Source organism: Magnolia sinica, chromosome 10, assembly GCF_029962835.1.
Source record: "Magnolia sinica isolate HGM2019 chromosome 10, MsV1, whole genome shotgun sequence".
Classification (NCBI taxonomy): Eukaryota; Viridiplantae; Streptophyta; class Magnoliopsida; order Magnoliales; family Magnoliaceae; genus Magnolia; species Magnolia sinica.
In genome coordinates this window covers 75,703,674-75,775,762 of record NC_080582.1, presented here as the reverse complement: position 1 = coordinate 75,775,762, position 72,089 = coordinate 75,703,674, and the positions used below count along the sequence as shown (strand labels likewise).

Genomic DNA, 72,089 nt, shown 5'->3' with positions numbered 1-72,089 from the left:
ACAACAACCAAAAACTCCATCACATTTTCACTATGATAAAAAAACTTTACAAGTACAATGAGCATAAAGAAAAATACAATGATGATGAACAAAACTCCAAAATAATTTGCCACGAGCTCAAGCCTCAGCGCTGTTGTGATCCAACATCACCTGCACGCAACGGTCGTTCATAAGCTTATAGAAAGGTTAGAGGGTGGTGAAAGTGTATGCTCAAGGTGGTAATGCAGTTATGCAATATCAGAGTAATGCGGAACATGCTGATGAAAGCCAAGAATATCATAGTCGTACCAAGGTCATGCAATGCAAAGCATGAATGATGTTGGCCATACCAAGGCCATGCAATGCGAAATGCAACTCAAGCATACAAATCCTCATCTAAGTCCACATATCAATACAGCTCAAAATCTGGAATATTACCAAGATATAGTACACTTCAAGCCTAATTGTCGCCCCATCGCACGCAATAAGGTGAGTGAAAAAGACCTCACTATCCGCCTGCCAATATCGGGCTCGGCTCGTCAATAGCGGACCCATTCCTCGAGCTGGTCAGACTCAGCCTAGCATTGCTCCCTACTCTCGGGCGGGTAAGGTCGCACCCCCTTCCAACCGACCACGACACAATGGAAAGCGCAACCGTCTGGTAATCGGCACTCGGCGCTCATGCACCCACTCTGTCTAGACGTTGGAGCAACCTCTTGGTACCATAAGGGTTTAGGGACTTTCACCCAAGGATATCTATAGTACTCCATGTAGAACAATATTTTCGGTATCCAATCCTGTCAACCACGATCCGTCAGTGAAGGCTACGGCCCTAATGTCGCTAGGGCATACAGTAACCATATCACAGTGCGAATGCATGAATCATACTATCCAGTCATGCAACAATCATGTGCGTATCATGCGCTCATGTAGGGCAACACCCCCTATCCGGGAGCCCCTAAACAATCTGTCCGAAGGTATATGCTATGATCAATCACTTCTCATATCAAGCATACATATGATGCGTATGATCATGAGTTATGGAGCTATACTACATATGTTATAAAGTAATGCATTATCCTTACAATGCAGATGGCCTAGACAGCCTACACAGAACGAGTACAGGCCTATCAATGGGCCCTAGGGAGAGTTGTAATGTGGACGTTTAACCAACATTTAAACGTGCAATGTAGACGTCAAACTAACATTGCTCCCAAGGCACGACTGTCATAAACATCATTACATAAACCATGTTGGGATCACACATTGCAATGGACCTTAGGTACATCCCATTCGGCCTTAAATACATCAAATGGGTCAAATCACATGGGCCTTATATTCATCAAGTGGGCCACATCAATGGGCCGCACCAATGGACCGTATGTACATTGCAATGGGCCATAACCCGTGGGCCGTAGAATGCATCAAATGGGCCTAATCTCGTGGATCTTATGTACATCAGATGGGCTACACCAATTGGGCCCCATAATACATCAGAATGGGCCCAATCACATGGGCCATATGCATATCAAATGGGCTACACCTAAATATTAGTGGTGATAATGATTTCCACCATTAAAATTTACAAGGCCCACCATAACATTTATTTCTCATACAATCTGTTCACAAGGTCACAAAGAACTTGGTGGCTTAAGGGTCTAATGGTGGACGTTCAAACCCACTGTATAATGTGGTCCACCTGATGCCAAATCTATTTTATTTTTATTTTTTAAAAATTTTGACTCAAGACTTGTAATAAGCGTGCTAAATGGTTGGACGGTTTAGATGCAACACATGCATCATTGCGGGTCCCATAGATGGATGGTTTGGATGTAACCCATACATATGGTGGGGTCCCTTCCGTCCAACAGTCCAGCCAAATGGCTGGACGGCATTAATAAAACATATACATTAGGAGGGTTCCACCATCCGCCTGGACGGTGGAATCAAACAGGTATATCATTGTGGGTCCCACGTGGGGCCCACCATAACATTTGCTTTCCATCCAACCTGTTGAGAAGGTCACGCAGACCTGGATTGAAGTGGAAAAACAAATTTCATATCGATCCTAAACTTCTGTGGACCCAAAAGGGGTTTCAATGGCGGAGCTTCAATCCCACTGTTTCCTACGGTGTGGGCCACCTGAGTGCTGGATGGAGCTGAAATTTGGAGGGGGCCCACTGCTGGGAGTGGCCTACCTCGTGAACGGGTTGGATGGCAAATAAACATCAAGGTGGGGCCCACGGCTAGAGCCGTGGCTGCTACCCAGTCCGCCCGTCCGCCTACAACACGCGCAGGCGCTGCCTGCGCCTCTGGCAGCAGCAGTGGCTGCTGCCTGTTTTCTAAATTATTTTTTTTAAAGAAAACTAATGTTTTTGCGGTTTTTCACATGTAGGGCCCGCATTAGATGAATCCAACCTTGCCATTGTTTCCCATATCTCAAGACAAGCCAAACAAGCCCAATATTTAATATGTTTTGGGGTATAGAAACGACAGGAAATATTTTAATGGTAAACCCGCTGTTGGCCATGCTATGGCCCGCCTGAAAGTCTGATTGGTCCCATCTTTCGACTCAACGTCTAAAATGAGCTTGGGAAAAGAATGGACGGCGTGGATTGAATACATACATCAAGGTGGGGCCTACACAAGTGAGCCACCCCCATTGGCTTGGAACCAAGCTAATATTTGTGTTTCCCAACAAACATCCAGCGTCCCTGGACGCTAGACTTAGCAAATACATTAGAGGTGGGCCCTGCTTAGGTGGGCCACCTCATGGAGGATGGTGTGGATACTACACACACAAAGTGGGCCCCACTTGTAGATGGTTTGGATAGAATACATGCCTCGTGGTGGGGTTCATTCAAGTGGGCCAAACAACCTCATCATCATCACAAAAAAAATATAAAAAAAAAGGAGAGGGAGAGAGAGAGAAAAAGTGGGAGTGGGACATGCGTGATGGAGGGACCCCGACACTATGGGCCCTCCCTTGCACTAAATCATACATCAAGTGGGTCCCATTACATATGGGCCCATTAAATCAAAATCCAACGGTGGAGATCCCTTCTCCACTAAATTAGACGGTCTAGATGACCCTAAGTATGCAAGGAAAATAAACATCATGATGGGGTCCATGGAGAATGGCCCCATCAAGAAATGATCATGATAATCCAAGTGGGCCATCGGCCACATCTTAGGGTTCAAAGTGAGATCCCAACCATTGATCGGTTGGCCTCACTTAACCCATCTTAAAACATTAAAACTACCATATTAAAGCACCCACCGCTTGATCTTCTTTCTCCCTTGGCTTCCTTAGCTCCTTAGCTTTGATTCCAACGGAGGAGATGAGGTTTGGATGGTTGAGATGGGAGATGAAAGGGTAGGAAATGAGCCACACTTGAAGCTTGGGAGGAATGGGAGAGGCTTGGACGGATGGTGCTCTTGGGTTGCTTAGGAATGACTTTGAAAATGAATGAGAGAGAGACTTGTAAAGGGAGAGAGATGAGTGATGGATGTGTTGATGTGGTGAGCGATGGGTGTAAGAGCCCTTTTTTGACTTTTGTGGCAAATGTTGTAAGAAAAGTATGGGCTTTGTAAGAATTTTTTGACTTTTGGGGCTTGCTTGGGAAAGGGTGAAAGGTGATGTGTACTTGACATGATAGGATTGATGGATTGATGTGACATCTCGTAGAGATTCTTTCCGGTTTTACAACGCGCGGCGTTTTTCTCGCACTGAACGCTGGCCCACATCTCCCGACCAGGGTATCGCCTCGGCGCGCGAGTCGCGGCATCGGAACCGCGGCGACGGCGCGGTCGCTATAGTAAAGATCTTAGCTTGAGTCGACTCGAGTTGACGGCATGTGAATCAGAGTCGCGCAAATACCGGTTAAGGGTCGAAGGTTGCCGGAATTCGACCGGAAAGACCGCGGAAGTCTATGGAATGGTACGATCTAGGATATGGGGCTTACATGCAATGTTACTCCCTAACAAATAATTATTACTAAATGTTAACTAAAATGACATGATATCATTTTTTAAGAGTCTATCAAACCAGGCCTTATGTTCTAATCCAGCTGATGGTTTGCTTAAGATGCTGAGGCCGCTTGTTAAGAGAAAATTGTGTTAAAACTCATTTCTAGTGGCACCCAAATCCCTTTGGCCTGTTTGGATGAAACAAAATCGTGGTTGAACACCTTTCTATTATTGAAGGATCACATGTGGAAATATAGGTGGAGGTTCGCTAGGTTCACAAGCTATCAAACCACCGTCTACATGAACTCTATTCACAACATACGTGAAAACGTGAGGACCAGCGAGATAGCTGGTGTCAAAGCTCTGTGGGCCCCACCATGATGTGTGTGTTTTATCCCTGCTATCCATCCATTTTCCAGCACATTTTAGGACATGATCCCAAAAATGAGGTAGATCCGAATCTAAAGTGAACCAAACTATGGTAAATAGTGGGAATTGAATGATTACCATTGAAAACTTCCTGGGTCTACTGTAATGTTTATTGTCCTTCTAATCTCTTCATAAAGTCACGTAACTTGAGCGAAGGAAAAATAAAAATATCAGCTTCATCCAAAACTTCTATAGCCCCTTAAGAAAGTAATCTTCAATTGTAAGCGTTCAATCCCCACTATTTCCTATAGCGTGGTACACTTAAGTTTTGTATCTATATCAATTTTTAGCCCATGTCATAAAATCAGCTAACAAAACGTGTAAATGTTGTGTCATAAAATCAGCTGACAAAATGCATAAATGACATAGATAAAACACATAAATCATGGTAGGGCCCGTAGAGCTTTGACACTGCCTAGTGTTGTAATCACCAGCCAAACGGTGTCCAAGACGCGGTCCATGACGGAAGCGGATTGGCTGGTGTACCACACACCATCTATATAGCTGCTGTAGGTACGTGAGTTACGTGTGGTGCAAAGACAGTGCTGACGCTCGGAGATCAAAGTAACATGGCCCCACAATGATGTATTTATTATATCTACCTGTTCATCCATTTTTGAGATCAGTTTAGACTACCAGCCAAAAAATGAATCATATCCAAAGATCAACTGAACCACACCACAAATAGAAGCCGAGATAATGATTTTCACTGTTAAAATTTTTTTAAGGCCCACCATAACGTTTATTTTCCATCCAATATGTTCATAACCTCACAAAGACGAGGATGAAGAGGTAAAACAATTTTCATATCAATCCAAAACTTTTGTGAACCCCAAAAGGGTTTCAATGGCAGACGTTCAATCCCCCACTGCTTTTTTCAGTGTGGTCCACTTGATCTTTAGATTTGTTTTAGTTTTCATCTCAAGCCTTACGACGAGCTCACAAAATAGATGGACAATTTGAATATAACACATACCTCATGATGGGACCCACAGAACTTGCTGACATCAATACACAGCTATATAGCTTGTGTGTGGTACACCAGCCGATCCGCTTCCGCCCATGACACCAGAAGGTGGGGTCACCATAAAGCTGACCGGACCCTCATGTCAGTCCATTCATTAAGTTGGCCGACTTTCAGAGAGAAATGAAATACTTTTAGATTTGTGGAAGAAACCAACTCCACAAAAATGTGTGGTATGGAAACCCTCTCCTACCTTCACTTGTATTGGTAGAGACGATAATAAGATACTGAAACAAAATGATAAGGTGGTTTCCTTCTTTAAAGCTCGTCCATTTATCATGTGGACCACTCTTGTCTGAAAACCGTGAGCAGTATGAAAGAACTCGCTGACTTTCGTATCGAAATAATCCATTTATTTTATACACAACCACTCTTCGTGAGCATTGATCAATCCCATGACCTCAGTGTTAAAACAGAGTTCATTTACCATGGAGTTATGGAGCCAGACCCACATGCTACCACATACGTCAAGCAGTTGGCCACATTTCTTACGGTTTGGATGTTAACCACATTCCATGTCAAGCATAGAAGAAGAAATTCCGTAAAATAAATGTATTCTATAACTCTTTTGTGTGGGGCCTACCTTGATGCTTTCATGGCATTCAATTGGTATATAACGGCTATACCACTTAAGAAACTTGAAAAAAAAAAAAAAAAAAAAAAAAAAAAAAAGGCTAATCTAACTATCATGTAGACCACTACAAATAAGAGGTTTTTGGTCATAGCGGGGCCCATTGTGTTCTCTTTTATTCTAAGATGTTAGCCATGTTAGGCTAATCTCTTAACTAAGGCTAAGGGATAAAGCTTGTAGTTAATCGCAATATTTAATTTATTTGATTAAATAACAATGGTTTAAATGATAATATTAGATTGAATTGGTTTGAATGTATTTTATAGAAGTCTTTGAATTATTTATTTTTTTAATTCGCTATGAACTCTAGTTACATCGGATGCTTTGATTGAGCAATTACTTGACTTGATTAGAGAAGGAATCGATCTGTCCAATTCATTGATTTATTATAGGCTTTAGGCATAATAGATGATCAAATTCTCTGTGATTGAGATCAGAGTCCCTTTTAAGATGATAATTCAATTGAATTCATGTTTTGTTGGTGTTTATGATTGGAATTGGTTTAATAGATTTTTTTTATATTGGAAATGATAGAATTTTGATTTCAATTGAATTATAAGAGTTGAATCAATAAATTAGATATTGTGATTATTATAAGTGAATTCTTAAATCCTTAATATTTTATTATTAATGTTTTAATTCTTCTACATCGTTAGAGTAATCCAAAATCTTTGTTAATTCCATAAATCTTAGTTCTAATTATGTTGCTAATCAATTTCATGTGGATCGATATATGTCTTACTGAGTTAAAACTACATCGCAACCCTACACTTGAAGTTGTCATCTTTTTGGATCAATCAAAATACGGTAGCAAGAAAATAATAAAGTGAAAAAATATAGCAAATTATGATATTTTATTACTCTTTAAAATACATCATTTCATGATATTATAAAGCCATCCTTATTATTCTAGTACCCCACTTGATGTTTGTGAGCAATCCAACCAATCCATCCAATTTTTTTAAATCATGTTAGAACATGGGCCTAAAAAATGAGACAAATTCAAAACTCAAGTGAGCCTCTATAAACACCCCACCCAGGTTAGTATCTTGAGAAAGCTAAGACAATCCGGGAACCGTGATCATATCCAAATCGCAGCTCATATCTTAATTTGAACCAAAACCTAACCCTAACCTCAACCTAAACCTAGGACCCAGCCTAACCCTAACCCAACCCTCAGCCTAAACCCTAAACCCAGCCCAAACCCTAATCCGAACCCCAAAACCTCGTCGAAGCCGAAGCGTACATACAAATTAGTACAAAAACACACCCATCTAAGCCCAAAAGCCCAAAAGAAGACTTCCGAATGAGCCATAACACTAAACAAAGCCCATTAACCAAAGCCCAGACCAACCTAAGCCCAGGCGGTAGTCGGACTACCGTGGGCAGTAATCTGACTACCGCTCAAGAAACAGACTGGTGTCTCCTCTGAGCAACAGTTGTCTCTCATCCCAAAGTCAACTTTCATATAGATTTACCCTCCCTGCCTACCTTATTTACCATTTTACTAACCTCCAAGAGCCAATAAGAGCATGCCACACGACATTCCTCTCACCTCAACCAATCCCAAACTGTCATGTTAGCTTTTACCCCTCTCAAACTCAACAATTACCATAATGCCACCGAAAAATGCTGTAAATAGCCCTCTTCTCTTCACATTTCAGACACCAAGAAAAACAACAATATCTCATTTCTAAAATCAAGTGAGAGAGAGAGAGAGGGAGGGAGAGAGAGGAAGAGAGTGAGGGTGAGAAGGAACTCCCAAGCCTCCAAGATAAGATTTTTCAACTATCCCTTAGCCTCCTCCCAACCTTCTCAAACCCACAAGTCTAGCCTGGGTTGATCATGGTGCAATCCATGTCTTAGCCTACTTTTCATTTTGTTTACACACAAGCATTCATCATAACATCTCTTCCCTTCTCAACCCCCCTGCTTCTCTAGATCGCTTGTGAACATATGCTCTGTGACTTGCCGTATATTGGATCCTGTCACATCAGAAATTCCTAGTGATCTAGTCCACTTTTCTTTACTTTTACATAAGCATCATCACATCCGTCTTCTAAACATATTCCCAGACATATGTTCTGTGGCTTGCCCAAATCTCGGATCTTACCGCATCGAAAATTTACGTGTGCCTAGTCCTACTCCGACTACAGCATTCATCCCTTGAGATTTCCTTACCATACCAAGTAGAGATCGTACATTTGTACGAGCAGAGAGGGTGCCTAACACCTTCTCTCTTTGTAACCGAGGTCCCTTACTCAAAATCTCGGATCGCAGACCAGGAGTCAATCTAAGGTAGGAGAATCTTCAGATTTCTCCAACCTTACATATTCCGCGGGTTCTAGCTAACTGTGGGATTTTGAGATTAAGTAGCTAGTGGCAACTCCAAACCGATAATCAAGGTTATATACCCCACAACGTACAACATGCACAAAAAAGGAACAAAAGAAAGATCGCCAAAGAGTGTGGGCACCGATCTCCAAGCGTTCACAGCCTCATAACAAGAAATAGTGAGGATTGAACGTCCACCATGAAAATATTCATAGGGTTACAAACAAAAGTTATGAATCAAACAAATATTTTTGTTTTTTCAATTCTATTTTAGTAGGAATGACCGTATGAACAGTATAAATAGCATATAAGCATTAAGGTGGACCACATGGAGGTTTCAATGGTGGGCATTTCCCTACCTACTTTTTTCTATTGTGCAGTCCAATTGAGTTTTGGATCTCCTCTTTTTTTCCCCATATTTTAAAATGATCCGGTAAAATAGATGTATAAGGTGGATTTCTCACAAACATCATGGTGGGCACCTAGCATCATGTCCCGGGAAGTTCCTGTGAGGCAGTCTGTAAGGCCCGTAACTTAGTCTGAACCATTCCATAGATTCCCGCAATCCTTCCTGTCGAATTCCGGTGACCCGCAACCTATAATCGGTGTTTGCGCGCGACCCTAAGTTACACCTTGTCAACCTGAGTCGACTCAACCCGAGAATTATACCCTAGCAACTGCGTCGTCACCGTGGTTCCAACGCCGGGTCACACATGAAGGTGATACCCAGGCTAAGAGCTGTGGGCTCATGCATATCTCTGGAAACGCCGTACATTTGCGAAGTCTAAGAGAGGAATCTCTACAAAATATCTCATCAATCCCATCAAGGGTCAAGTACAAGTCAAGTACACACATCACTCAACACATCACTCACCCCATCACAACCCATACCTCTCTTACACAACAACCCCAAAAGTCAACATTTCCATCCCATCTCCTCTCTCTCTCTCTCTCTCTCTCTCTCTCTCTCTCTCTCCCATCCATCACTCCATCCCATCTTCTCTCTCTCTTATTTCTCCCTTCTCTTCCAAGCAATCCAAAAAAAAAAACCAAACATCCAAGCATCTAAGCTCCAAAAGAGTCGAGTGTGGCCCACTTCCTAACCCTCTCATTTCCCATCTCAACCATCCATACTTAATCATCTTCCATCAAGATCGAAGCCAAGGACTTTGGCGTTCCATCGGACGAAGAAGATCAACGGTTGGTGATCTTGGATCTACATTTTTTTGTGATTTAAGGGCCCACATATGGTGGGATCCACCTTGATGTATGCTTTGTATCAAAGAGGGGCCCATAGTGGCGGGGCCCCTCCATCACCGTTGATCTCTCTCTCTCTCTCTATCTCTTTTGGTGATAGAATGTGGCCCACCTGATTTAGACCGTCCATGTGTTGGGCCCCACCTCGTTGCCCGTCCATTTGCATGGGCCTGGATGAAAGAAAAACACAAATATCGGCTGATCCAAGGCTTTGGTGGGCCACCACGTGGACCCACCTTGATATATATTTTATTCAAGCCGTCCATCCATTTTGATGGTGGGCCACCCCGTGTGCGTGTTTCCCAACCGTCTGGGTGGGGCGCACCATGATATATAGGTATATATATATATATATAATGGTGGGGGCCACGTGGGACCCACCTAGTGTGTGAAGCGGATTGATTGGGTGTCTCAAACCAGCTATATAGCTGTTGTATGATGCCAGCGTGTGGGACCCACCCGTGAGGCTTGTGTTGGATCCACACCGTCTAGACTCTGGACGGTGAGTCCCATGCAGCAGGCAGCTGCTGCCGCCCAATGACGTCAGCAGGCCAAGTGGGCCCTAACCATGATGTATGGTTTATATTCACACTGTCCATATCTCGGTGGACCTCACCATGATGTACATGTGGATCCTCACCGTCCAGTGCTTGGACGATGGGCCACATTAATTTATGTATTTTATCCAGTTGTCCATCTATCTGGACGCTGGTGGTTTTTCAATAAGAAAAATAATATAATATAAATAATAATAATAATATAATATTATATATATGTATGTGGTGGGCCCCATGTGGGACCCACCCGCTGGATGGGTTTGTTGCAATACTCACACCAGTTATATAGCTGATGTGTTGACGTCAATTCTGCGGGCCCCAGCAGCATGTAGCTACTGTGTTAATGCCAGCACATGCTGGGGCCCCTGCATGATGTAGTGTTGTATCCACCGTACATTGCTTGGACAGTGGGTCGCCTTGGTGTGTGTATTACATCCAAACCGTCCATCCAAATGCTGAGCTCGGCTTAAGGCTTGAGACCAAAAATGAGGCAGATCCGCCTATCACGTAGACCACACTACAAAGATCAGTAGAGGGTTGAACGCCTACCATTGAAACCATTTGGGTCATAGAAGCTTTAGATTAATATGAGATTTGCTTTTCCTCTTAATCTGGGTCTTTGTGACCATATGATCAGATTGGTTAGGAAATGAACATTAGGTGGGCCCTGTGAATTTTTAAAAACATGGAAATCATTATCTCCATGCTATTTGCAGTATGGTCCAGATGATCTTTGGTCTTCATCTCCGCTGTTATTTATGGTGTGGCCTATGTCATGCGACCTACTTGATATATGAGGCCCAATGTTGTGGCCCATGGGCAAGGCCCATTGTGATGTATTCCAGGCCCATGGGCGAGGCCCATTGTGATGTATTCGACGCTCATGGGCGAGGCCCAATGTGATGTATTGGAGGCTCATGGGTGAGGCCCATTGTGATGTATTTGAGGCCTATAGGACGTGGCCATTGTGTTATATGTGAGGCCCATGAGTGAGGCCCAATACGATATATGTGAGGCCCGTTACGTTGTGTATGAATCCCTTCTATGAGGCCATGAGCCCACTATACGTTAGGCTCTATGTGGGCTACTCCTTGGGAGCAATGTTGGTTAGATGTCCTCATTGTGACCTTCCCTTAAGCCTTGTTAGGTCCATTCTCATCATTTTCTAAGTGGGTTGACCCTAGTTATTAGGCCCCACTTGCATGATCCATATATTCTCATTAGGCTATCCCAAGATGTTAGGCCCCCATTGGTTGTTAGTAGGATTATTCTTTTATTTTGGAGCCCATCTAGGACTCATTTGAGCCCCCTAGGGCATCTAGCGGGCCATGTAATAGTATGGTGAAGGAACCCTTTCTAGATCCTTAGGATTGTGGGTAGGCTACTTAGGCCCAACCTTGATATAAGGGGGAGTACGTCATCATCATATAATATACTTAGTATAGCTCCACGATTCATGCCCATATGCATCATATGTATGCTTGATGTGAGGAGTGATTGATCATGGCACATGCCATTAGGCAAATTATTATAGGACTTCCTTGGATAGTTTGATTCATGCATCTCGCATGGTATGACATGACTACTATACGCCCTATCGACAACAGGGTCGTAGCCTCCACAGGCGTATCATAGTTGGCAGGATTGGACACCGAAAATCTTGTTCTACATAGGGTGCTATAGATGTTCCTGAGTGAAATTTCTTAAACCCTTATAGTATTAGGAGGTTGCTCCAACGTCTAGACTGGGTGGATGCATGAGCGTCAAGTGTCGAATACTATGAGGCCGCGCTTTCCACTGTGTCGTGGTCGGTTGAAAGGGAGTGCGGCCTTACCCACCCGAGAGGAGGGGGCAAAGCTAGGCTGAGTTTAACCAGCTCAAGGAATGGGTCCGCTATCGACGAGTCAGGGCCGATATTGGTAGGTGAATAGTGAAGTCTCTTCCACTCACCTTGTCATGCGCGATGAGGCGGCAATCCAGTTTGGAGTGTACTAGACCACGGTGATATTCTAGAGTCGAGCTATATTGATACGTGGACCCAGCCTGAGGATTAACATGCTTGAGTTGCATCTCGCATCGCATGGCCTTGGTATGGCCAACATCATTCATGCCTTGCATTGCTTAACCTTGATATGGCTGATAGTATTCGTGTCTTGCATTACATAGCCTTGGTACAACTGATAGTATTCATGGATTCACCAGCATATTCCGCATTACTCTTGTATGGCATAATTATATTACTCCCTCGCGCACACACTTACACTACCTCTAAGCTTTATATAAGCTTATGCATGACCATTACGTGCAGGTGACGTTGGATTGCAGTAGCGCTGAGGCAGGAGCGCAAAGCAGATCATCGTGGAGTTTTGTATATCTTTGTATTTCCCTTTCCGCATTATACTTATAAGTTTTTTATCATAGTGAAAATGTGATGGAGTTGTCGGTTGTTGTTTGTGGGTTATGCTTGGTTATGCTTATTACGAATTAAATTCATGTTGAAAATCATCCTCGTATGATCTCCGGATCGAAACCTGGCGTATGGGTGCTGAGAGTCAAAAGTGGGGTTCTAAAGAAGCTATCGGCGCTGAATTCAACAATCGAAAATTTTGTGTGCTCGATTTTCGACTTTGAGGCATGACACAGTCTACCTTTACGACCACTCAAAAACCTCTAAATTTAGATCACGTCGTAGTTAGATTAGCTAGATTTTCGGGGCATCTAAATTTCCAAGCAAGTGACCCCCATGCAATTGGCCATGACGTGGATACTGATTCAAGGAACCGAAACCAATATTTCTGGAAGCAAAGGAGGTTCCATGGCTGCCATGTCATTGTTTCTCACGTGTTATACCAACTAAATCCAAAACATTGACTAGGTAAATTGAACAGTGGATGGTCCACAACTATGAAATAAGAGAAATTTCTAATTGTAAATCCCACTTTTTACCCGTTGTCTTTTCCAAGCGCTCTCAAACTAAACCATTATGTACTAATACATTATTTTCAGACGAAAATATCCTTATATTCAACACAGTTACACTGTCCATTCTGTAGACCCATAGCTACGGATTATAATCATAGCCACTATCGATGGCTACGATATAATTCGTAGCCATAGGCCCTTTCAACCTAATGAATCCAAGGGTATTTTCGTCTGAAAATAATGTGTCCTTAAAAGATGGTTTAACTTTGGGAGCGGTTGAAAAGGACCGTGGGTTGGTGGAATTTACGGTCGGAAATTTCTCCTGAAATAAGGGTACATCGATAGCAAAATACAGGGAGTAAAAAGTCAAAAGCAAGTTCTTTGCCACGTTCAAAGAAGAGCGGATTGGATTCGGAGAGGATTGATGCTGATGATGAATCCTGCAGTTTGTACGGATTCGATTCTGATTCGGTAGTGACCCCTCCATTACCGAGTTCTGTAATGTTAAATACCGATGAAAGCTCCGTGGACCTCGTGTAATGTTATGTCCTTTTTTACGAACACCGCCTAACCATTTTTCTAACTCCTTCTGATTGAGAGGCGGATCTAAATCTCAAGTGGACCACACTACAGGAACAGATATGATTGGGTACCTACCATTGAAAATTTCTCGTGAGCCACAAAAGTTTCAGATCAAGCTGATTTGGATGTTTTTCCTTCATCCATACCGTGCGACCTGTCCTGTTTAGTCGTAAGCTGGTAAATGATTGTCTTGGGTCCTTACTCTTGCTCTAGTGGTAGACTTTTAAGAGTGTCAACACCTGGTCAAGGGTTTGAGTACCCATGGGTGGTGAAAGCCCACCTAAGGTGTGAGTGTACAGCGATGTGTGTGCATGTCTTAAAAAAAAACAGAAGAATAAGAAAAAAATATATCATCACATTGGGCCAGGAAGGTTTCAACGGTGGTGGGCGTTGCCAAAAATCCCCACTGCTTCCTATAACGCGCGACCTACTCAAACTTTAAATCTGTCTCATGTTTTTTAGCTCACGCCTTAAAATAAGCTGGCAGCATGAATGGCTGCATGGATGCATATACATCACAGAAGCTTTCACTGATCTTTTTAAATACCGACCACTACCGAGTTCGGAACCGGAGGGGTCACCACCGAATTCGAATCCCATCATACGCCTGCACCACGTGTATGGTGTACGAAATGGACGCGGATTTCGTCCTACTTGTCCGGGCGGGCAGGACTCTGCGGACCAAGTGATGTAAGTATTTTATCCACGCCGTTCATCACTTCTATTAGACTATTTTAAGTTCTGAACCAAAGAACGAGGCAGGTCCACAGCTTCGGTGGACCACACCAAAGGAAGCTACAGTGATAATGACACCCACGGTTGAAACCTTTATGAGGGCCACTGATGCTTTTTTACCATCCACCTATTAATAAGGTCATGTAGACGTGGATGAAGTAAAACACAAATATAAGCTAAGGTCATGTAGACGTGGATGAAGTGAAAACACAAATATAAGCTTTATCCGAAACTTCTCCCGCTCGCAAGAACTTTTTAATAGTGAACGTTCAATCCCCACTTTGTGGTCCACTCAGACTTTTACCTGTCTAATATTTTGCATCGTACCTCAAAATGATATTATAAAAACGATGAACGGCGTGCATAAAACACTTACATCAATGTGGCCCCCACAGAGCGAGCGTATGTCGAGATGCACGGAAGAGGGATTATGCCTTTTAGGCGTTGGCCCGTCATGATAGTACGAAATTATGGCAGCATTTTTCCTGTGACCCAGGGCTTTCGTGATGTGTGGTCCAGATCCGTCTGAAGATTCTTCAACCATGTGAGAGAGGGAAGCGTATTGCTTATTGATCAGTAAATAAACTCTGTGGAGCCACATTAACCGTACGTAGTTTATCCACATTGTTCATCTGGTTTTCTAAATCATTTTATGGCATAAGCCCAAAATTAAAATATACCGAAAGCTCAAGTGAACCACACCATAGGAAACAGTGGAGATATCATGGCCCACCGTTGGAACCTCCATAAGATTCACAGGTGATGTTTTTTTGTCATTAAAAAATTTCATAAGGTCAGGCAAACATGGATGATGGGTTCATGGTGTGGTCCACTTGATCTTCATATATATATATATATATATGTGTGTGTGTGTGTGTGTGTGTCAATTTTGGATTAATGCATTAAAATTAATTGGTAAAACAGATAAATGATATGGATAAGACACATACATCATGGTGGCCTGCATATATTTTACTAGAGTTAATTAGGCCTATTTGGTAACGTGGAAATTTTTGAATTAACACCAAACGTGGAAAGCGCTCCTTAATTTTAGTTTTGAGCCCGACAGTTAGGGGTCCCACCCACGATGGTAGATATGGGACACACCTAATCCGCTCCCGGATTTCATGGGTTTAGGGGATTGCGTGGTGTGCCACATGCCACCGAACTTGACCTTAACCATGGGGCCCACCTTGATGTATGTATCCTATGCCCACTTTGTCCATCCGTTTCTTCAAATCATCACGTGGCATTCTAAAAAAATGAAGCAAATCCATTCATCAAGTGGGCCATACCGGAGGAAATAGTGGTGATACATCTTAATTGGAATCATGAATGGACAACTGAATTCGAATTATTTGTTTGTCATCTGCGCAGTTTCTGAATACCTTCAAAGTATCTGCGTATCATCCATCACACTCTGCCGGAGTATCAAATCTTTTCCCTTCTGCGTATAGAAAACGGGCATTATATCATACATGCCGAACCAGATATGGTGTGTCTAAAGCACCAGCTGAGTGAATCAACGGTCCAAAGTCTACCAAGTATCCTACGCTGGCCCCATAGCAAGCGATCTCCATCCTATACTGTTAAAAAAAGCCCCACCTTTACAATGAACACGTGTGAGAATCTCCACCCTTAAAACGTTAATACGTGTAAAATCTTCCACCTTTAAAACCTGGGAACTATCCAACGCACCACATGTAAATAAGGAAGTTGGAGCGCGAAGCTGCCACACGGAACCACCATGTGGGTGAGATCCTGACCGCAGGTCTCACCACGACGTATTCATTATACATCCACACCGTCCATCTGTTTTTCCAGATAATTTTGGACTAATTTCAGAAAAATGAAACAGATAAAAATTTCAAGTGGACCACACCACATAGGAAACTAATCTTTGAACACCCACCATTAAAAACTTCTTAGCATCCACCATAATGTTTATTGACCATCCAATATGTTGATAAGGTCACACAGACTTAGATGAAGGGAAAAAGCAATTATCAGCTTGATCCAAAACTTCTGTGGCCCATAAAATGTTTTTAATAGTAGATAACTACTGTTTCCTGTGGTGTGGTCCGGCTGAAATTTTTATCTATTTCGTTTTTTGGAAAATATGCTAAAATTATCTGGAAAAAACAGATGGACGGTGTGGATATATTATGAATACATTGTGGTAAGACCTACGGTCAGGGTCTCACCGAGATCGATGGTAAGTCGCGCTCGGGAAGTTGCCAGCTAGTAACAACGACAACAGAGTCGTCTCGTACGCAGGCAGCTCAGGGGCAGCCGTACGCACGTATCACGTGGACGGATGTGTTTTCATACTTCAAATGTCCAAATCAGGGGCACAGCTTCAAAATCAGAATGAACGGACGAAACTAACTTGCAATTAATTGACAGATATTTCGACGGACGCGGATTTCCTGCGAAAGCCTTTCGCAGGAAGTTCCTGCGCAAGAATGCTGTGTGGGGCCTACCATCATGTTTTTGGGAAATGTACTCCGTTCATCCGTTTGGTGAGCTCATTTTAGGACAAGCTACAAAAAACGAGGTGGATCCAAGACTCAAGTGGGCCACACGAGAGGAAACAGTAGGGATTCAGTTATAACCGTTGAAACATTCTTATGACCATAAAAGCTTTGTTTCAGGCTATTTTTTTTGTATTTTCACTTCATCCTTGTGTTAATAACCTTATAAACGGTTTGGATGGCATATAAACATCAAGGTGGAGCCCAGGAAGCTTTCAACGGTAGGTATTTCTTTCCCTCTCGTGTGGCCCACTTTAGTTTTGGATCCACTTCGTTTTTGGTCAATTTTCCTAAAATGAGCTCACCAAACGGATGAACGGAGTACATTTCCAAAAAACATGATGGTGGGCCCCACACAGCATTCTTGCGCAGGAACTTCCTGCGAAAGGCTTTCGCAGGAAATCCGCGTCCTATTTCGACCGTTGACACGAGCCACCAACCAATCCAAGCGTCCCGCCTGCGCCATCGCCCATGTGCCACTGACCCTTTTTTTTTTTTTTTAATTAAAAAAATAAAAAATAAAAAATAAAAAATAAAAAAAAACTATTTATATAGAAGAAAATAGGGAATCATTCTCCGCGATGGTTCCTAAGTCAATCACTACCGCCAATCTGGTCTAGTTTGGCGCCATAGGTTTTGGGGGATTACAAATCCTCTCAAAGACAAGTTTGAAATCCACGGTGAGAGCTTGGATTACATAGAAAATTCTTCCCAGAGTTGCATGCTTAATATGTGTGTCACTAGAATATTAAATTATTGGGTACATGACTCACTAATGATATCCCTAAGCAATTAGATTATCAATTGCATCACTATAATTACTTTAATATGATGATCAGCATCATCCAAACATTGTCCATTTAAATCAATGGTTAACATCGTTGGTTAGTCAATGGGGCATGATCTTGTGATTGTGGCCCAACCAAGACTTGGAATTTCATCATTTTTAGGCAAAATATATATTTCAGCAGGCTTATTACAATAATTATGTCAAATATTACATACGTTCACTAATTAAATATATTAAAGTTGATTTAGTAATTAAATTCGAACCCCCATAAATATACCATGCATGGCTACATTTGGATTAAAGTTGATTTCGAATCCAGGGTGCAAAACACAACAAGAGGATTTCAAAGACAGGGGGTTTTTAATTAAGGGGGTTTTGAATCCAGGGGGTTCCAAATCAATGCTCCCAAACGGGCCTTAAAAGCATCGCATATGTGTGAATGTGACTCAAATTTTCTCCAACGCGGTTCTCCAGGGAGCCCCTATAGTGGTGGGCGGGGATTGGATACTACCCCATCAGAACCTAGCTAGAGACGGACGGTCTTGTCAGGGGATCTGTGAGGTCTACTATAATGTATGTGTTTTATCCATGTTGTCCATCCATTTTGACAAATCATATTAGGTTATCTTAGGTTATAATCCAAAAAATGAGATAGATTGAATGCTCAAGTGGACCACACAATAGGAAACCGAAAGTATTGAATGTCTACCACTGAAAACACCCTAGGGCTACGTAAGTTTTGGATCAAGTTGATGTTTATGTTTTTCCTTCACTTGGGTTCATGTGGCCTTATGAACATGTTGAATGGAAAATAAACATCACAGTGAGCCCTAGGAAGGTTTCAACAGTGGAAATCATTATCACCACTGCTTTCTATGGTGCACTTGAGCCTTGGACCTTCATTCTTTTGGGGCTCGTGCCCTGAAACAATATTTCAAAATTAATAGATGGCTTGGATAAAGCATATATTTCACTTATCTGCTTGGTTTACTCTAAAATTATTAGATTATACTACTTAGTTAAACTTCTCGTGCCATTATTTAGGAGCTTGCTTAAGCCCATAGAGAGATTTGACCAGTTTACACACTTTCTTCTCTTGCCCGGGTTGAACAAACCCCCCATGTTGTTAAATATATACTTCCACATCTAGATTACCATTTAAGAATGTATTTTTTACATCCATTTGATAGATTACTATGCTGTGAATTGCTGCAAGAGCAATTAGGGTCCTAATGGTACATATACGCGTAACAAGAGAATATGTATATAAAAAAATCAATACCTACCTTTTGTCTAAAGACTTTGGCTACCAATCAAGTCTTAAACTTATTTATGGTTCCATCATGATTAAATTTTCTTTTAAAAATATACTTACATCGTATAGGCTTTGTATCTTTTAGAAGATCGACCAAATACCAAGTATTATTGGAGACTATGGAATCCATTTTATCATCGATGGCTTCCCTCTAAAATTATGCATCAAAAGATGAGAGAGCTTCACTAAGTACTAAAGGATCACCTTCAATATTTTATAGTAGAGTGATCACTTTTCTTAATTATTTCATTTATATCTCCTTGTACAAGGAACATATAAAAATCTAGGCCAAAATATGTTTATTTTCTTACACTTTTCGATTTTCTTGGTTAATTTCCTTCTAAATGAGTTTTAAATTTATCACGAATGTTGCTAGGTTTTTCATTTATTGGCTTTACTTCATTTTAATCAAGTTGACCTTTCATATAATCATTTATATAGTTTTCATATGTTGTATTTTCAAAAAATATAACATTGGCGGTGCCCTCACTTTATTAGCTTTGGTAATGATTTTGTTATTGTAGGCGAAGTATGCTATTGACTCGAGTGTAAAAATGTATTTGATTTGGAGTCGCCACTAGCCAAATAAAGCTTAAAAGCTACAACCGACTAGGAATCGTAAAATCGCTTAGAACTCGGGGAGTCTTGCAATTTCCTAACTCAAATGACTCCTGCGGTTGGTCTGCGGCCGTAGATTCCGAGTAAGGGCACCGGTGACGTAACAGGAAGGGATTAAGCATCATTTTCCACCACACAATGTGCGTTCTTTACTTCACAAGATTTGTAATTTTTAGGAATTCAACAGAATTTCGACATTTTATTATTTGGTCATGCTTCGCATAACTCATAAGGGCCGAGCAGATGGAAATGAGAAAAGTTATCTAGCCTTACATTACAGAGCCAAGTAGCCCCCAGGTAGGCAAATAAAATAAAATTACAGTGAATAAAATAAAATACTAACTAGCCTTACTTCGTATGATTTAAGATATTGGGCAAACAAATAAAGTGAAAAATGAAAGATGAAGAATAGTATAGAATAAGATAAAAGGAAATATAGATATAAATAATGCAATTGAAATGTGTAGAATGGAATGCAAATTAAATAGAGATGAATAAATTCTTAGCTTTTTTTATTCCTTGGATAGCCATTTTTGTCTCATGTGTTGGGCAGCATGTCGACATGTTAAAAATCTTTAAGTCACTTTGAGTAGCCTCTATAGGCAAACTCTAACCCTCAGACCCTCTCTATATTTTTCTTTCTACTTTCTCCTTTTCTTCCGTCTTTTTGTCTCTCTATTTTAATATGTCTGTCTGTATGTGTCTCGGATGCCTTATATAGACGTTAGCATCCGTTGCCAACAACTCACTGCATCGGGCATTGTTGTGAGCACTCCGCCTTCAGTGCATATAAAAATATTATAATTATAATTATAATTTTATATATATATATATATATATATATATATATATATATATATATATATATATATATATATATATATATATATATTACGTATACAATATAATATGGTGGCCCCATTTTTTTCTACCAAATGTTTAAATGCTTATATCTTCTTTGTTATTTTTCCATTTTTTGGTAATCTTTATATTGTTAGAAAAATAATCAGATAAACTTTCTAATAAGATATAATCACTTCAATCGAACCTCGTTTGACGTATCAAAAATACGTTCATCCGATAATGAAATTGATTGTTTGCAAGTTGACCAATAGTCTGCTTTTGATGATATTAGGATCATTGAAAACGTCACCTGATAAGCTTTTCATTACAACTAAAATCATTTCAATCGAATCTCATTTGACTAGTTTAAAATGCGGCCAAAGTTTTTTCAATTTTAATCGGTTAACAATACATGGTTTTGATAAACGGACCGGATCTTCCTCATCATAACTTAGATTCGAAAAAACTTAAGTTTGTTAGGAAGATCATTTGACCCCCTTTCCAATGAATCATAAATCATCCTGATTGGTCAGAATTTGTCTCTAGTAATACCATGTCCATTTTGTATACAAGGACGACTGTACTTTTCTCGATTTTGAATATATGACCTCTCACGCCTCAACACCACGCTATTCGGAAAGACTAAGTGATACAAAGAGTGATCAATGGGTAGAGAGGATTCATTCTATCCTTTTTTGCATATCGGTCGCAATATAAAGAGAGTTTTAGGAGTTTTGGAATTCGGATGTTCGGTCGTGACTGAATCACTGTTGGATTTGGTGTTAGCTGATTGGATCCGTTGGTTGTCTTCGGCATGTGCCGAGTATGCTCACAGTTTAATCCGTTTGATTTTTCAATGATTTCCAAGTCCATAGAAAATAATTAATTGAAGTCAAGTCCGAAGGTGGGGATTCACCCTCAACTCATCGTCACCACACCACTATCTTAAGATGATTGGAACCGTTGATCATGTGGCACGTTTCTATCATGGTGTACAAGTACCCTAATCAAAACTCTCCAAGGACCTCACCATAGAGATTGATTGGATGATCCTATGCCCTGACCTCGATTGACGGACATCCCGTTTGCTGAAGATGGCACATTGACAGTTTTCATTCCAAATTTCCAATGGCCACTAGGATCATGCTTCTAGCTATACTTTTCTTGGGCTTTTCCCCAAGATCGTGTAGTATCTGTTCTTATCAATATTTGATACGTGGGTCGTCGGCTCACAAGAAATTAAAGTAATTTCTCATGGCGAGGGTCCCACCCTCAAATTAATAAAGAAAAGGATCATGCTTCAAATATGAGACCCATGATTTGAATGATTTAATGTGGGGTAGAGCCATTTCTATACTTTGATTACGAAGTTTTAACTAATTTTCAATTCTAGTTTTTTTGGCATTGTTTGGAAATGTTAAAAATACCGAAAATGAAATGAGTCCCCCCTCGAAAGACTACTTTTCCACCGTTTGAAGAGGAAAAAACAAAAATCCTTTCAAAAGCAATTTACATTTCCTAGCTTTTCCACGGAACTGCGAATTCTCGTTTTACCAAAAAATAAAGAGGCATTAAAATAAAATTGGGATTGGTCCCTTCATCCAGGTGGGGCGCAGAGAATGAACGGGTTGGATGACATATAAGCATTTTCACTGGGTGGGACCCGATCCCAGCTAAATTTTCCAACAGGTATGAGAACTGACTCAATCCAGGGTCCGTTAAGTACTGTAGATACGATCCGAAAATTACAATAATAGAATGATTTTATAAGATAGAAATTCGTATTTGAACATTTCCCATCAACATGCCAAAGTGGAATATGTGTACAAGATCTGGGCCGTTTATCTCGTGCGTCCGCAATGTATATGCTGTGGCCCAAAAATACAGGCTGGTCTAGTCATCAGATGAGCCATAAAGGCATGAAAGAATGGTGTTTGAGAAGAGTTGCGAGTTCTTCCAAGGGGGTTGTTTGGGAGCTTTGAATTGGAGAATTAAAGGGTTTGGCCAATTGGAATTAGAGATAATTAGAATGCGTGCATATGAAATCCTAAAAAAGATAGCCTTTTGAAATCCTCTCTAACATGGGGGAGGAATTAGAATCCTCTCCAATGGTTAATGTGTGTGTTATTTTTTATTTTTTTTTTGGGCCATGTAGTTTGTGTCTAACATCCAACTGTAAGCAGTTGTAAACCAACATTATCATTAGATGAACCAAAATTATTATCCAATCATAAAGTGGGCCAATCCATAAAAAATATTATACAGTACTCAGAACATACAAATTCAATGGCAGCTCATTTGATGATTTGATCAGGCTACTTATTTGTTTGTGTGACCAACATGGCAGGGTACATATATTGGACTGGTTGGATGTTTCACCTATACCATGTGGGCCCTACAAGCCTCCACTTTGACTAAATCTTAAGAAAAAAAGTTAGACGAGGGCATTTTTGCAATTTCCACTCTCCAAAAGCACCTCCATGTGATTTCAAGTCGTGGAGGCATTATTTGGTAAAATGTTGATTTCCACGTCGATTTTCAGGAATTTTGCCGTTATTGGAGGGTCTTTCCTTTACAAAAGAATATCTACACTCCTTTTCAACATCTTTCTCTTCCCTTCACCTGAATCCACAGCTTTTCTACCTGCTCCAACTTGTTTTTCTCTTTTCCTGCGTAGCTTCCCGAAGCTAGAAATCTAGAATTTGCCAGAGGCTCTCTCTCTCTCTCTCTCTCTCTACACTCATCTGCTCTAAATGTGTGGCCCACCTTGATGTTTTGTTAAATTCATTCGCCATGCTATCCTTGGTGCCCAAATATCAGGCCATAAAAAACTCAGGTGGGCCGCACCACAATGAACAAGTGAGATGAGTACGCCCCCAATTAAAACCTTCTCACATCATGTGGGGCAACCATGTTTTGCGTATACCATCCAATCCATTCCAATGGTGGAGCCCACATGGATGAATGGACATCCTAAAAATTATACTATTCCAAATTAATGGGTCCACCCTTTGTGGCTCACCTGAATCTCTTAAATGATTTACTTAAGAGTTTGTAAATGGAGATAAATGGGAAATGGAATTGAAGGTAAATGAATCGGGAGTAAATATCTTATACAATTGTGTTGGGATGGAGTAAATTAAATGCATTTGAAATTCAAATATTCCGTTTGGATGGGAGTAAATGGGAAGAATTAGACTGCATTCAGGAATACATGTGACATCTCAAATCAGATTTAATATCCCAACTTAGTATACATACACAATATTTAATAGAATAATTGTAGTAAGCCAATTAAAATACAAACTTGAGTTAAAAATGAAGAAATTTCGAGCCTTGAGTAAGCCACAAATGTAAGGATCACAAATAACTTGCCAATGTTTTTCATCCTTTGGACAGTTTGAATCATTCTTTTAGTGTGATTTTGATGATGTAGTTGATCAATGAATTGTTTCGTAGTATCATTAGTGTGATATGTGTGGTAGACATTTGCATAACAGCACCTTTGTTTACACATGTAACTCTCCAAAGGAGCTCAAAAAGACATTTCACCCTCTACTTCCGGGTGGTGGAGAGGATTTAGTTTATTTGCACATTTATTCTCATTTCATTTACATGCATTTACTTCCATCTAAACACACCTCAAATATTGTCTCTCAATTCACTCCCAATTCTATCAATTTATCTCCATTTATTCCCATCCAAATGGCCCTTATCAAATTCATTAATATGTAAATATATGACATAATTCAGATAAACATAATTATGAATTTCACAGGATTCGATTCCCGTGGAATTGTCATTTGGATTCCATTGTATTCCAAATCAAAGCTGCCAAACAAGTATCTTTTATGTTTGACCCATTTAATAATAGACTGGCCTGAGTTCTCATCTAAATGATTTAAATAGTCTATCCCACCTGATATGTGGCTTGGATGTCTCAAACACATGCCATGTTAGTATGTCTCCGCATGCAAAGCCCCTGTGCAGTGGGATGCGTTTGGGACTACCCGTGGAACAACAGATTTAGATGGCCTCAGGTGCAGGACACCCTTTATTTGTATGGTTAAGTGACCAAAATCCCCTTTGTCCATTTTTCTTTCGCAGAAGTAGAGTGAGGCACAAGAAGGCCCCATTGATGTATGTATGACATCCAACCCGTCCAACAGATGTGCCCCACCAAGATAAGCGAATGACCCAAAACTTGGGCCAATCCAACCATCAGGAAGGCTACAAATGAATTCAGAGGGATTTGTGGGTGTACATTCTTTCCTATATGATGTCCTACCCTATGATTGGATCTGCCTAATTTCCGCAGCGTCTAATCATCATGAAGGGGTGCACCTGCTGGATGAGCTGTACATCATAAACTGTAGGGCCCACTTAAAGACATTGATTTGGCAAAGTCGATTGATTTGATAGAGATTATTTTGAACAGGACTCAACATAAACAAAATAATATTAACTGTCATTTGATTACTTACATGCATTAACCTACGCATATTGACATTCTAACTGAAGCTTTTATTTGGATCTTTATTTATGTTATATACAACACATACACAAACCACTACTGCTACTCACATAGTTTTTTTTTTTTTTTTAAAAAAAAAACCTGACAACTCAACTCGATATTCAATGGAGTCTCAACTCAATAATTAATAAATATAAATTAAAACTTCTAGGAATAGTAAGGAATATTTAAAAATCATTGCATAAAATAATAATAATAATAAATAAGAGCACAAAATCATGCTTAGCTTGCTGATGGAGAGCATGTGATAAACACAGGTCCTGGTTTCAGTTCTCACAAGCATAATTCATAGAAGCTTTTCTTTTTTTCTTTTCTTTTTTTTAAAAAATGGCTTCATAGGGGGATTAACTTGGCCTGAGTTTCCACGAGTCAACCGATTTATTGAGTCAACTCAATGAGCCTTACCAAGTCAAGGCCAAGTCAGTGCCAGAACCGAGTTTCCTAAGGACCTGTTTGGCCGGACGGCTTTGGGTGTATTGAGACGCATGGAATTACCGCCGCATGTGTATTTATTGCCGTCAGTGGATGGTCGGGCACTTTGGGGGTAGACACCAATCCCATACGCCGCACGTCATACGTTTGGGGGTTGTGGGGTTGCAACCATCCCACCAACAGCAGTTGTTTGGGTAACCGTTGGATTGCAACCACACACCGCAAGTACCCATGTGCGGATGTTTGGGAGGCATCGAGTGTGAAAGGCTTGTGCAGGAACTCGCCTCCAGGTCCTAGTGTCATGTACGGCATGTGTAATGGGCCCCACCACGTCTCTTTGTTATTATTTTCAGTCTACCAACTCTTTGGTTAAGGACGGGCTATTTCAACACACATTGCGTAACAGTACATCAATCTAGACCATTCAAATCACTGGCCTGATGAGTAAATCTCATAAACGAAAATTTACACTTGAAAATCTATAATAACCGTGTGATTTTTCCATTGGAATTCAACTATCAATTCAACTGTTACGACTGCTCGATCAAGATGCATATGCTCCAACCATCACGTGGCCACAACCTCAATGGTCCGGATAGTAGGATAACTCACCACATCACTGGTAAACTATCAGCTTCATCCAACCCGTTAAAAAATCATTTTTTATGAATAACATACAACAACTACAGAAGCTAATCTACAGGTACAATGACCCATCTGTAAAATACTATGCAAATTACGCTTACAACATGATCAAATTTCAATGTTTTTTTACTGAACATTCAAATATCAGCATATGCAAACAAACTGAAACCCATTGGAATTTGTATACCCAGATTTCACCTTAGAAATTTGGACCAAAATGAATATGAATCATGAACGGCATGTCTTCTATATATTTATGAAAAAGCATAAAAAACTTAAAGACCTCGAGTTATGAAACCGGAAGGTGTTATACCATCCATTTTATGAAAACATCAGGAAATAGATAAATAGGGTATGAAAAATATCAATGCATGACTTATTTTCAACAATGAAAATGGTTGGTATGAGATACCTGGACCGCAAAGTAGGTGAACACCACAGCGTCAAGGTCCCGACGGCCACAGCTCTGTCATACAAACCAAGAAAACAAGTGATTACAATCGTTCTCAGAAACCACTTTCGTGAGAGGGCCATATAGACGATTTTCATCCTCAGTACCTGATCACGTATAACATTCGCCTATTAGGGCCTGATGAGGAAGTCCGGAATAGATGGGAGACAACCCTGAGACAATGATCTCAGAGGCCCTGTTGGCCGGTGATTGTTTGAGGGAGATCAAGGCTCTCAGATGCATTTTCTATCTAACCCTCCCTCTTACAAGAGCAGACAGAATTGGGAAAGTGATTTTGGGAAAACCAACCTCAGCTTCACTTCTCCGACAGCTCGCCCTTGCAACACCTCTCCACGCAATAAGCTCAACGACCAACATGCATCCACATATATAACATCGTATTCGCGCCCTGAAACCTCTCGGCTATCATCTCTCCCGCCATGCCCTCTCTCCCGCCAGCGCGAGGGATTGAAAAATCCCATCCGTGGTCCGTAACAGGAACTGCGAAATGCAGAGGGATGGGCTCGATGTGAGAGAGCCGGCGACGAATCCAAGAAGGGATTTTGCAATCCCTCCATATCTCCCACGTATCCATCAAAGGACGGAAGACGTCCCACTGACAAAGCCGCCCAAACAGGAAGAGGGGTAGGGTAGGAGGGATTTGACAATCCTATCCGACCTAATCCCGTCTAATACACCGAAAGCCACGCGCCCAAACAGGCCCTAAAGACTCGACTTGAAACCTCACCAAGTTGACTTGAAACCTCACCGAGTTGATTCGGCGAGTCAACGAATTTCAGAGCTTTGCTCGCAGCTGCAGCTGCTACATACTTTCAGTCTTTTTTAGCATAAACCGTACTAAACTCGAAATTTATTCTTCAATTTTGTAGCATTTTCATTTCTTTGACCGAAACTCTTACCACTTCTTAAGGATCAAAACTGAATTATACATGAACATTTTCCCATTGCTAACTAGGATGTATGCACTGTATAAAAGGGTAATATATCCAAATACTATTAGATTCAGATTTTCCTATCGGGTCCAGTTTCAAGCATGAATTATGATTCCAAATTGCATGAATAGGTCAAGAGTTAGTTCCTCCTCAGACATGCCTTTCATAAGATTTTTAAATAAAAATATACTTAAATAAAGTAATAGAACCAAGAAATCCTATTTTATCTTGGCCCAATTCCAATTTATAATAAGATCTGAAAATTTGAACTCAAATCTGAACCAAATGGGCCTGAAATTTAGACGTAGATCTAATTAAATCGGATTGGGTACTACGGGTATCTGCAACACAGGTAGTCATTGACAATCCTAATTATAGTTTCCCATTGGAGATAAGAGGATGACTGTCTCATTTATTTGAGTTTATATACACAACCAAAAATCCTAACCATGGCCTGACTGAACAGTTTATTCATGGACACTTGTTTGTTGAAATAAGTCCTTTGGATTTTTTCAATTTTCCAATAAATGTCCACCAATCCGATAGTCAGATAATCAAATAAATGCAGTTTTTTGTTATGATACATCTAAACTGGGACATGTAATTTGGACAGTTTAATTTCTATTACTTAAATGCCACGTTCCCCAATTTATAAGTGACTGGTATCATTCATCGCACCCTGCAGAGTACCATAGTTTTTCTCTATTTTCATTCGTCCTTACAGAGGCCTATAAAAGCAAAGGCAAACAAAGACAATAGATCAAGTTTCGGTCACCTCGACGGTTCACCTTGACAACACTGGCGGACACTGGTGAATTTGGAGAGAAGGGCATTGGTGGGATAGCAAATATGGAAGAAGACCAAAATCACAGAACATGCATACTGTTAGGAAACGATCAAACTCCATCTCTGTTCAATTCATTCCATTTACATGAAAGAAGGATCCCAAAGAATCTTTCTTTCTTTTAGTCGCTGAATTTAAGTTTCGTTGATCAATGTGAGATATTTTGAATCCTTGTTGCTAATGGAATCCAAAGGATCTAAAAAACCTAATTGCACTAAACAAATTGCTGCCTTATATAGCCCTCAGTTGTAATATCAAACAAGGATTCAAGGTTACAAGGAATCATACAGTTCAATACATTAAGGCAACAAAGCGACACTATAGTATAGCACCCCACACTAAAATCTCTAACTGTATTAACGAAGCTATTTAAAGGTTCCCTTGGATGCATGGTTGAACCGAACTGAAATAATTCAATTAAGGGTGTGCTTGGAAGCACCGCAAATCAGGATTCGTTTTAATATATCGGTGACATATTCTTCATTTTTGAAGTTAATGAGCATTTGGAGTGGCAGGTTTCTGCCTTTTTGCCCCAAAATAACATTTTCCTTGTTTTAATTGGTTGTTTGAAAAGTGGAAAAAAGCGACATAAAGATTTGCAGAAAAGCTTTCTGCCCACTTACAATTTCCAAGGTACTTCCAAACTTACCCTAAAATAAAGAAGATAGCCAAAGTGGAGGTAGGATCATTTTAATTCCTTATAAAGACCAATACCCAACTGCAATTCCATGCGTTTCAATTTGGGCTTGAAACAATCAGAATTGCTTTGGGGGTTATAATCCCTCATTATGAATGGAATAGGGATAGCCCCACTTTGTTCATTTCCACTTTATCGAATTGAATGATCCCAAGTCAATTCAAACACTGCATAAATACAATTTAAGTTGGTATAAACTTCAGTACCTGCTCCATCTCATCAAATCTGGAAGAAAGCACCCGTCTGGAAGCGCTCGTCGTACAACCTCCAATGGCCATACCTCTCCGCATTGAAGCTGGACCTTGGAATAAAGAAATTGGGTCTCACAAGCTTCTTCAGATTCTTCAGCTTAGCAAAAGCATGTTCCATGGCCTGGCTCCTCAAGTTTGCACAGCCAAACAGATCCAAGTGCTCCAAGCTTCCGCATCCATCTGAAATGAGTGCAAGGCCTTTGTCTGACATCTTGGAGAACTTTAGTTCAAGGTGCTCCAGATTGCACATATGTTCTGCAATTACAGAGGCCTCCCTGTCACCATCTTGAGGAAGGGCGTTTAGATACGCACTAGGAACAATTCCCGAGTGCTGCGAGGGGTCTAACCAATTCATCAGGTTTCGTTTTAGAACTTTCAGGTTTGGGCACCCACGTCCAATAAGCTCCAGTGATTTGTAGGAAATTTCATAGCAGTAGCTGATATCCAGCTCCCTAAGCATGCAGCACCTGGATGCGATCTTAGCGATGGATGTATCAGTTACATTCGGGCAGCTCTTAATTGAAAGCACTTGGAGATTTGGGGACCTACAAATTGAAGTTGAATTATTCAAAAGTTTCATAATCATGCATGATTTAAAATCATGCAATGGAACATGTACCAGACAATGATAAAACAATACATAATATGGTTCCAAGTATCATCCAATACCGGGTCTGTAGAAGTGTATGTAATTGTGTGTGCATGTATATGTTATGTACCCCAGCGAAGCACCATAACAAGAGGATTGATGTTACATTATCATGCATGATTTAAAATCATGTAATGGAACATGTACCAGACAATGATGAAACAATACATGATATGGTTCCAAGTATCATCCAATACCGGGTCTGTAGAAGTATATGTAATTGTGTGTGTGCATGTATATGTTATGTACCCCAGCGAAGGACCATAACATTTCCTTCAGAACTAATTTGTGTGTGTGTTGGTCTTTAGACCAAGCAACACATTACACAGTTGCCCTAGCCGTCTCTCCTCTTCTCCCCTTTCTTTCTTCTCTCCTCACCATGTCTCCTATTAGTTATTTTTCTACTTGGTATCAGAGCGTCTGATCCAGGACCTAACTGCAACCTACGGTAGTGGAGCCCACTGCAGACGTCATACGTACACACGGATGATGTCAGAAGTGTACGACCATGAAGTCTTTTTAAAAGCAGAAGTTTGTGATTTGGTAGATTGGGATTTTAGAGGAATAACGATGATTTTTCTGCATTTTTTTGGAGGTGTTTTTCATGGTGTTTCAGCAAAAATGAAGAAAAAAAATCAGAAAATCCATATTTTGATCCTGTTGTGATGCTTTTCTGGAGTTTTGAGCAGATTTTCTCCAAGGGGTAGGTGTGATTGATCTAGAGCAATCACCAGGAACAAGATTCTTGGAGTTTCGTCCAGGTTTGGGGGTACTATAACGTCTTTTGTGAGAGATGGGTGTCGTGGGCTCTTATTTTATGGATTTTGTTGCTGGATTTTCTTCTGTTCTTCATGATACGTTGTGGGGCTGTAAAATGCCGTATAAAATCCTGTGGATGGTGATTATGATGTTGATTCTCTCGTCATAGTGCTTAGAAGGTTTGACGCACACAAGGTGTTCAACGTTATGCTCCACTCAACTTTACATGAGAGTTTTCATAGAAATGGTGGCTCTTTCCTTCTCAATTCTTCTTCTCTTCCTTTACCAGGCCCTATTGTTTGTTGTGAGTGTAGTTGCATGTGATTCAACGTCACTTGTGATGCACACAAGTCACCACATGATATTGTGTGTTCCCTCGAGTGTTGCATGTGATGCACACTCAGTTCTTGTGCAAGTTGCACTTGTTTGTGAGAGAATTTGCATGTGGATGACAAGTTTGTAACTCGATGTTTGTCAAGTTCAATTATGGCCGGATACTTGAAGAGAAGATTCAACCAATGAAGAATGTGCAAGCTACAGTTTATGTCCATGTTGTGTTTGAGGGGGAGCAATGATCCGCGCTCATTATCTTCATTTTCTTTATATGTATTCCAAGCTAGGCATGATCAATATACATGCTCCAACTTGAGGGGGAGTGTAAAAGTATACGTAATTGTGGGTGTGCGTGTGTATTTTTGTTATGTACCCCAGCGGAGCACTGTAACATTTCCTTCGAAACACACACACACACACACACACACGTGTGTGTGGTCATTAGACCAAGCAACACATTACACGATTGCCCTAGCCGTCTCTCCTCTTCTCCCCTTTCTTTCTTCTCTCCCTTCATCGGGTCTCTTTTTAGTTATTTTTCTACTGGGTCAAGTTGATCAAGATGCTCTATCAGTCAAGAATGAATGAAACAGTTGGCGAGTCAAACGAAACCAGAACGAGTCGGTGTGAATTGTATTGGTTTTGGTCTTTGAGTGAGTCGCACACCAAAACTGATATCCAAAACCATTTATGTGTCATTGTGAATTAGATGATGCACATGAGTACTATCGGTATTTGTGTGAAATTGGACCAATTTAGCACCATGTCAATAAGGATGATCGTTTCATAGCGTCTAAAGTCAGGCATGTACCATATCGTCCAATATTGCAAACATGTACAAAGACAATGACATCTATGCTCCCAGGCTCATGATCCACAAACACACTCAAATCGGTCAGAAGAAAAATCCTACTTGGATGGTTTTCAGAAATATGGAACGTCATCATCATGTTAACCTTTTTAGTTGAAATTTGGAGTCAGCTTTTAAAATGGTAGATTGGCCCCAAAAAAATGTTTTTGAATCATGATTGGCTGCCCATCGTACCTTAACCTCTCTCTTTTTTACTCGGGCTCTAGATTAGCCTTCGAAAAAGACTCATATTGACAACAATCACATAACCAATACTATTCACCAAATACTAACCCCATCCAAAATAATACACACCCCACAAAAGGCAAGCAAGCAAGCAAAAGAGGATCAGTCACATGGTGGGGTAGTCTCCAATCATACTATTGGCCCAAGGTATATTTTCCTTATATTAGGTAACAAACACAAGCAATCGAATTGGCACCAAAGCACATACATGCAATGTTTTCCGTATCGTTATCGTGTAAGGTATCACACCCTTGGGATATGAATACATATCAGTTATCACACAAGATATATCGGTTGTATACTTGTATTGCGTAATATACCTTGTTGTTGGGAAACATAGGAAAACATTGAAAAATTAGCCAAAATTTTCAATGAAACTTCAAGGATTGTTAAAAAAGATACCAATACACACTTAGAAATAATATAAAAAAATCACAAAAAAAAGGTGCACATAATAGCTTTTCTTTGTATAAGGTCATAATTTGCCCTATGTAACTAAACTGATGTAACTATATTCAACTTCAGTTCATAAAATTTATAAATATAAGACATGTATGGAAACACAAACATTACATTCAAAAGCAAAAGAAGAAGTAAAAAACTAGAAATATAACTATGGATTTCAATATATATATATATATATATATATATAACATTTTAAATTATTTTTAATTAAAATTAATTTTTTATCAAAAATTCCCAAATTGCCAAGAATGTGTAGATCAAATTATATTCATGTTTGGACACTGAGATTGCAACCGATTTGGGAAAATTTGAAAAAATATCAATTACTCCCCATTTTTCTACAACTCAGTCCATCTCCCCCAAATCCTGAAATCGAAACTCAAAATCCATCATTTTTCATGCAAAACATGAAGAATCATGGATTTCTTACCATTTGACCACTATTTACAATATATAAAGACGGAAAAAAAAAAAAAAACTAAACTAAAAAAATACGCACCTTTTAGAATTCAACCCCAAGAAGCTTCCGATCACAATTTTGGAGAAATTTTGAAGATTTTCTTCCAACAAACTAGAGTGGACTGATTGAAATCACCTTATAAATGGATTGAAATCAATTTTTGTGAATTTTTCAAATAAAAAAAAATAGAGTTGGTTTCCTTTTATTCTTTTCTTTATTGCACTCGGTATCGAATATCCCACAATACATTAAGAATTTATAAAGGGATATATTGCACGATATTGTGTATCCATGATATATTGCGATATCATGCACGCAATCATGAAAAATGGAAATTAAAGCTGGGTTTCCTATCGCCTAGCTGGGATAATAAATATTTCATGGGATATATCGGTGATATTGCAAGATACTGAAAACACTATATACATGTACCCCACAACAGATTAAAAGCAAAAAGGACATGCTCAAGTAGTTGGCTGCAAAGAATAGCAAGGAATCACTGTTTACCAAACACCGCTTGCATTACACACAATTATACCCAACATTGCATTTTTGCTTAACAACTTTCTCAAAAAGGGAGAATTTGCAAATAGTTAATGTTTGGAGCATGCAATGCCAAACAAGCTTGCTAACACAACGCAATCAAAACATTCGGGGGTAAAAAACTACAAAACATCAAACTCGTATGTGATTCAGAGGAAAATTCTTTAAAAAAAAAAAAAAATGTATTTGCCTCCACTCAATCCATGAGAAGGAATTCATATATCTAAAAAAGGAAGGGGGAAAAGGCACATGAGCTAAAATCTCCTATTTCCAGAGCAAAAATCCCATATTTCCTGCACTTCTAAGACATATGGATAACTTCATGGGTTTTGATAGGGTATGTTGCCCCTATTCCACAATACAGTATAAGGCCGGTTCCACCCCCAGAGTGCATCTTAAATTATGATATGAATCATTTGTGGTCTAGATCTGTGCTGCCTAGGCTATGGTAAGAAACATTTATTGAATGAGTGATTGCAGATGAATGTGAGTATTTTAATGCCACATTGAATTCCACAATTCAAAGGTCATGATCATCAATGAAGCATGATTATAAGATCATAGCTTCTATACATTGGTAATGAGAACATGAACAGTTCAAATCAATCTAAATATGCACTCTAGAGGTGGACACCGGCCCCCCACCATCTTGTTGTGCAGGGGCACTTGACCCTAACAAAACCCTGAGTTCGTGTGTGTGTGTTCATTGTATTGTAAACAAAATAAGGATGCTAATCTCCCTTAGAGAAACTAAACTAGGGGTAAGGCAAATGTGATGTGCATGAAGAGAGGAAGTGAGGGGGGGGGAAGGGATTCTTACCTCAAAATTCCTTCTCAATTGTGATTTTGCTAGTGTCTCGAGCAATCGAAATACTGGGAAGTGCTTCCAAAATGCCCTCAATTGTTATTTTTCTTTAAAAAAGTGGTAAAGTTGATAATTTTGGGGCCCAATGTGGCATGTATATGACATCCAACCCATCCAACATGTGCACTCCACCTTGATGATCAAACGAATGAAAAAGTGGCCGATCAAATCATCAAATGGGTTAAACGTGAATTTGAATATTTTGGGTGTAATTTTTTTTTTGAGTGGCCCACCTATTGATTGGATTGTCCAGATTTTTTGGTTCATTTGATTACAATATGGAGCCAAGGCATTATTTGGTAAATCAGAATTACGGAGTAATTTTTTAGGTAAAATCCCGTGAAAAAAATAGGGGGAGTTATTTGATATTTAGGCAGCATATGACACTTGATACTCGAGCACTTAGAAATTATACATGTAGCATATATTAACTCAAATTAAACCAACTAAATTGTGGAACCTATTGTCTCTAAGACATGGTCTTAGAATCAGATTGTTTGAATGATTTTATCCTCTAATTATTGGCTACTGGTCCTTTGAAATAGAATGTTTGGATATTTTCATCTTTAACCATCCAATAAATGTCCACCAATCTGAGAGTCAGATAATCAAATAAGCATAACTTTTGTTTCATGGACCAGAAATATGATCAAATATGCAATCGCATATGCCATTCTCCCTTAAAGAGAGAGAGTCAGATAATCAAATAAGTCTTGACACTCTCTCTCTCTCTCTCTCTCTCTCTCTCTCTCTCTCTCTCTCTCTATAATACTCTCATCTCACCCTTAAGTCTTAATTCTCTTACTCCCTCTCTCACTCTAATACACTCATCTAGCCCTTAAGCCTTAACTCTCTCTTACTCCCTCTCTCACTCTAACACTCTCCTCTTGCCCTCAAGTCTTAACTAGGCACTCCCATAACTATCTTCACAACTACATTTCTCTTACTCCCTCTCTCACCCTCTAATTGTCACGCCCCAGACTCGGTCATCAGACTCACAAGGAACTCGATAGTCGGTTCTGATCGCAACAGCCTCCGTAGTACCCCATTCTCGGCTCCTGAGAAAGGTTCTAATCCTGGGATCCTACAAGGAGGATTTTCATAACCGTATATCCCTTTCAATACGAGCATACCCAGAATAACATCGAAGCCTGTCATCGGCATCACGAACAGATCGGCAGGAAGGAACATCTTGCCCACTAACATAGGGCAAGAAGGGCAATGACGGCTCAACACAATAAACTTCCCCAAGGGAGTCGAAACTACGAAGGCCTCAGACGCGGACTTCGAAGGAATACCGGTCGATCGGCAAAACTGCTCGGCCACGAAGGAATGAGAAGCGCCGGAATCAAACAAAACGTGGGCAATGCAAGCAGAAACAAGAAGAATACCCTCGACAACTCCGTCGGTTGATGACGGCGGGTCCTGGCCCGCGTTTGCTGCGCGGAATAAAATCGGCCCTGAGCTGGCAAAGGAAGCAAATCGGAAGACTGCGGATCCTAAGTCTGTGCCTGATGAGCTGCAATACATACTCGACCCAGGGACTGAACATGTGGATATCCCCTCTGCTGTTGTTGTTGTCTCTGCTGCTGCTACTATGGCCGCTGGGGAGATCTACCTAACTGCCTCTGCTGTTGAAGAGGAGCCCTAGGGGTGGTGGCTGGAAGCTGTGCTCACTGATACTATTGCTGCTGAGGAGGACGAGGAGAAGGCAATTACGGTGGCCTCTGCTACTGCAAAGGAAGAGGGCAATCTCCGAAAAAGGGGTCGGGGGATGAAGCGGTCGGCTGTACTAATGATGATGATGATGAAGCTGCTGACTGAGCCGCAGGCTGCCGAAACTCTGATCTGCCCCTCCGTCTCTACTGACGGTGCTGCCTGGAACTGCCGGATGGTGCTCTCCTCTTCCGGTCTCCACCAGAACTCTGCTCTCACAATCTCTGGGTCATAGCCCAGTCCTCCTCAAAAACCAACGCTTGATGGATAACCTGATCAAACGTCTCGAAGCAATATCCCACCACACGGCTACGAAGAGCAAGACGCAAGCCGGTCACAAAACGGCGAGCCCTCATCTTCTCATCACTGGTGAGATGAGGAGCAAGCCTTGACAAGGCCAAGAAACGAGCCTCATACTACGACATCGATATATCACCCTGAACTAGGGTCTCAAACTCGATCGCCCTTTGCACCTGAACATGCTCGAGGAAGAACTTCTGGTCTAAACGAACCACGAATTCCTCCCAAGTCCAAACAAACTGAGGCCTGACCATCCTCGTCACTGATGACCACCAATGACGGGCCTCACCTTGAAGAAGAAAAGTCGCTAAGGAAACACGCTGGTCAGCCAGATAGTGCATCGTGTCGAATATCCTCGCTATCTTAGTATGCCACGCCTCGGCTGCAGAAAGGTCAAGGTCACCACTAAACCTCGAGGGATCAGGCTGAGAAGGGGGAAAGGAGCATCTGGAGGAACAAGCTCAACAAGAGGCTAAATCAAAATCTCAGGGATCGGAACCTCAATGGCGGAGCGGAATGCACTCGTGTAGAACAGGTCACTGGAGCAGGATGAGAACCACGGCCAAGGGCACCACAGCCACGAGTGCCCCGCTTGGGCGGCATCGTTTACAGAAAACAAGGACGACGACACATAAGGTTGAAATATTGCAAGCTCAAACGAAAGGAAGGCACTTGGGACTGTACTTGTCCTAGGCTTGCAGCAGATGTGTGATGTTATCCCAAGTTATTACAGATTTACTTGCTATGCTCTAATACCAACTCCTGTCATGCCCCAGACTCGGTCATCGGACTCACAAGGAACCCGATAGCCTGTTCTGATCGCAACAGCCTCCGTAGTACCCCATTCTCGGCTCCTGAGGCAGGTTCCAATCCTGAGATCTTACAAGGAGGATTTTCATAACCGTATATCCCTTTCAATAAGAGCATACCCAAGATCATAGTAAGTACATCTGAGAAATAACAAAGGGGCACATCACAAAATCCACTAAAAATTTGAGCTTTAATACAATGCTGAAGGGAAATACATCTGATGACAAGGGGAAGAAGGAAGAGGGTCAGCAACACTGGGTCCTCGGCTCAACTCCTATCCAAGCTCAGCTGCTACGACGCCGACCTAGGATTTCTTACACGCATCAATCGTGCATAAGCTTATAGAAGCTTAGAGGGTGGTGAAAGTGTGTGACAATGGTACGCAGAAGAATGATAGAAGATATAAAGGGAAAACATGATCGATGTCAATGCCACAAGCCTAACCAAGGCTAAGTCATGAATGCAATGCAATGAGTACTAGGCGCCATACCAAGGCGATGCATATAGGGCTTGTATAGCCGATGCAAATGCGATCCGTCCCGTTTCTAGCAACTCCTCTCATGGTGGGGATGGCATCCCAACCATCCATTGTGATTATAGGCCATGCATGTATTAGTTTCATATTGTAACTATAAATCAATGAAGATGTATGAGTGTGATTGTACTTGGGAGGGCTCATTAGTGGCAGAGCCCTTTCCCTATGGCCAGATTCTCTCTCATTTTCTCCCTCTCTTTCCTATTTTTCTTCTTCTTTTTTTTTTTGCTGATCAAGGTGGCCCACTTGATCTGCAAGGCACATCTAGCTGTCCACCCTTGTTGGACATTTCCCTTCGTCCCATTTTCTGGATGAGGGAGATCCACCTTGCTGTCCACTTTTCCACGCAAGGTCCGGATCATTTGGGGCTATGATCGGGGTGTGTGTGTGGCCCATCTAAGTGGCCTCACCTTGATGAACAAGAAGGATATGTTGCTGGACTTTTTCTTTTTGGGTTGCAACATGCATTGCTGCCCAGATTTTTGGAGGCTCATATTGTTAATTTCTGAGTGGTGTTTGGCCCGCTTCTTTTGATCATTTTCGAAGGTGATGAGGGTGGGTCCTTGGTGAGTGGACCCCACCCTGTAGTATGCTAGAAAACCCTCCATGCAGCCCTACTTTTGGACCCTATTGGGTTGGGCCCAAGGGCCTGGACGGTCCAACATATGGGACCGTCCAGCCATTTGTATTGGCTGGGAAAGCCCCTTTGTGGGCCATGTTTTGGGATGGTGGGCCACTGATGTGGACCCCACCTTGATGTACAATAGTAGAGGCACCTCTCCCAACCATTTTCCCTTGATTTTGATGGCATGGGCCCACTTCAATGGGTGATCCAAAAAGGGGGCAGCAACCTGTATTTTATGCAACCTTGTTGTCCATAAATTGTATAAATTAATTGCCATGTCTATTGGCCCTGAAATTTTGCAAAGAGGTGGCCCACCCATGGTAGGACCCACCTACCAATTTTCGGGACCAACGGACTCCTGTGCACACCGTGGTAAGGGCTGGACCGGCCCACTAGGCTAGGACGCCCAGGTTAAACAGATTTTCTGGACAATTTGCTTTCTTTAAATTAATTAAAATATTTCTGCTATTCTAAAAATTCTAAAATTTTGCAAAGAGGTAGCCCACCCATGGTAAGACCAACCTACCAAGTTTCGAGGCCAACAGACCCCTATGCATTTGGTGGTCAAGGCTGGACCGGCCCACCCGGCTGGGACGCCCGGGTTAGGACGTCCAGCCATGGCTGCCCCCTTGTGGGCCCATCTTGATGTATTTCTTACCCCGCCATCCATCCATCTGTGGTCCATGTGGAACGTGGCCCACCTCCCTGAGAAATTTCCATTTTGGGGACCTAATTTAATATGTTTTTGGGCCAATTGCCCAGGCCAATTGGATTGTTGCTGGACTTCCAATCCAACAGCATGGTCCACCTGTTTTATGTATGTAATCCAGTCTTCCCATCTGGTGGGAACCACAGAGACGTGTGGACCACCAGGGAACATATACCTAATTTATATTAATTATTGCTGGGCCCCAGCAGGCCCAAAATATAGGCGAGCTGGAAATTCAGCCATGGGCCCAAAATGGCTGCCCCTAGTAGCCTATTGTGGGGCAGCATGGCCCACCAGATTAAGGGTGGATTATGCACATAAGATTGTCATTTTCTGAGGTGTCTTTGGGCTTCATTTATGTATGCTTGGAGGCCCACCTCTAATGGATCTATGTTCATAGTTTGGATTGGCCTTAGTAGGCCCATTTATCTTGGAATCTTCTAGTTAGGTCCCTTGACCTTTGGGCCTGTATCTCACCACAATACGTGAGTTAACCTTTATGATTGGGCCCAAACCTTGCTTGTGGGCCCACCATATTGCCTATGTATTGGGCCATGTGTAATGCCCCCTAGGCCCATGGATTGTTTTGGGCCTTGGGCCTCGATTTTGCTCGAGTAGTAGCGGGCAACCTTTTGGGACCCAGTTGAGGTTAAATGTCCTTCTTAGTGGCCGAGGTTGGATGTCCTTCTTAGTGGCCCTAAGGTAGGCCCATAGGGTTGTTATAGGTAGTTAAAGGCCCACCTTGAACCCTTTTAGGACCGCTTCTTCCGTGGGCTTTTATGGCCATTTTAGCTTGTGGGCTACCCCAAAGTATTAGGCCCCCACTAGAGGATTGCTCCTTAGAGTACCTGTCTATGCATCTAGACCTAGTCCCTCCTTGGGAAGGAGTATGTTTTACGTCATCATCGCCGAGTGGCGCACTTACACCCTCATAGAATATTTGGATTGCATTTTTGTGTGGTCATTGAGTTGATATGATAGAGGGATGGAGTTTCTCCCCTTATGCACATCGAGTGCTTAGAGCTAGTGCATAATCTGTATGCGTGACTCATGCATTGGCATCGCATTTCATGATAATATCGCCCTTGCTTCATCAGGGCCCTGCCTCCACAGGAGTATTTGTGGATGGCCATATGTGGACATCGGAAATGTTACTTGAGCATATAGGGTGCATAAGATGCTCACGGGTGAAATTTTCAAAACTTCTATGGTACTAAGGATTTGCTCCAACGCCATGACCGGGTGAAAAATATGAGCGCACGAGGGCCTTACACCGTTAGGCCGCAACTCCCACTGTCGTGTAGTTCGTTGGAATGGGGTGTGGCCTTACCCGCCTGTGAGAGAGGGCATTGCTAGGCTGAGTCCGACCAGCTCGTGAATGGGTCCGCTACTGTCAGGCCTTGGTGATGATTGGCTGTCCACAGGCAAGTAGTGAGGTCTCATATGCTCGTTTGACTATGCAGGTCTGTAGAGCGGCAGTCATTCTACAGTGTACTAGACCCCAGTAGATTCCTTATGATGGAACTGTACTGACATGTGGACTAGTTATGAGGACTGGCATTACTTCACATCGCATTTGCATCGATTATACAAGCCCTTTATGCATCGCCTTGGTATGGCGCCCAGTACTCATTGCATTGCATTCATGACTTAACCTTGGTTAGGCTTGTGGCATTGGCATCGATCATGTTTTCCTTCTGTATCTCCTATTATTCTTCTGTGAACCATTGTCACACACTTTCACCACCCTCTAAGCTTCTATAAGCTTATGCATGATTGATGCGTGCAGGAGATCCTAGGTCAGCGTCGTAGCAGCTAAGCTTGGATAGGAGTTGAGCCAAGGACCCAGTGTTGCTGACCCTCTTCCTTCTTCCCCTTGTCATCAGATGTATTTCCCTTCAGCATTGTATTAAAGCTCAAATTTTTAGTGGATTTTGTGATATGCCCCTTTGTTATTTTTCAAATGTACTTGTTGTGATCTTGGGTATGCTCGTATTAAAAGGGAAATACGGTTATGAAAATCCTCCTTATAGGATCCCAGGATTGGAACCTGCCTCAGGAGCCGAGAATAGGGTACTGCGGAGGCTATTGCGATCAGAACTGGCTATCGGGTTCCTTGTGAGTCCGATGACCGAGTCTGGGGCGTAACACTAATACTCCCATCTTGCCCTCAAGTCTTAACCAGGCACTCCCTTGCCCTATTTGCACAACGACATTTCTCTTACTCCCTTTCTCACTCTAATACTCTTGCCCTCAAGTCTTAACTCTTTTACTCCCTCTCTCACACTAATACTCTCATCTCGCCCACAAGTCTTAACTCTCTCTCTCTCTCTCTCTCTCTCTCTCTCTCTCTCTCTCTCTCTCTCTCTCGTCTTACTGTTACGATCTTATCTCTCATTCCCAAATAATGTGATCTAAGACTACAAGGCTAAGCTAAAGGTTCACGGCTCTCGCTCTTTCAAGTTTCAAGACTATCAAACTCCTACAAGTTACAAGTTCAAAGGGTCTCTCTCTCTCTCTCTCTCTCTCTCTCTCTCTCTCTCTCTCTCTCAGTATAGTATATTAAATTAAATCATCTCCCAGTATAGTATATTAAATTAAATCATTTAATAACATTCACATCAACATGATCACGTCTTCTTCTTCTTCTCAATCTTCTTCTTTGAAACCCAAGTCCAATGACCTGGTTTGGGTTTGTAAGTGCCAGTGGCATTAGACAACATAAGCAACACCTTACACATACCGGGATCAAATGCAAGAGCATGTCCCAATGACACACTGAAGATCTGAAAGAAAATCGTGGAGTACATAGAGAAACACGTTAGCATGATGACGTGGCACTTAGAGATGAGTTTTTGGAACAAAAAGCGTACGAACATATTGATGTTGATGTGGATAATCACTCCACCTCCCTTACGTCCACCTAGCACTCTAGACCACCGACATCCAAAAGATCTCGGGGGCAGGGAGCATTAGATAGATGGTGCAGACCACATCCAAAGGACATAGTTAACCAAAGGGATAAAGGACACGCTCAAATAACACTTGAAAACCGTCAGAAAAATAAAGATAGGAAAACTATGAGTCCAATACATTGCTAAATGGTTATGCTTCACCAATGTTGCTTTCAACACGATTAAATTAAAAAGCTTCAGAATAATGGTTGAAGTAATAGGTCAATTTGGACATTGACTAAAGACCCATTCATATCATGAAGAAAGACTTGCCTAAAAAATGTGTTTAGTAAAAACTTTATCACCAAATACAAAGAGGTGTGGAAAACTTATAGATGTACTCTAATGGCCGATAGAAGGACCAATGGATCCGGAAGAACACTAATTAACTTTCTCATGAATCGTCTGGTTAGGACCAATGTTTGCAGTATCGAAACTATCGGCTAATATATCAGACGATATTATCAATAGCACACTCCAAGGATATGAAACATCCCTAGAGTATCACTAGAACGCAAAATCCTTATCGTCCATTTTCTCTTTAAAAATTTACTTATTTGACGATACCTATCAATATCGACAAATATCGTCGATACCACACAAGAACCGACAGTGCTCTCCTCTAAAACCCCAAAAACCAATTTTTTTTCACTTTTTCCATTTAGTTTCTTTCCCTAAGCAGATTGTGGGTGGATTCTGGTCCATCCTTTGCAAGGATTTGGGAGAAAAACCTACATTTCAAACCGGATTCAACATTTTCTTGAATTTAGGGTCGATTCTCAATCGATGAGGTATTTTGCATTTCAATCCATTTCTTTTCGTTTAAATCATACAAATATAAAGTGAAAATGTTAGAAATCCTTGATTCTTCATGTTTTGCATGGATTTCAATCTTCGATTTCAATATTTGAGAGTAGGTGTTTTGATTGAGGAAAAATTCAAAATTTCCTAAATTTCTCCAAAATTGCTTGCAATCTTACAGTACAAACTACAAATCGAACATATATAGGCCAGATCTATTGATTTATGAAGTTTCCATCAAATTTTGGAAAAAAAAAATTAATTAATTATTATTTTTTAATATTAAAATATACCTTTTTTTTCTTCAAAATTGCATGAAGAATCAAGGATTTCAATCTTCGATTTAGATATTTGGGAGTAGGTGTCTCAATTTAGGAAAAATTCAAATTTTCCTAAATTTCTCCAAAATTGCTTGCAATCTTACAGTACAAACAACAAATCAAACATATATGAGGCCAGATCTATTGATTTATGAAGTTTTTGTCAAATTTTGGAAGAAAAAAAAATTACTTATTTTTTTTCTTCAAAATTTCACTTCTAGTAGCACTCAATTGAGTCCAATTTCATAGTATTTCAAAGTATTTGATAAAATGATCATCACATACACTCTAACTTTGATATTTGAGGGTAGGTCTGATTTGGGGGAAATTGAGGATGATTCAAAATTTCCCAAATCCGTTGCAATCTTACAATTCCAACATGAAATCAAACATGTATAATGCATGATTTACTTAGTTCATGTATTTTTTTTCAGAATTAAATAACATTTTCTAATTAAAAATTAATAAAAAATATTTTTTTTATTTGAAATTTATTTACTTTTGGTTTTCAATGTATTGGTTGTGTTTCCATAAATGTTTTCTTATATTTATAACTATTATGAATTCACTTTGAATATAGTTACATCAGTTCAGTGGCACAGCGCATAGCTTAAGACCTTATAAAAAGGAAATCTATTATGTGCACTTTTTTTATGATGCAAATTCCTAATGTTTTCCCATGTTTCCCAAAACGTGCGATACATTACCTGATACAAACGATATATCTCATGCGATAATCAATACGTATCTATATCCCAAGGGTGCAATACGTAACGCGATACCGATACTACAAACATTGGTTAGGACGATGCTTTGAAGTCCATGAATGCATCAGCTCATTCCCATATGACTGATCATTTATTTAAATTATCAGATAGTGTAGCTAAGGAAATAGGAGAAGAATATGTTGTCTACGTTATCACCAACAACGCAGCCTCCTATGTAGCCATCAATCGACTTCTTACGGAGAAGTGATGTTGTTTATTTTGGACTCCATGTGCAATACATTGCATATATTTAATGTTAAAAAATATAAGTAGGTTATATATTAAAGTGGTTGCAAGGGCTAGATGAATAAATGTACTTATATACAAACATGTCATATTCTAAAACATGAAAAAACACCATGAATGTTGTATGCAAATAAATCTGAGCTTAAAAGCTTTGTAGTGTTGGCCAATTGAAATAATGGACCGTGGTAAAAAAAAAAAAAAAAGTTTAAAAAAAAGGCCAAAGGAAAGTTAATATCCATATTGTATTGGCCAATACAGTTGTATCAAATACATATCAGATCAATATGAAAAGCAATCCAAGATTAAAATGGCCTAAGGAGAAATATATAAATCATGCATCAGCCGATATAGTGCGTATCAACACCAATATGGACCCAATACGGCCGATATGGGATGATATGACCACAAAGGTCCAATTTTATTTTATTTTTTCAATTTTCTCTTATTTTTCCTCTTCTTCTTCTTGTTCCTTTTTTACCTTTCAAAAAAAATTCCTCTTCTTTCTTGTCATTTAAATCACGGAGGAAGCTTAGAAAGTAATTTTATACTAGATCTAGCCTTATTTCAGGGATCATCAAAAGATTTGAGCGAGATTTGGCCGGTGTATTGCCGATAGGATAGGATGATACAGTCCTGGCACAAAAGTTATGGTTTATTCCTTCTGATTTTTTCAAAATGGTCCACTACACTTTATTTCATTGAATCCTACTCAAAATTTGTGTTTTAATCATCAAAATATGCCTAGATCTAGTTTAAAATTAGTTTCTAAGCTTCTTTCATGGTTGAAATGAAGAAAGAAGGAAGCCAGACAGCATGCAATATTATGTGCATTGATCGGATTGCAATGAGGAGTCGTGGAGATTGATGATGCTAACGGGAGTATGTTCGGTTTAAATTTATCTCCAAAAGAATATAACTATATTTCTCTAGCAAGAAATTAAGAAATTAATAATGACAAATGAAATGTTCAAAGCTACATTTGAAGAAAGAATTAAAAAGTATCAAGCCCTTGTATTGAAGCTCAAGAAACAAAATATTGAATTGGAAGCCGAAATGACAAAGACATTCATGAAGACTAAAAGGATTTTCAAAATTAATGGGGAGTTTTTTTGGAATTAATCTTGAAAATGGAAGTGTGCTAGAGTTCATTTTGAAGATGAAAGTGAGCTCCAAAGTATCTAGAATAAGAATGTCTCTCTTTGTAATCTATACATGCATTTATTGATATTTAGTGGTGCATGATGCACAGGTTGGTTAAATGGGATGCTTAGAACCTAAGTTTAGTCTAGAAACTGGAGAATATTCATGTATTTGCATTTAATGAAAGATTTACTTGAAAACTTTGTATAATGTATGTAGATGGAGCGTAAAGAAAATGTTGGAAAACAGAAAACCAATAGGATTTTATAAGAATACCCTAGAAACTATGAGATTTCCCAAAGTCGATGTTTTAGTTGGTTGAGGTTTCAAAATAAAATTTAAGTGATGCATACAAAACTGTTTCTAGAAGGAAAAAAAAAAAAAAACAGATGGTGAAAAGTCAGTAGAAAAACTCTTATAAGTGATGTTAGGTGGTCTTTAAGGTAACTCCAAAACATGTGAGAGCTAAGGACCTAGTATGAGTCTAGCAAGACTCAAGTATAATGTCTTTTAAAGTGTGGTAAGTGTAGAATAGAGCGTCTCTTAAAGTATGGTGAGGGTAGAAAGAATTGTGAATCTCATATGTCAAATAAAATTTAATATTTTGTCACCTCCACTAGCTATCATCAAAGGATAACAAGTTATCTCCATCAAACTGGTATCAAAGTCTTGGTTCAACTCAATCCAACAATCTAAAATGCCGAAAATTATCTAACCACTGTTCCTGCATTTAATCAAGTCCAACCACAATAATTGGGGCATCCAAATGAAGGTCCTACTCGGATCATAAGACTTATAAGATATCGTTGATGAAAACTACATTGAACCAGCTTCACCTAATGCGGAAGCATCTCTAAGCATTGCTCAGCGAATTGTGCTAAAGGAGACAAAGAAAAATGATTTTATATATATATATATATATATATATATAAATCTTTGTTAATGATCCACCAAGGGTGGATGAGGTGATCTTAGAAAAGATCTCAAACACTGAATCATTTAAACAAGCATGGGTGACAAAGTGAAAAGGGTTCACCTTAAAGCTCTTTTTCGCTCCAAAATCAATATGATCAGCATGAATAAGCTGGAAGTGGTCACCAATTCATCACGGGATGTTTGATAAAAGAATGGGGAGTTTTATTGGAATTAATTTGAAAATGAGAAGTGAATTGGAGTTAATTTTCAAAATGGGAAAGTGTGCTCCTTGTCTCCTTTAGTGTAGTCTGCGGTGCAACTGTTAAAGATGCTTCAGTATTAAGTGTAGTTGGTTCAATGTAGCCTTCCCTAACGATTTCCCACAAGTCTTGTGATCCAATTAGCACTTTTATATGGATGCTTCAATTATCATAGTTGGACATTAGTTTATCGCGGAATCTGTGGTCGGATCATATTCACCATTTTAAATCGTTGGATCAAGTCGAACCAAGGCTATAATACCAATTTAATGGAGATAACTTGTTATGCCTTGGTGATAGCTAGTAGTGAGTCACAAAATATCAAATTTCTATTGAAAATAAGAGATTTACATTTCTTTCTATACCTAGCACACTTTAAGAGACACTAAACACTCACCACACTTTAAAGAGACATCATACCATAGTCTTGCTAGACTCACACTAGAGTCACCTCACCTCTAACTCTTACACATTTTAGACTCGTCCTAACAACAACCCAATGTCACCTCTGTTTATAAGGGTTTTCCACCAACTACTTTTTAAAGAAGATGATGATTATATCATTAAGCAAGGTAGAAGCAGAAAGAGTTACAAATCAGAGGAAGAAAGAGGGAAAAAAGAACTCTCTCCTATAACTTTTAAGGCTAAAACAATGATTATTCCTTCCCTCCAAAGGAACAAAATGCCGGCCAACAAGGAGAGTCTCCAAACTGTCATCCCTACCTTACCCACACCTCCCCCATGCCAAGCCAAAAGGGAATTCTCAATTGAACCGAACATTACCCACGACACCCGAAACAAATCAAAAAAGCTTTCCCAAACTCCCTTTGGCAAATGAGCATTGGATGAAGAGATGATCATCAGACTCCTCGCTTTTCATGCACATCATACATTCATTCGAAAGCACCATCATCCTCTTACAAAGAATATCAACCGTGAGCACCTTGTTTCTTCCCACAAGGCAAGCCACAACCTTGGGAGGGGCATGGTAACACCACATAAAAGTGTGACCTGAAATCCTAATGAAGACACAATGATTACTCTACATAAGGACTTAATAGAGACCCAGCCGGACTTCTCTTTGATCCACACCATAGCATCCCTATCTCCCACTGAAGGACTGATACTGGCAACAACTCCAACGGCCTAAAAAAAATCTTGCAACTCTTCATCCGCAGATTCCCACGACGAGGAGCCCAAATAAACTCGTCTCTTGGAGAAACATCGTACAACCATGATATTCACCTCCAACTAAATTCTAGTTAGCCTTGGAAAAACTTTCCGCAGTGCTTTTTAGCCCAACCAAGCATCCTCCTAGAATCGGATACTCTCACCATTTCCCAAATAAAACTCACCCCCTATAGAAACTTCAGCCTCAAACTGGGCACAGAGTTCGACAAAAATGATGCCTTATAAAGAGATGAAGCCCTTGTCCACCAACCCGCTTCCTAAACCCCCATACTTCCTTACTTCAAACTCTCTCCATAGATAGCCCTCCAAGCCAAACCTCCATAGCCATTTTCCTAGGAGAGAGGACTTCATGACCTCCAACCTCCTTAAACTAGCTCCCCCTTCATACGGTTTGCACACCGCATCCCATATCATAAGAAGAAACTTATGCTTCTCTACAGCTCCCTACCATGAGAAATCCCGCCAAAGCCTCTTCGGCCAATCCAAGACAAATTTCAAACATCTGAACAAGACAAAATAAATAAGAAGGTTGGACATTGTCGCGTTTATCATTGTCAACCTTCCTCCCAAAGGAAGACACACACTCTTCCAACTTGATAGCTTACCTTCAAACCTCTTAATGACTTTATCCCACAAATGCTTCACTGATTTTCCTATGCAAAGTGGAAAGCTGAGATAGGAAGAAGGAAATAATCCCCCACAACAACCAAAAATATCTTCAAACTTGCCCACTTCCTCCTTGGAGAAACAAATGCCCAATTACTCGCTCTTGCTAATATTCACCTTTAAACTCGAAACCACCTCGAAGCATGTAATAATCTTCATTAAATATCCACCTTAGCCCCATCTGCCTCACAAAAATGTCATATGCATACTGAAGATGACAGACTTGGAAATCTAACTTATCTACCCTTAAAACCATCTATACGTCCCATGACTACACCTATACCTAGCATCTTGCTTGAAGCCTCTGCTACCACGACAAACAAGTAGGGAGAATAGGTCCCCCAGCCGTAAGAATCTAGATGCAAAAATAAATAAATAATAAATGGAGATATGTCCATGGATATGAATATGGGTATCGTATTAGCTGATACAATCATATCGGGACGAGACGATACATGATAGGGGACCGTATTGACCCAATACCAAAAAAAAAAGACCCATATCAAACTTTATTGGCCCGTATCAGCACTGATACGGGGCCAATATAGGCTGATACACCCATAAAAGCCCAATTTTGATTTTTTTTTTTTTCAAAATTTCACTTACGTCTTCTCTTCTTTTTTCATTTAAACTATGAAAGAAGCTTAAAAACTCATTTTAGGCTAGATGTAGACCTATTTGGAGATCAAAATAAATGATTTGAATAAGATTAGACAAATCGAAGTGAAGTGGACCATTATGGGAAAAATTGAAAAGAATGGTAAACCTCCACGTTCTTTTTAATATTTTCATCTTCTTTTTGTTGTATTTCAATGTAATGGGCCCTAGTTCACTAAATCATGCTTGATTAATGTTCAATTAGGGTCCATGCAGTTGACCTTCAACAAGTCATCAATGAATGGTCCAATACACCATCAATAGCATGTCCAATATATATATATATATATATATATATATATATATACACACACACACACACACACACACACACACACACACACAATGCATCTCTCAAGAACAAAGATTTTTACTTCAAGAAATGCAAGTTTACTTGGTCATGTTCGAATACAACATCAAGTGTGAATTCAAGGTCAAGCTTCAAGTCAAGACAGTTCTTTACTTTGAACCTCAAGCTCAAGTTTCAAGATGTTTTAAGTTCAAAGGTTACAAATTCAAGTTTCAATATACTTCAAGTTGAAGCCTCAAAAGGTCTCACGATCAAGCTTCATCATGTGTAAAGATCTCAAACTTCGTGAACTTCAAAGATCAACTTTTTACAGAAGGAAAAAAAGTTTCAATATTCATACATCATGGATAAGGTATAAATGACCCCAGATTGACCATAGGGTAGGTCACTTTGAATACATAATTTAAATTGAGTTACTTTATAAGTGCATTAACTGTTTCTCGACTAGTCCTGGACTTTGTTCGACTAGTCCTAGCACTGGCTCGACCAGTCCAAGAATTCCTCGACCAGTCCTAAGGTTGTTACTGATTTTCAGGAATTTTTGTTAAAGTCTCGACCAGTCCTGACTACTCGACCGGTCGTGTGAACAGTGCTCGACCAGTCCTGCAGCCTCGACTCAAAGTTCAGCAACTAAATCGGGTTCCACACAACCAGTCGTAGAGGTCACTCGACCGGTCGAGCAGAGCCTACGACCAGTCGAGGAACGGTTTTATCCTATCACGCTCAAAATTTCAAAAATCTGTTGGTCCTATGACCAGTCGTGCCAACCTCAGGACCAGTCAAGAGTGTGATTTCTGCAACTATAAATAAAGCACGAATTTCAGAGTTTCATATTCAATTCAAGCTAAATCAATACGCCACTCTAAGAGATAAGTTAGTCATCTTTTAAGCTATATTGTGCTCATTTAATATTCTCTTAATTTAGCTTTGTTATATTTGATTTTGTATTCTTTATTCCAATCGTATTTGAATAAGGGATTGAGACTTGCCCTTTTCTTGGAATCAAAATCAAATAAAGCTAGCCCAACTTGATTTAATTTAAAATCAATTTAGAACCTAGAACCATTTCATAAGTGAGTGTGGACATTGAACTTCCACTTCAATTTGGTTCTTCTGAGCTGCATCAAAAAGAGAATATCCAGGTATTTTATAGTTTTTGTAAATTTTTTATTTTGATTTCATTGAGATTGTGCTAGAAAAATCTCGTTGTTTTAATTTGTCTGAGGTGATCCAGAAAACTCAGAGTGTGGGGTTTTTTGAATTGTAAGACATGACTGATGGGTCAATCACAATCGGTGATGGTAGCAACTGCAGGATTGTTGGCCAAGGTATGGTCCAACTTTTTAACCTCCCTTTATTTGAGAATGTTTTATATGTAGAAGGGTTAAAACACAACTTATTAAGCATTTCTCAAATATGCGATAAGAATCATAGCATAAAATTTACCAACCTAGGGTATGAATTTTTAAATAAAAATGGTTCTATAATATTAACTGGTCGCAGAACTTCTGAAAACTGCTACATAGTAAGTGATTCTACCTCATCTAATCTATCGTGTTACATGGTCCATATCGATGAGACCGAGTTATGGCATAAACGCCTTGGACATGTACACTACCTCAACTCGTATAGATTGAGCAAAAGAGAGTTAGTAAGAGGCTAACCCAAAATACAGAAAATAGATAAAATGTGGCGACCGGTCGTGGACAAGACTCAACCAGTCGTGTAGCGCGGGTTTGACCTTTATTTGGGGGAAAAATCCATTTTTCTTCATTATGAGCTTCTTTTCCAGCGGGTCCTAGGTCGACCGGTCAAACCCATCACTTTGTTCTTTAATGTTAGTGCTTTATTTCCATTTTCCTTATAGATTCAAGTTCGTATCACTTCTTTTTCATCTTTGGAGTGATTTATTTCTTGTTTCTTTGAAGTTTTTGGAGTTTTCTTCTCCAAAATCTGATCTTGAGAAAACTCAATCTACTTCTTTTGCAACTACTTGGTTCTTTAATTTCCTAGTTGCAAATGGAAGGTAGAGGAAAAAAGAAAAGTTCTCGTGGTCCTTCAACGTCTAGATCGACACCTATCTTGAGGCGCCACCTTCGGTCATCCGAAGATGATCCCTCCTATGTGCGGGATACAAGGTTGCGCAATATAATAGTTGAACGACCTGTTCATGTTGAACATCTTGCTCCATTTGAAATCCTTCATCTTCTTCAATCTGTAGGATGGGATAACATTCTACATTGGGGTGGGCCGGCATACCGATTTATTGCGCAAGCTATGTATGCATGTATTTCTGATTTTTCAACTGAAAATCTTACTTTTATTATTGCTACTAGAGAAGGTCCAGTTGAAATAGACCGACATTTGATCTTTGGTCTAATGGACATATCTGTTAATGACGAAGGTATTCACATTAGCACTTTAGTACCTAAACCATCTGAATCAGAAAAACGTATGCTTACTAGAAAATTGTGTAATATAGATGCACAATGGAGTACTAATGGAAATGCGCTTGCTTCAAAGTATTTGTTACCTAGATACAGTCCTTCATAGGATATTCATTTCTAATGTGTATCATCGTTCTGGTAACAAAACCGAACTCACTACTTTCATGGTTCGAATTCTTCATGTCATTGTTTCTAGAACCAATGTGTCTTCTTTCTTTAATCTGCTATTGCATCATTCAATTCCATCTCCATCCTGGACACAGTGATATCCCTTTTGCTTATCTGATGACTGTGTTAGCCACTCATTTATTAGTGGCTACGCCGATTGAAAAGGCTCTCATTCAACACCTAATATTCAACAACTCTAATATAAACAAAATGAATCTGAGGTTGGCCACAAGCCAAGTCAATGTAGGTGTTGGAGGAGCTGCTGCAATGAATGAAGAAGAAGATGATTTACCTCCAAATGACATAAACATAGATGATATTTTTTTTGAGATCGAGTCTGATTCGACAGATGATCCTGACTATCAGCCATCTGACTTTGATGCGCGGTTGCGCTCACTTGAGGAGAAGGTAGAGAATATGAATGTGTCCCATGATTTGCAGTTCAAATATATGCGCAAATATCTTAGGTGCCTAAACAAGTGACTTCATAAACTTGATCCTACCATACCTGCTCCTTCTTCAAGATCTGATTAGTGTTTTCTTATATGGCTTGTAATAACTCTTATGATACTTAGCTTTCTTTCAGTTTGTGGGATTGTATTTGGTAGAACTCTGTTGATGTTGGTTGATTTTGCATCAACATTACTTGCTTATAAAGTTAATATCTTGACTATCTTGATCCATTATTCCTCATTGCTTGACTTGTTCTTCCTTGTGTTTTATACCCTGTTTCATGTATTGATTTCTTCCTTTGTCATATTGTGACACAAAGGGGGAGAATTTTGCCATGCTTGAGTATGGTGTTTATGATATATGGCATGTTGATCGTGGACATGTAGACATATAGCCTTCTTTGTGCAAGGGAGAGGAGTAAGGGGGAGACTTGTTTATAACTGGTGCATGATTCTTTAACCAGGTTGACTGGTTCACATTGTGCATGATTCTTTAACTAGGTTGACTGGTTCATATTGATAACTGATGCATGATTTTTATTTTTTTTTGCGCGTATAAATGAGTGGCTAACACAGTCATCAGATAAGCAAAAGGGATATCACTGTGTCCAGTATGGAGACGGAATTGAATGATGCAATGACAAATTAAAGAAGGAAGACATACATTGGTTCTAAAAACAATGGCACGAAGAATCCGAACCATGAAAGTAGTGAGTTCAGTTTTGTTACCAAAACGAGGATACACATTGGAAATAAATATCCTATGAAGGACTCTGTATCTAGGTAACAAATACTTTGAAGTAAGCGAATTTCCATTAGTACTCCATTGCACATCTATATTGCACAAGTCTCTAGTAAGCATACGTTTTTCTGATTCAGATGGTTTAGCTGTTAAAGTGCTAATGGGAATACCTTCGTCATTAACAGGTATGTCCATTAGACCAGAGATCAAATGTCGGTCTATTTCAACTGGACCTTCTCTAGTAGCAATAATAAAAGTAAGATTTTCAGTTGAAAAATCAGAAATACATGCATACATAGCTTGCGCAATGGACCGGTATGCCGGCCCACCCCAATGTAGAATGTTATCACATCCTACAGATTGGAGTAGATGAAGGATTTCAAACGGAGCAAGATGTTCAACATGAACAAGTCGTTCAACTATTACATTGCGCAACCTTGTATCTCGTACATAGGAGGGATCATCTTCGGGTGACCGAAGGTGGCGCCTTATGATAGGTGTCGATCTAGACGTTGAAAGACCACGGGAACTTTTCTTTTTCCTCTACCTTCCATTTGCAACTAGGAAATCAAGGAACCAAGTGGTTGCAAAAGAAGTAGAGTGGGTTTTCTCAAGATCAAATTTTAGAGAAGAAAACTCCAAAAACCTCAAAGAAACAAGAAATAAATCACTCCAAAGATGAAAAAGAAGTGATATGAACTTGAATCTACAAGGAAAATGGAAATAAAGCACTAACCTTGAAGAACAAAGTGATGGGTTCGACCGGTCGACCTAGGACCCCTTGGAGAAGAAGCTCATAATGAAAAAAAGGATATTTTTCCCCCAAATAAAAGTCAAACCAGCGCTACACGACTGGTCGAGTATGTACTCGACTGGTCGTACACAGCCAAAAATGTGCAATTTTCATATAATTTGAAATTTTAAACATAAAATAACAAATATATATACATTATGATACAGAAATGCATAAATAATCAATTCAAATAGCACACACCAAGATCAAATTTCAATTTAGAAAACCAGCTTTTGTCAAGCGGTTTTGTGAAAATGTCAGCAAGTTGAGTCTCGGTCGGAATGTATTCTAAAGAAATTGTCTTTTTTTCCACACAACATGACTGATCTTTAACAGTCCTCAGTTCAAAGTTATTTTGACTTCATGAAGTATCTGGTTGATCAATTAGATGTACTTCATCATTTTCTGAACTTGAAACAGGTGTATTCAAGTGATCGTCAATGACCACATTAATAGACTCTTGAATAACACCGGTCCTCTTATTAAGAACCTGATACGCTCGACTATTCAGGGCATACCCTAAAAATATTCCTTCATCACTTTTGGTGTCAAACTTACCCAGATTTTCTCGGTCACGTAAAATGTAGCACTTGCTGCCAAAAACTTGAAAGTATTTTTTCAATATACTTTAAGTTGAAGCCTCAAAAGGTCTCACGATCAAGCTTCATCATGTGTAAAGATCTCAAACTTCATGAACTTCAAAGATCAACTTTCAATAGAAGGAAAAGAAGTTTCAATGTTCATACATCATGGATAAGGTATGAATGACCCTAGATTGACCATAGGGTAGGTCATTTTGAATACATAATTTAAATTGAGTCACTTTATAAGTGCATTGACTGTTTCTCGACTAGTCCTGGACTTTGTTTGACTAGTCCTAGCACTGGCTCGACCAGTCTTAAGGTTGTTACTGATTTTCAGGAATTTTTGTTAAAGCCTCAACCAGTCCTGGAGACTGCTCGACCGGTCGTGTGAACAGTGCTCGACCTATGCTCGACCAGTCTTGCAGCCTCGACTCAAAGTCCAGCAACTAAATCGGATACTACACGACCAGTCGTGGACAGGACTCGACCAGTTATGGAGGTCACTCGACCGGTCGAGAAGAGCCTACAACCAGTTGTGGAACGGCTTTATTCTATGCGCTCAAAATTTCAAAAATTTGTTAGTCCTACGACCAGTCGTGCCGACCTCAGGACCAGTCGAGAGTGCGATTTCTGCAACTATAAATAAAGCACAAATTTCAAAGTTTCATATTCAATTCAAGCTAAATCAATACGCCACTCTGAGAGATAAGTTAGTCATCTTTTTAAGCTATATTGTGTTCATTTAATATTCTCTTAATTTAGCTTTGTTATATTTGATTTTGTATTCTTTATTCCAATCATATTTGAAGAAGGGATTGAGACTTGCCCTTTTATTGGAATCAAAATCAAATAGAGCTAGCCCAACTTGATTTAATTTAAAATCAATTTAGAACCTAGAACCATTTCATAAGTGAGTGTGGACATTGAACTTCTACGTTGAACTTCTAATCCGATTTGGTTCTTCCGGGCTGCATCAAAAAGAGAATATCCAGGTATTTTACAGTTTTTGTAAATTCTTTAGAAAACCCCAAAGATTTTAGAGAAGAAAACCCCAAAGATTTGGTTCTTCCGGGCTGCATCAAAAAGAGAATATCCGATTTGGTTCTTTCGGGCTGCATCAAAAAGTAGTGGGTTTTCTCAAGATCAGATTTTAAAGAAGAAAACCCCAAAAACCTTAAATCAAAAAGAGAATAAATCACTCCAAAGATGAAAAAGAAGTGATATGAACTTGAATCTACAAGGAAAATAGAAATAAAGCACTAACCTTGAAGAACAAAGTGATGGGTTCGACCGGTCGACCTAGGACCCGTTGGAGAAGAAGCCCATAATAAAGAAAAATGGATTTTTCCCCCAAATAAAGGTCTAACCCGCGCTACACGACTGGTCGAGTACATGCTCAACCGGTCGTGCCACGACTGGTCGAGTATGTACTTGACTAGTCGTGCACAGCCAAAAATGTGTAATTTTCATATAATTTAAAATTTTAAACATAAAATAACAAATATATATACATTATGATACAGAAATGCATGAATAATCAATTCAAATAGCACATACCAAGATCAAATTTCAATTTAGAAAACCTGCTTTTGTCGAGCGGTTTTGTGAAAATGTCAACAAGTTAGAGTCTCGATCGGAATATATTCTAAAGAAATTGTCTTTTCTTCCACTAATTCACAAATGTAGTGATATCTAATGTCAATGTGCTTGGTTCGTGAATGCTGGATTGGATTTTTAGATATATTAATTGCACTGGAATTATCACAATATAAAACCATAGTCCTATGCAATTCCATAATCGCTTAACATTCTTTTCATCCATACAAGCTGAGTACATGCATTCCCTGCTGCAATGTATTCAGCTTCAGCAGTTAAGAGCGATACGGAACTTTGTTTCTTACTTTGCCAAGAAACTAAATAGTTCCCAACATAGAAACAACCACCACTGGTTGATTTCCTATCATCAATGTTACCAGCCCAATCACTGTCAGTGTAACCAGCTAACTAAACACTAGTATCATGTGGATACCAAAGACCCAGATTTGCAAAGCTTGCGACATATCGTATAATCCGCTTAACAGCAGTTAAATGTGACTTTTTAGGGTCAGATTGATATCTAGCGCAAATTCCTACGCTAAATGCAATATCAGGTCTACTTGCAGTTAAATAAAGCAAGCTTCCAATCATACTTCGATATAGTTTAGGATCCACACTCTTACCTGTAGAGTCCTTTGAGAGTTTCAAAGTAGTACTTATAGGAGTATCAAAATTTTTCCCATTCTCAAATCTAAACTTTTTAACTAAGCTCAGAACATATTTGGTTTGAGAAATAAAAAAACCATCAAGTTATTGCTTAACTTGCAACCCTAGGAAATAATTCAATTCCCGAACCATGCTTATTTCGAACACAGATTTCATGAGATCTGCAAACTCAACAGTTATGTTAGCATAGGTAGATCCATAAATTATATCATCAACATAAATTTGCACTAATAAAATGTGATCATTATGTTTCTTAACAAATAAAGTTTTATCAACACTTCCCATTAGAAAATTATGACTCAATAAAAACTTAGTCAACTTTTCGTACCATGCCTTGGGAGCTTGTTTCAAACCGTAGAGAACCTTTTTTAGGCGATAGACATGATCAGCATTCTTAGGGTCTTCAAAACCCGTTGGTTGTTCAACATATACTTCTTCATGAAAATCACCATTTAAGAAAGCACTCTTTACATCCATTTAGTATATTTTGAACTTTCTAAAGCATGCAATGGATATAAATAGTCTGATTGATTCAAGACGAGCTACTGGGGCAAAGGTCTCATCATAATCGATGCCTTCAATTTGAGTATACCCTTGTACAACCAGCCTAGCCTTGTTTCTAATGATATTACCAAGTTCATCAGACTTATTTTTGAAAATCCATTTAGTTCCGATAATGTGTTTATCTTTAGGTCTTGGAACTAAATACCAAACATCATTTCTAACAAATTGATTAAGCTCTTCTTGCATCGCAACAATCCAGTTTTCGTCAGTAAGAGCTTCTTTTACGTTAGCCGGTTCTATCTGAGATGTAAAGCACACGTAATTACACATATCTTCTAGCTATGGTTTCTAACTCCTATAATTGTCAAATTTATATATATATATATATATATATATATATATAATGATTGATTCTTGAATATCTTATTGTTTTTTTTCGCCTGATATTTTCCTTAATTCATTGGCTTCAAAAAATCGACCGATACAATCCGATACGGACTGATACTGATACACGATGCCCGTATCATATCGTTTTGGGTCAGGCCGATACGCCCCCCGATACCTATATTCAAAACCATGGATCCGTCCACCCCACCAAGACCGAGAACATTGATGACTTCACACAAATTTGAATCCAGCTTCTTCAATTGTACCAAACTTTCATTGCCTATTTGTCTCTAAAAATAGTTTTAACGCACCGCCTAAATTTTCTCTAGAAAACCTCTACCAGTTAAAAAAGTGCCAATAATAGGAAATCTTCTAGTTTCTAGGGTATTCTCATAAAACCTGTTGGGTTTGCATTTTCCAACATAAATTTGTTGGAATCAGAAAGTAACTGCTTCGAAGATTTATGCACGACAAAAGAAAAATCATAAAACTAATTATGCAATCGATGTAAAATATATAAGAAGAGATAAAAGGCTTTGAAGATGTACAGACCTAAAGGATATACAGAGCTCTGCAATTTACCAAGTGGTGGACCTTACATAACAATATTATATTTTCAACTAAAGACAAAAAGTTTCTCTTCGATATGTCACCACCCTTTCTCTACACGTTTATACTTCTCTTCTTCTCACTAATGTACTTGCTTTTTTACAATCGATAAGCATCCCTAATACAAAGTACAATTACATGAATATTCTCTAGTTTCTCAACTAAATTTAGGTTTCTAGTAACCTATAGCAACCCATTAACAAACATATGTGACATACACATTATACTAAAAACTAATAAAAGCATACACAAATAACAAGGAGACATGTACTAAACACTAATAAGTACATACTTGGGAGCTCACTTTCCATTTCCAAAATTAGCTCCATCACACTTTTCCAGTTTCTAACTGCCTAAAAAAACACTCTCCCTTAATTTTGAAAATCCATAATTTTAAGTCTTCACAAATGTCTTGCAATTTTGGCTTCCAATTCGATTTTCTATCACTAGAGATCCAATCCATGGGCTTGATGCTTCTTAAGTCTTTCTTCGACAATAGCTTTGAACATGTTAATTCTCACCCTCTTACTCAATAAATACACTTATCTTCTTTAGCTCTTCTTTTGGAGATGAATTTAAATTGAGCATATTTCCGTCGATGTCGTCAATCTTCACGACTCCTCGTTACAATCCACTCAATGCACATGATGCCACATGTTGTTTCGCTTCATTCTTTGAACATCTTAGCACGCTGACAAAGTCATAAGCAAATCAAGTTCCCATGAATCCGACGGTTGCTACGAATCAGGGTTGGTTATATGATCCAATCTTCTCTCAAAGTGTATTGTGGCTCACTTAGGCGTACTTTGAAGTTCACTTTATGTAAAACAATCTTGAGCAGTAATCTTCATGACTCCTCATTCGAGTTTGCTCAATGCCCATGACGCCACCTGTCATTCTGCTTCCTTTTTTGAACATCTTAGTGTGTTGGCAGGTTATAAGCAAATCAAGATCCCATGAATCTAACGGTTGCTAGAAATTAGAGTCGGTTATCTGGTCTAATCTTCTCAAAGTGCACTGCGGCTCACTTAGGCATACTTTTTTTTATTAATGGAAATTTATTAAAGGCCTACTAGCCGAAGTGACGCATGAAAAGAATACAAGGAAAAAAGAAAAAGGATCCCACCCAACAGGCACCCAACAATTAATGGTTAACACAATAGACAATCCATTCCAAAATTGACAAAAAGATCGAGTTGACAAACGCCTCGAGAGATCTCGAGGAATTCTGGAATAGCCTTCTGTTCTTTTTGCCCCATAAGGCCCACCACACAGCTGACAAAACGATCATCCACCTATCCCTCCCACACTACCCACTATAACCTCTATGCCAAGCCCACAAAAGATCTTGAACCGACCACGACATGACCCACTGCACTTCCAAATCAGACAGCACATGGTCCTAGCAAATGGACAATATACAAAGAGATGCTCGCTAGACTCCTCATCATGGATTCATGATAGCAAAAGCAACACATATTCTGGATGACAATGGTTCTTTTTTTAAGATTGTCTATTGTTAACACTTTTTTCCAGCCCACTAGCCACGTGAAGACAGCCACTTTCGATGCCACTCCATAAAACCAAAAGTGATACACATAACCATCACATGACGGGTCTTAGGGAGGCCAAAGCAACCATAGAAAGACTTGACAAAGAACTTGCCTGAAGAATGCGCCCTCCAAACCCAAGAATCTTCCTCGGAAGAAGGGTGAACATCTGCAACCAGCCCAAAAGGCCAAAGAGTTTGTCCGTCTCAACATCTGAAAGGTTCCTTCTACATCTCGGGACCCAACACACCTGGGAGCCCACCCGAGAGCAGCAATTGATCACACATAAACCCACTCCCAATGCCACATGTGCTAAGTTTGGGAAGTCCAAATGAAGAGGAGATTCCCCACACCATAAATCTTCCCAAATTTTGATTATAGAACTGTCTCCTAGAACAAAGGAGATACCTTTAGGAAAGCCTTCCCTAATGTTCATAACCACCCTCCAAACATGGGATGCTCTATACCTTGAGGACATCTTGGTTTCCCACCTTCCCTCCTACAGGCCATATTTTGAGGCAATGATCCCTTGCTAAAACCCATCTTGTTCCACTCCAAAGTGCCAAAACCACTTACCCAATAGAGTAACATTCATAGTATGAAGATCCGGAAGACCAGCACCTCCCTGGGGGATGAGCTTGCACGCCTCCTCCCAGCTAATAAGATGAAACTTGGAACCATCTACATTCCCCTTACATAGAATATCCCTCCTCAGCTTATCGAATCTTGCACATACTGCTTGACGACATTTAAAAAGCGACATGAAGTAAAGCGGCATGTTGGAGAAACCACTTTGATGAGAGCTAATCACCCCCTAAAGAAAGGTATCTGCTTTTCCATTTGGATAACTTACCTTTTATTCTCTCTATAACCAGTGTTCAAGTTGTCGGTATCGTTACAAGTTTCGCTGACCGGAGATAAAGATATAATATCGTTATCGCCGATAACTGGAAATGCGAAGAAAAATGGCGAAAAATGGAGAAATTGATGGAATTTTTCAGTAAAACTTCAGGGCATGCCTAAATACACATATTTGCATATTTAGGAATTAAAAAAAATTATAAAACAATGCATTAAATAATAAGTTTTCATTTAATAGGGCTCAAAAAGCATGCGTTGCCATGAGAAATCGCTCCAATTGTAATCAAAATGAGTTTATATAATACTTTATGGGGCCCACTATAATCAAAATCACTCCAATTGTAATTAAAATGAGTTCATGTAATACTTTATGTGGACCGAGTCAACTCTATGGGGCCCACTGATTTATATACTTTTATCTACTCCGTCCATCTACTTTACCATATAATTATAGGGCTTGATTCCAAAGATGAAGCATATCCAATGATTAAGTGGACCACACCGCAATAAATAGTGTGAATTTGAACGTCTATCGTTGAAAATTTCTTACGGGCCATAGAAGTTTTGGATCAATGTAATTTTTGTTTTTTACCTTCAACGATGACTATGCAATCTTATGGACAGCTTGGATGACAAATAAAGATCATTGTGGGCCCTAGGAAGTTTTCAACGATAGGAATCATTGTCTCCACTGCTTTCTATGGTGTGGCCCACCCAAGATTTGGATCTGTCTAATTTTTGGGTTCATGACCTAAAGTGATCTCGCCAAATGGATGGACCGTGTGGATATAACACATACATCATGGTGGGGTCCACGAAACTTGGTGACATCTAAGCCACCGAGGTCAGCACGCCCGCCGCTTTCACTCAAAGGGACGCGGATTGCAGCCTACCCCCGCCCGGACGTATTACCGTCTAGGCAGGGATCTGCGGGGCCCACCGTGATGTAAGTGTTTTATCACGCCGTTCATCATTTTTCTCATATCATTTTAACATATGAGCCAAAAACTGAGGCAGGTATAAGGCTTAAGTGGACCACAAACTGGGGATTGAACGTCCACCATTAAAAACTTCTTGGAGCTGGAGAAGTTTTGGATCAAGCTGATATTTGTTTTTTCACTTCATCAACGTCTACATGACCTTATGAATAGGTTGGATGGTAAAAAAGCATCACAGTGGCCCTTAGGAAGGTTTCAATGGTGGGTGTCATTATCTCTGTATCTTCCTTTGGTGTGGTCCACTGGAGTTGTGGACCTACTTCATTTTCATAATTAGATATTAAAATAATCTAAGAAAAGCAATTAACGGTGTGGATAAAATACTTACATCATGATGGGCCCCACAGAGCCTTGCTCGGACGGATTACCGTCTGAGCGGGGTAGGACGCAATAGAAGGGGACGCAGATTGCGTACCGAGTAACTTAGCACGCTAAGCGTACTAAGTAAAGTCTGTGGGGCCCACCATGATTTAAATATTTTATCCACTCCGTCCATCCTTTTTAACATAAAATTTTAGGGCTCTAAACCAAAAACTAAGTACATCCAAATCTCAAGTGGACCTCACCACTGGAAACAGTGTGAATTGAAATTCTACCGTCCAAAATTTCTTGGGGCCACAGAACATTTGGATCAATCTTTTATTTGTGTTTTCCCTTCATCCATGTCTGTGTGATCTAATGAACAGGTTGGATGATAAATAAACATCACTATGGGCCCTAATGAGGTTTCAACGGTGGAAGTCATTATCCCCACTGTTTCTTGTGGTGTGGTCCACTTGAGTTTTGGGAATTCTTCAATTTTTGGCTCAACCACTGAAATGAGCTGGAAAAACGTATGGACGGTGTGGATAACCCACATACATTCACAGTAGGCCCAACTGAGTTTACTCAGCACGATAAAACAATACCGAGTAACTCATACGCAATCCGATTCTGTAAAAGGGTTTCAAAACCCGAAACCCTAAAAAAACTCGAGCAAAAGCCGCCGATAGAAGAGGTTCCGGAAGGGAACCCTAAAAACTCGAAAAATCTCTCCAAATTTCTCAAGATTTCGCATATTTTTCACCCCATTAATTCCGATCAACGATCCTATTCTACAGGTACATACTTCCAAAAGTTTCTTTTTTCCCTTTTTTTCTCGATTTTTTTTGGTATTTACGCAGCTCCCTATATTATCGTCCCTTTTATCATCAAGAAGGAGTTGTCAGCTACAGTTATCCCTTGACAGAGACGCGATTTTTGGTCGACAACTGTATTTTACATTAAAAATCGTTAAAATCGCTGAATATTCACCGATGTTAGGAAGAGAAACGAAAAAAGTGAGTTTCGGTGTCGCAACTCCAGCGACACCGATAATATCGGCGATATTATCGATTTTTTGCCGATAATATGAACACCGTCTATAACCCTATCCTACAAATGCTTGTTGGCTTCCCTGTACGCAATGAAGACTCGGACACGTGGAAGGGAAGGAACTGGCCTTACACTCAAAAGGCCCCCATTAGACAAACAGCTCTTCCTTGGGCAAATGGATCCCCAACATTTCGCTCTTAGCCACATTGATTGCCAATCCCGAGACTGCTTCAAAACACATAACCACCTTCCAAAGATCTTCAACCATATCCGGGACCACATCGCAAAATATGATGGCATCGTCGGCAAACTAGAGATGTGACACTCAATCCCCCAAGGCAGCCACTCTAAATCCGGAAATCAAACCCGAATCTCGACTTTTGGCAAGGATGCAAATGAAAGCTTCTGCAAACATAAGAAAAAGATATAGGTATAGAGGATCACTCTGACGAAGACCCCTATACGGCTTAAAGAAGCCTTTTGGGGATCTATGCACAAGAACCGAGAAGGGAGGGGAACTAATGTAAAGCTTTATCCACCTCCTCCACTTAGGACCTCATCCCACTCTACCCACCATGTAATCCAAAAAATCCCAGACAATATGGTCGTGGGCCTTTTTCACGTCAATCCTACACACCACCCCTGACTTTTTATCCTTAAACCGAGAATCGATACAAAGGCCCCTTGATTAGGGGAAATAATGTTACTCAACACATTTCTAAACCTCATGGCAAGCATCTTAGCCAAAATTTTCTACGAACTATCAACAAGGCTAATCGGTCGAAAATCTTTTAATCCTTTTGTACCCTCGACCTTAGGGGGGCAATAAATGATGGGCCGAGTTGATGAGAGAGAATTTACTGATCCGAGAATCCCTTGACGAACTCAACCACGTCTTTTTTAACCACTTTCCAGAAAAACGGGGGAAAAAAAAAAAAGGCAAGAGGGAATCCATAGGATCCCGGGGGTTTTATCATGACCCAAAACAAAGATAGCTAATTCAATTTCTTCTTCAGAAAAAGGATGCTCCAACTGCAAAGTCCACTTTTTGCAAAACAATCTTGAGCCGTATCCGGATTCTAACGAGATTTTCCATTTATGCCTAGAATGAGATTTGATAATCCATGAAGGTTTTTTTTTAACATACAACTATCACGGTGATGACCCCATCTACTCTGGTCGTACACTCGCTCATACCCATCTAAAGGTGTGGATTTGTTACCCACACACATTTTCATCTAATAAATTTGGATGATCAAGGTTGGATCACGCTGTGAATTATGTTGATCTTCTGATCACCCACATCATTCCCAATCTTTGGCCAGACTCATATCCCGAATCTTTAAGTGTGCCACACCACAAGAATAGTGAGGATTGAACGCCAACCATTGGAACCTCTTTGGAGTGAGGGGTGCGCAGAAGTTTTTGATGATGTTGATTTTTGTGTTTTCCCTTCATCTCAGAGGAACCACCTTATGACTGGATTGGATGGCATAAAAACATCATGGTGGTCCCAAGAAGGTTACAACAGTTTCCTTTGCTGCTGTTTATATGATGTGGCGCACTTAAGAGTTTTGAATCCGCCCGCTTTTTTAATTTTGAATTTGCTTAATTTTTTAGATCATGTACTACTATGTACTAGTGTGCAGCCAATGGATGAAGTGGATTTAACAAAGACATCATGATGGGCCCCACAGAGCTTAGGGTTACAGGAACAGGCAAGTCACGTCCCAGTCACTGGGTTCCAAATTTTAGTTTACTTTTAAGCAATGTACGCAACATGTACAATTTCTGAGTGCCTGCATATCAAGCGTCATACACTACCAGAGTATCAAATAACTCACCAAAAATTGAACAGATGGTACCACGGTCCATTATCAAGACCTTTCACCAGGAATGCCCTGGTTGGATGATCTTAACCGTCCGACCTTGCCAACAAATTGATGGTAGAAATGAAAGTCAGAATGGTCGGTGTCGAATGTGGCAAGGCCCACGAACTGGATGAGTATAGCCATGGTGGGTCCCACCAACCAACGGCCTGGATTACTATGTCCAGTTTAAGTGCAGGAGACGAGATAAGGAAATTAGGTACGAAATTGGAGAGAGATGAATAGCAACCCTACCTTTCGGCAGCGAAGGCGAGAGATCGATCGGAGCAGTGCCTGACGCGGATCTCCTCGATCCTACCTTCGCTCCAATCAACGGCAGATCGGAGCATGCCATCGATCTTGGCCTCGAAGTCAGGGCGCCACCAGAGAGGGGAGTCCTCGGACGTAGTGGACTGGAATCTGGGCTCGAGATCGAAGGTGGAAAAGAGGGAAGGATCCTTGGACGCGTGGAGCCAGGATCTGCACACAAGCATAGGCCCCTTCCATCTGTCCTCGTGGCCCACCCTCGACAGCACATTTATCAGGCACACGTGTGTGAGATCGGCCCAGTCTCGATGATTCTCGATTTCTTTCGCTCCCATTTTCCCTTCTCCGTCATCGCTTTTCTCCATGATATCCGTTTTCGATTGAATCTCAATTCCTGCGTCTTATATATGGAAGAGAGATACTCGACCCGAGGTTTTGCATAGTGTGCGCGGGGTTTTTTTTTCTGAACATTGGGCCATTTTTCCATTAATCGCGAAAATACTGCAGTACTAAAGGACGCGGATTGCGTCCTAATCCGTCCGGGCAGGGTTCTGTGGGGCCCACCGTGATGTAAGTGTTTTTTCCACGCTTTTCATCAGATCATGTTAAGGTACGAGCCAAAAAAATGAGGCTACAGGGCTTAAGGGGACCACAAAGTGAGGATTGAACGGCAAAAACTTGCTGTGAACCGTAGAAGCTTCGGATAAAGCTGATATTTATTTTTTCACTTCATCTCTGTATACATGATTTTGGTGTAGTGCTGACTAAGTAAAAGACCATCACAGTGGCCCTTAGAAAGGTTTCATCGGTGAGTGTCATTATCAATGCAGCTTCTTTTGGTGTGGTCCACTAGAGCTGTGTACTGATTCATTTTTAGTCTCATATCTTAAAATGATTTAACAAAAATTATGAACAGCGTGGATAAAATACCTGTAATGTGTTTGATGAAATAATCTTTTTTTCTTGATTTTGATGTTGCATAAAAGGTTTTTGAGAAAATATTCGTAAACCATTGCTACTGTTTTACATATAGTGAGAAATTGAAAGTGTACTCCATGTGTTTATGAAAATGCTGCATAGGCTCGAACTCGGCTTGAGCTGGCCCGAGCTACTAACCGAACCAAGTCGAGCTGGCCAATTAGGCTTGAGGACTGAGTTAAGCCGAGTTCAAGTTGAGGTCAGCTAGTGGCCAAGCCAAGTCGAGCTGTGCTAGTCTTCACTCGGTTCAACTCATGTACACCTCTATTTATAAATAGCTTATTTTAGCTTATGCTAATTAAGAATATAAATATGTTTGACAAACAATATATTTATCAGCTTCTTCTTTCTTTTATCTCTTCTTATGCTTTTCTTTAACAACTTATGAAAAGTAGAAAAGCTAAAAAATATTAATTGAAGTGATTACATACTTTTAAGTAAAATAAGTCACTTGTAGCTGATCATAAATCAAACCTATCTAAAATAAGTCACTTGTCTACTGCTACAAGTACAAAAAGTAACTTATTTAGTGGTATCCAAACAAGCCTTACGAGTCTAAGTCAACTTGCGTGAATCATTCATCAATGATCATGTCACTAGAACTAACAATGGAAGCTCCAATCTCCCAACAACATCACGAAGTCTGCCTACAACCTTCATCTGATGGTTGGGATGAGACGGACTGACGAGACTCAACTGAGTCCGACTGGCTCAAGTTGCATTCAATCTTAGACGGGTCTTCATTCATCATCATATCAGACTGGTCCACTCATCAAACAGGCCACATGTACCAAAACAATCGATGGTTTGAGTCAGACCTGCCAATAGCATAATCCAACATACATGTGTGGCCCATCTGATAAGTGGACCAGCCTGATTTTTGGGCCAGGCAATCACAGCCAGGGTCGACCATCTCTAATACCTCTTGCCAATGTTGTACCTAATTGATTTTTCATGCAACCTTGTTTGTTAACTTTCACATGCAACACTTCTGATTTCTGCAGTTCTGTCACTTTAGTGGAACACCAAAGTAACGATGAAGGCGGGCCACACAATGAAAATCACAGGGGGTTACACTCATTAGGTGGGCCACAAACATACATTGATTTAGCCCATTGGCTGTCCATTGATTTCAAAATCATAGCCTACCTGATAAATCGACCATGCTGGGTTTTGCCCCAGATGATCTTTCCAACATGGTCGACCTTTTGCACAGCTCTGATGTATTCGAAATAAAAAATAACAAGAAAAAACATTGTATGTGAACATTTCTCATCACATGGTGCCCAAACAAGCCACTGATTTGAATTTTGACAAATAATAGCCCAGTTTATTTAAAATATCACCCCATCATAACATACATGGTGAATGTGATAAGCCCACCATTCACCTATACAAAGCCACACTGGTATTTATTTGGAGAGAAGGTGATGGAAGATGTATCATAAGCCACTCAACAGAAACAATGGCAAACCTGTGGTTGCCAATCCTTGCAAACCCCACCCTTGCTGCAGCCCTTCAAGCACACTGAGTTGCATTTTACGTTGTCAGCATGATTGTTTGGATCACAATGCATATGCACCGTCTCGCAGCAATTTGGATACGCCGTACTTTCAACTTCTACATAAAATCATGTAAAAAGCAATAACATAAGGAAGAGAACTGAAGTCCCTAACATGTCTAATGTGAGAAATGTAGGTAGAATCGGTTCTCATGAGAACTCGTGAGTAATTTTTGAAAGGGTACAAGATCCGAATGCTCTCTACTATAGATGAGTTACTAATGAAACCCCCAAGGCCCAAAAATTAGATACTCAAAATTTTTTTTGTGCCCTCTAAGAGTGAGAGGCAAATCAATGGAGGAAATTCCTTCTCACTTTGCTATAGCCTACTAAATATTTAGAGCATTAGGCTAACTTTTGAGCCTAGAGGGTTTCATGAGATGATTCATTTAATGGACTGTTTGGATTTTTTGCCCACATCACATATCAAACAATGCTTATGAGTTCTCGAATGATGCTGAGTCAACTCAGACAAGTAGCATCGGACTTACTCGATTTGGCAACCTGTGTCTAAGAGCCAGAGGCCGACTAGTGACGGTGTGCATGCTTTAGGAAGCAGCTTGCCTGGTGTGCCGACCTTAGTGGTGTGTTGATGTCAGCAAATTTTGCGGGCCGTAATGTATGTTATATCCACATGATTCATCTATTTTTTCTTACATCATTTTGGGGCATGGGCCAAAAAATGAGGCAGATCTAAAACCCAAGTAAACCAGGTACCATAGAAAGCTGTGGGAACAGTGACTTCTACCGTTGAAACCTTTCTAATGTTCACCGTGATGTTTATTTGATAAGGTAAAAAAGATCTGGATGAAAGGAAAGCAAATATCAGCTTGATTCAAAACTTATGTCATAATGTGGCCCTAATAAGATTCACTTGATAGGCATTCAATCCCCACTACTTTATGTGGTGTGGTCCGCTCTAGCTTTGAATATGTCTCATTTTTTGAAGCAATAATATTATAAAATGATCTCATAAAATGGATGGATGGTGTGGATATAACACATGTTTCAAAGTAGGGCCTACAAAACTTACTGATATAAAAAATTCCAAAAAAAAAAAAAAAACCTACATTAAAATACTATATCATATAATATCTCATTGAGAACACATAAATCTATAGAAATGTCTTAGAGTATAAGATGTATACAGTTACATACACCTTACTCTAACACATCAAACATACACATACGGCTATCTTGACCATCCAAATCCAGCACAACAAGCATGGCTAAAAACTCATATTACCTAGCAATCCTAACCATCCATGTGATGAATCGAATATATGCATAGCCAAATGGTGACTATCATACACTATTCGCAACTGGGCCAACAATTTGAATGGTCTAGATAGTCATACAACTACATCAATGTGTATGGACACATCACTGCCCTTAGAATGGCATTGCACGATCACATGAGTTTGGCCCACAAAAACTAGTCTGGTGTTTGAAGAAGGAAGAGAGATACACGAGTCTTTGGCCTTTCACTAACCTGTGCAAGCCATAAGGAACAGGATAGCAAAAGCTGCAAATCTCACTCTTTCCATTGTATTTTGGTTTCTTTGAGAAGGTGGGCCATTCATATATAGTGCGAGCAACGGTTCTGGGGCTTGCATGGTTTTAAAAGCCTCTGCAATACGGTGCTTCGCGAAGCACACACGCCTACACAAAGGAGCACATCTACGCGCTGTTAATGTGTCAAAGTCGCACACTCATGCAAGATCCAATCCATCCAGCCAATGGGACCCACCACGTAGATGATCTTGAACAAAGATTTTTCCCATAATCTGATCCATTAATCTACAATTTACGAAAGAAATGGATGGCCAGAAATTTTAGCTAAGTTTTCATAGATATCCTTTTGATTCTATCATCATGGCCAATCTAACGAGTGAATTCTAATAATTTTTCGTCAGGGGTTTCTATAGAATGGAACCCTCGCAATGGATGGTTTTGATATGAAATACATTTGGCATGTCTGTAGATGGGTGGCATGGAGAGTGACTTCCTTGTGGACGCGTGTGGGGCCAGCTAAGCTCTGTGAAATATGCTGTACAGAGCACCATGGGTGCGTTCTGAAATAGTAAATTAAAAAAATAGTAATAATAATTAATTGCTATTAGCTGTATTTCTACTTAGGAGGCGGATTCCGTCCTACACCCTTCTCTCGTCACGATCATGTAAATCTAGGGCCACGGTGATATACCTGTTTTTCTCTTTTCCAATATCTTTTAAGGTATGAGCCCAAAAATAAGTAGATATAAACTTAAGTGGACCACACCAAATAATAAGCTTAGATTGCATTAAATGCACAAAGCATTAAGTGCAAGAGTTATATGTATGGTGTGGTCCACTTCAGCATCGGATGTGCCTCATTTATTTTTTTTTCTCATAATTTCCATGGATCTAAATGTAATGTATTTGTTTATCCACTTCCATGGATCTAAGGGCCTGTTTGGGCAGTGGGATTAGATGGGATTAGGTGGGATGGATTCCTCTGGTCCTGTGCCAATTCCACTCTATGTTTATGAAGAATGGAAATGCTTGGAACTAGATTATATGGAATTGTATTAGGTCCCGTGTTAAGTTCACTCAATGTTGGTAAGTTGTGTAGGTCCCACCATGATGTGTAGGCTATATCCACACCATCCACCCATTTTTCGAAATTATTTTAGAGCATCGGGCAAAAAAATTAGGTAAATCTAAAGCTCAAGTACACCCCACCGTAGAAAGCAATGGGGATTGAATAGTTACCATTGAAAACTTCTTTGGGGCTACATAAGTTTTGGATCTACCTCATTTTTAGGCCCATGCCATAAAATGATGTTACAAAACAAATGGACGGTTTAGATATAACACATGTGTGTTATTCTCAGTGATTTCAAATGATGGTGGGTATATCCATTCAATGTACTACCCTATCACCAACAAAGCATGGCATTAATCTTATCCCGTGGCACATGGGGCAATCCCTGCCAGGGTAATAATTATATTTTTTGAATCTCATCCCACCTAATCTCTTCTAATCCCACCGCCCAAACACGCCCAAAATGTGATGTATTTGTTTATCCATGCCATCAATCTCTTTTCTTAGATATTTTTTAATGTATAAGCCTCAAAAATGAGTAAGATCCAACGCTGAGGTGGGGTAGGACGCAATCCGCCTCCTTCTATTTGAAGGTTTCGGTTGACAGAGAATTGAGTAGTAGAATACAGGCAGTGACCCGCACATTGCAATATGGTACATTGGGACTTTAACAGATGGATCAGGATTCTTTTCAATGATCCAAACCGTTCATGCGACCACCCTCTCGTTGGATGGGAGGCATTAAGAAAATCTCTCTGATTCAATTATTTTAAAACTTTGATTATTCAAAGATTAAGGAAACCATTGTAATCAAAGAAATTTTGGGATGATTAAATAATTCAAATAGAAGAGTACTTTTGTATGTCATCCATCCAAGTTGAGTCCCATACTATATAATATGAACGGTTTGGATGGTTGATAGATGACCTCGGAGGCTAAGGTATCCAAAGGGACGTATCCTCTAGCAAAAAAACCCTAGGCAAGTGGATTGCATGTTACTCCGGGCATAGAGATATTCTTGTGCCCAGGGCTGTGTGTGGGCACACAGGGCTGTTGTTACAAATTCACTCCATCCATCTGTTTTTCAAGACCACAATAAGAAAAAGATCTAAAAATCTGCATGACTCATGTAGCCAGGCCACACCAAACAGTCTCTTAGGGTGACAGAAGTTTTTTTTTTTTTTTTTTTGTTTTTCAAGATGATATTTGTGCCTACAATTTATCTGAGTGGTAATAACCGTATGAACGGTTTGGATCGCATATAAACATCATGGTCAACTCAAAAGGTTTCAACGGTGGATGTTTCTGCTCCTACTATTTTGTTCCATTCAATCCACCTGAGTTTTGGATCTGCCTGATTTTTAGAATCCGCTAACATTTCTATGGCCCCACACAACTTTGGACACAGGTATACCTATGTGCACGTGTGGTCTTGTGTTTGATTGAATTGCACAAATACTAGGGAAATATTTCCATGCAGGTAGCCACATTTGGAGATGTCAAAATCCACAACTAGAGCTGAACAACGAGTTGAGTCGAACCGAGTTAGGGTTGACTCGACTCGATTCGGTTTTGAAATAAGTTTGACCCGAACTCGATAAGACTCGATACCAAGTCCAACATGCCTAACTCGATCCGAGTTCAATTGATCCAGACTGAAAGTTGGCACCGAGTTGGATTGAGAGACGAGGGAGGGAGGG

The 72,089-nt window shown here is 40.0% G+C and overlaps 1 protein-coding gene and 1 pseudogene across 1 annotated transcript; one reads left to right on the top strand and one right to left on the bottom strand.

Moving 5' to 3' along the window:
* Positions 1-21,674: 21,674 nt before the first annotated feature.
* On the top strand, positions 21,675-21,794 carry LOC131218002 (U2 spliceosomal RNA; annotated as a pseudogene).
* A 7,448-nt stretch (positions 21,795-29,242) lies between these two features.
* On the bottom strand, positions 29,243-65,692 carry LOC131217030 (F-box protein SKIP1-like). The gene is made up of 2 exons (XM_058211715.1): positions 65,252-65,692; positions 29,243-29,871 (listed from the first exon to the last, which is right to left on the bottom strand). Exons 1-2 carry the CDS (start codon positions 65,626-65,628, stop codon positions 29,295-29,297), a joined length of 954 nt encoding a protein of 317 aa, XP_058067698.1. The 5' UTR covers positions 65,629-65,692; the 3' UTR covers positions 29,243-29,294.
* Positions 65,693-72,089: the final 6,397 nt, after the last annotated feature.

Bases quoted from the DNA above. Each gene is read 5' to 3' on its own strand.
- LOC131217030 (XM_058211715.1), bottom strand. From the start codon at position 65,628: ATGGAGAAAAGCGATGACGGAGAAGGGAAAATGGGAGCGAAAGAAATC. The intron at 29,872-65,251 runs GTAGGGTTGCTA...TTCAATTTGTAG, and splicing joins CTCGCCTTCGCTGCCGAAAG to GTCCCCAAATCTCCAAGTGC.